Here is a 72,089-nt window from a genome sequence, read left to right as displayed (position 1 = left end):
TCAAATAAACCTACCATTAAAATTATAGACTTATCATTTCTTTGTCAGTGGGCAAACGTACAAATTCAGCAACGGATCAAATACTTTTTTTCCCTCACTGTACGGGACAAACACGTTTAATGTTAAGCATTTTAAAGTGCGTGCCCGAGCCTTCAACAGGGAGAGGGCGATGAGTGCTCGGCCCTCCTCCAGCCACTCCGACGCTTCGCATCCGCCCGAGCTGCCGTGCCAAGCGTGAGGCTCAATTTGGCCATACTTCACCACGCTGATCGCGTGCGAAGCTGGTGACGGTGGGATCCCTCGATCGGTGCTTCAGAGTTCACGCCACTGATGTCAGCCGCCGTGACCCCGGGTCGTCGAGGGTGGGTTCAGCGGGTTGGTAGAGCAACGCAACGAACGTCCTCCTCCACGCCACCCGCTTCCCCTCCCGACCGCGGCAATATTTGGCACTAAATGTTGCACTTTGACTCGGACACGAGCGCGGAGCGCACGCTGCGATGTCACCGGTTCACCGCATTATTCAAAACAACAAAAAAGAAATGCCAATACGGAGGCGATTTGGAGGCTCGTGCAACATTTTTGAAGGAGGGGGGGGGAGAGGGGGCGCTCGATAAGAGAACAAGGAATGACTCCTTGTATTGACATTTACCAAAAGGTGTGCGAGGCGGACGCAAAGCCCCCCCCCCCCACCCCCGACGTGGTGTTGTTTTTTTTGCTGTTGTCGTGTCAAGCCTCGACCCCCGGGGGGGGGGCCTCTTTCACAAACGCATCATTCGCCGTATTGATCAGACGGAGGCGTGTGTGAGCGATGGCACGCGTTTGTATAATTCACTTTGCTTTGCTTGCTCTACGAGAACGCGCGTGCGCGTTTGCGTTTGCCTGTGAGATTTTCGGACCGCCAAATCACCCCAGATGCTCCCGATTTTGGGAATGTCAAGCAGGCTCGAGCCTGGTCAGTGCTTTCGCGGTAGACTGTTTAACGGAGTGCCTACCACGTGTTGTAGGTATGCGGCAGCAGTCAGTCAATTGATTCCTGAATGGATCTGTTCGGTGCTGTCCGTGTTATTACTTTGTTGCGTGGGGTTTCTCCGGGTGCTTTAGTTTCCTCTCTTGCGTGAAGCCAAACAGAACCGGAATATTTCTTAATACTGGAGGAATCCGATGAGCTATAAAGCTCTTTTTCAAAGATGTCCAAAACGGGCGGGTCAGAACGTTATAACAACAAACAGTACTAAAACACGATAGGCGTGCAAAGTATAAGAAAAGTAAACCAATTACTTAAAAAAAACAAATACACATTTTTGTTATCTTACCAGGTGAAGCCCACTGAGCTATACAACGCTTTTTCAGAAGTGACCTGGCCACAATAGATAGCTCAACGAAGTGGCTTATCAATCGGACATTTATAGTAGCCAAATACTCTAAACGCATATTTCAAAATGTGGAGGTGAAAACCACAGGACCCGGAGAAACATCCACGCGACCACAGAGATAACATGTAAACTCCAAATATACAGGCACAGTTAGGGTCGGGATCGAACCCATATCCTTCTGCATACCAAGCGAGGTAGTTAACATCTCACCGCCGTGGCACCCTAAAATCTGCACTAACCACACACGCTTCGAACAGGCCGGAATGAAACATGCAGGCTGGCCTGCCTACGTTCCATCCTGGGTTTAAGCAGGCTCAATTGTGTGAGAAGCTCAGTGATCCTTCAAAGATCTGGACACATCGCCATCAGTGAGCTCCTCCAGCCGGCGAGGCTGCGTTGGTTGGGTCATCTAGCCCGCATGCCCAGCCACTGCATGCCCAAGCAGTTTCTGTTTGACCGGATAGAGGGAGCTAAACAGGCGCGGCATGGGCTAGAAAGAGATGGGCTAATGTAGTACAAGAGTATGTGGAGCTGAGTGGACTCTCCGATGAATGGTACCAGCGGCCTCTGTGGAGGAGGCTTGTGCCAGTCATCTCAGTCAACCCATGGCACCTGGGTCTGTCCCGTGACCTCCTGTTAGCGAGCCCTCAAAGTGCACCTAGCCTGGCACAAGCACTGTTGCGACGTCACCGCCACTTAGTGGCACGTGCCATCTTTTGTTGTAAAATGAGGTTCTGGTTCAGTATGTAAACTAAATGAATAAATAAAGAAGTGATGAATGGTGCTTTGTCAATCAACTGCAGGGTGAACGCCTCTCCACGCCTTGTCGGTTCTGGGTTTTCTCTTTTTGTGTGTGTACACTTCACCACACTGCTCAGCGCCGGCTGGTGAAGGGAGTGGGGGCTACCTAAGACGCATTCAGATACCACTCAGCACTCGACGCTGGGAACCGAACGACGGGTGACTAGGTTCATAGTGCAGCGTGCGAAGTTCCACGAACCGCTGGGACATGTGTTTTCCACCCAAGTCTTAACAATAGATGCTCGCGAACAAAGAACACTTTCCCCAACGGCCTATATGGATATATTTTATTACTTTGAATCTTCACCTTGTCTCTGTGCGTTTGCGCGTGAGTGTGTGTGTGTGCGTATGTACGCTTGCACGCGTGTGCACTAGGATCTATTTATTTTTATTACATTTTTACCCTGGGGGGGTCTCCCAGATATATCATGGCCATTATATCCAAAACACGAGTGAGAGAGATGAGATTACAGAGGACTCGACTTGTAACCCAGCGAAGCAAGAGCAGGAGAAACAATGATGGCGAAACTTGGTCCGTTGCTCGACAAGCAATTATTATTATCATTTCTGCCGACGATAGCTTTCAAATCGTCGTGGTGCTGTCTCTGCGAACCTCTCGCAAAAACAACTGGCGTCGCGAGACGCGAACTACCTCGCCTACACTGCTGGGTTCGATCCCGAGCCTGATGAAGCCTGCATGTTTGGACTTTGCACGTTCACTCTCCGGGTGGATTTTTCTTCGGGTCCTTCGGGTCTTCCACCATCTACATTTAGAGACACGCGTTTAGAGTATTTGGCTACTTTAAAATTCCGCATAAGCCACTTTCATCGAGGTATCATTCGTGGCCAGGTCGCTTCTGAAAAAGCGCTATATAGCTCAGCGAGTCTTGCTTGGTTAATATTAAATATAAATATATCGTTTTCTTTATAGCATACCATTTTATTTACTATTTTTTTATTCAGCTGGGGAAAGCGTGTTTAGAAGGTTTCTCTGATTCTCCTTCTTAGCAAAAAGTTCCATCGTTACCATCACGTACTTCCCTTCTGTGCCTCTTATTTAGTCACAGCCCACTTTTCTTACATAGAGATACGTGGACTTACGTACACACCCATCATAGTTTCACACAGACTTACGTACAGACCCATAGATTCACATAGACTTACGTATAGACCCGTCATAGACTCACGCAGACTGAGACCCATAAACTCCCATAGATTTACATACAGACCCATCGTAAACTCACACAGACTTACGTGGAGGCCCATAGACTTATACAGACTTACACAGACTTACGTACAGACCCACCATAGACTCACGTAGACTTACGTACAGGCCCATAGACTCACAGCGACTTACGTACAGACCCACCATAGACTCACACAGACTGACGTAAGACTCGTTGTAGACTCGCAGAGACTTACCCATACACTTAAAGAGAATCACATTAAAACTCACGGACTTCCTTCTTCTGAGCCAACGTCCCACGATTGGCTGGTTCCGCTTACTCATCTCCTTCCTTCCCGTGACTCTTCTCCAGTCACAACCACCGTCGTCACATCTCAGTCCACCTCATCCTTCCATTCCATCCTCGGAAAATTGTTGACGTACCCGGCACACCACAGCCAGTATACCCGTCGCCACGGCTGTGCAAACGATTCGCCACGCGCCTGCTCTAGTCGACCCATCGTCCGGAAACATATTTCCACAACCCTGCACACCACATCCACTGTACATCTGAATTACAGCTGTGTCTATTCCGGTCTTACGGCGTCCCATAAAATATGCCGTCATAATTAAAGCTCTGTTCTTAGCCCCTTTATAATTGCATCTTTCAACGTCGCTTTTCAACGCTTGCCCGGTCTCGCCTACCCTCGCATTCCTGAGAACGTCAGTGTCGAGGAGCCCGATTAACGATTCTGGCCTTCTTTTGAGATCATTTGATGATGAAATGAATGCGACAGCTGAGATGGAGACTCAACAATCCATATCCCAGGGAATTTGCTGAGGCAGACATTGCCTTTGCCTGCTGCCATGTTATTAATAATGAAAGAGACGTGCGGTCAAAACTGAGCAAATCATTCTGGGCGCACGCGCGCGTGTGTGTGTGTGAGAAAATCCTCAGTGTGCGGGTTCGGTTTGAGTGGCGTTCCGCTTCATCGCAGTCGAAATAGCGCGGCGAATTTGCATAATGACCCTTGATGACATAAGGATGTAATATTTTTACATCGTCAGCAGCATCATCGTCATCAATGTCTTCGTCAGCCATGGTCAATCCACTGTTGGATGAAGGCCCTCCAAAGCTGTCGCCGTCTGTCACCCATGCTGCGATGTAATAACGTTGCACTTTACATCTCAATACATTGGTAAGATAAACGTTCTGGCCGAATTCTAAAAGTTGCCCTATTTATTGCAAATTTTGGACATTACCAGTGTGATAATAACATGCCACAATCTCAGTGTTACTTTAAGCGGCAGTGGTTAGCGCACTGTGAACCCGGCGACCTGATTAATTCCTAGCAACAGCTAACATCAGTGGCGACGAATATCTAAACCATTCTAGGGCTCCGACTCCACCGACCCACGCTGACCAGGATGGGGAAGTATGGCCAAACAACCTCTGTGACTGAGACAGCACGGGTGGCAACCGGAGTAAATGACGACTATCATTATTGCAGTCTATATGTATTACAGTCTGTATATGATTGTTTTGAGCCTTAGCGCCACTCGTCTTGTCCACATGCAAAGGGGAGCCGCGGTGGCGAGATGTTAACTACCTCGCCTAGTATGCAGGAGGTCGTGGGTTCGATCCCGATCCCGATGGAGCTCGTAAGTCTCGTGGATTTTTATCCGGTTCCTCCGGTTTTTTTCCTCCACATTTAGAAAACACGCCTGGGGAGTTTTTGGGTTGCTGTACATTTGCACACGATGATAACGCCCGTCTTCGTTGAGCCATCATTCGTGATAGCCAGACCGCTCCTGAAAAAGAGCTATATTGCTCAGTGGGGCCTTACCTTTTGAAATGAAATATATATAACTACACTTGAAAACCCGGTTTAATGATGAGCAGCTCAAACCCTGATTATAACTCGGATTCTGAAAGGCGCATTCAGCATGCAATGGATAAGATGAGATATTATTGAATTGTAATACGTGGCATAAGTTGATCCTAATTCTAATTTAGAGTTTAGGGTGCTTTAATTTTTCTTTTGAGTGTTTGGATAATGCTTCGCTTCGTAGATAGTTTATAGTTCTATAGTTTAGTTTAATGCAAAAAAAATATATCCAGATTCTCTCTGTAAGGTTAAACATTTGCGCGCGCGGCGTTTATCGAGTGGAAAGTCGGCAAGGAAGGAGCCGAGAGGAATTAAATCTCGGAGACTTCATGAAACGCGAATGATATCGGCGCTCCGATGCGGTCTTGCCAATAACTAATCACGGCTATGCCGTTTGAGCCCCGCTGGGCCGAGAAATTCATAATGGTGGGAAAGCACGCGCAGTGCTACTTAGAACACCGTCACACGGGGAACGCAGATTAGACGGCAGCGCGCGTTAGGAAAATCAAGATCTACAGCTGCCTTCGTTTGCATATGTCATTACACTTCTCTCTGGTCTCTCACCTCCCTCTGCTCTCGCCACTGTCTTACCACGCGCGCTGCACCATCACCCGCCACCTGCACAATGACCGCGCATCCAATCTCAATCATCCCCTGCATTCTCTCTCAGTCCTGTTGGACTAGAGCTCCTGTCACCCTGCACTACAGCTCCTGTCACCCTGCACTACAGCTCCTGTCACCCTGCTCTACAGCTAATGTCGCCCTGCACTACAGCTGCTGTCACCCTGCACCACAGCTCCTGTCACCCTGCACCACAGCTCCTGTCACCCTGCACTACAGCTCCTGTCACCCTGCACTACAGCTCCTGTCACCCTGCACTACAGCTCCTGTCACCCTGCACTACAGCTCCTGTCACTCTGCACTACAGCTCCTGTCACCCTGCACTACAGCGCCTGTCACCCTGCACTACAGCGCCTGTCACCCTGCACCGCAGCTTTCGGTGGAACTCTCCTCTGCAGCAGAGCGACCCACACCCTCCTCCTCGTCCTCTCTAAACCACAGGGACCATGGCAGCCCCAGCCGTCTGGAAAGCGCTCATCCCGCTGCAGATTCGGAGCTTTTCCTTCTCTACCGACTCCCCGCAAACTTTTTCGCCGTGCTCCCGAGTGACACTTTCCAGCTTCGCTCCACGCCCTTTATGTAGGTCCGTGACATCACGGGTGAATTTAAAATTGCATTTTTATCGGACATAAAAGCCGAGACAAATAGGTCACGCATCTAAGTATTATTATCGGTGAATGTAATTGCTTGGCGTGAGTTACACGGCCACCTTCGAAAGGCTCTTGTAAGCATGGTGTCGCCTCGTGAGTTTGCTTGATATTTTTTTTCATTTTCAAATTGAGTTTGCGGCTTCGAGAGGACCAGTAGAATGTTTTTTTGGAGGATTGAGTAACTTAATCATAAAAAAACACATGCCCCTAATGCTTTGGTTGACAGGCCCAGCCTACACATTCTCATGCAATGCGTTGTTGGTGTGGCGTGTGTACTGTCCTTATATCAGGGTTGAACAAAAATAGCAAGTCGTATTTTGGGAACGGATACTCTGACCGTACAATCCGCAAAGCTTATCTCCCCAACCATGGGGAGACAACCTTCTGAGGATCCAACCAAAACCATAACTTTACCATACATAGCAGGGGTTACCAAACAGATTTCCAAAATCTTAAAGAAACACAAAATCCAGGTTCGTTTCAACACAGTACACAAAATCCGTGATTTGATCCCATCTGTAAAGGATGTGATTCCTGACATGCAATACCCTGGTGTCTACAAACTGACTTGTGGTTGCGGCAGCAGTTACATTGGGGAAACGAAACGACATATCTCGGACCGCATTCGTGAACACAAGGCAGATCTGAAACACGGTAGGACTAAAACCTCTGCCGTGGCTGATCATTGTTTTAACGCTGTGGGCTCACACGAAATAGATTTTTCCAAGACGAAGGTACTCTGCAAACCTACTGGCTACCTTCAGAGATTTGTTCATGAAGCCATCCAGATATATAAACACAGACACAACTTAAACTGAGAAGATGGGTACAAACTGAGCAATCATTGTAAGGACGTTATTAACCAGGTAAAGTCTTAACTGACTGTGATGTTTCCATCCTACCTGCCTATGGCAGCTGTTATTTCCGACTCTCTGTCTCTCTCTCTGTGCCTCTCTCTTAGATCTCTCCCCCAGTGACTCAAGTGCTGCTGCAGCGTCCCACTTTCTGCCCCCCCCCCCTTCTCTCTCCCCTCTACAGCCGATCTCTTGGATTGCACTCTCATGCTCACATGTCCTTTGGATTGCACTCTCATGCTCACATGTCCTTTGGATTGCACTCTCATGCTCACATGTCCTTTAGATTGCAACTCTAATGCTCACATGTCCTTTGGATTACACTCTCATGGTGCTAATCTCTCATTAACACTGCTCTTGAACGGAAATATGCGGGGATGATACTCTTATGCGGCGACAGAAGCTCATGTCATGCTAATCTCTCTCTCCCTAATCTCCCCCATTAACACAACTGACGTGCTTACGTCCGGGGATGGAATTCCTTTCCAGCTCAGACCCCGCTTGCTTGCCCATCGCCACATAAATAACCTCCTTGTTGTAACAGCTCTCTCGCTGGTTCAGCAGGTCCACTGCTGTATTATTTTTTCTGCCTGAGGACGACCGCTTGTGTTGCGATCGAAACGTGGTGATCTATTATTATTTTTTATTCTACCTACGTGACTTTACCGAAAGAACCAAAGAGTGCCTTACTTATTTTGGGGTTCAGATTTAGTTTCAACATGCCCGTTGAAAAAAATAGTGCTTTCCTGAGCTTCCCAAAACTCTGAAGGCACACATTCAAAATAATGTACAGGCATCCATGGTCTATCCACAAGCGTATTAGGTTTTAGTTTGCCATGTGAAGTAAAATAATCCAGGGTAGGCCGCAGCATGCAGAGTAAGCGTAATTGTAAAAAAAAAAAGCAACGTGCTGTAGTCTTGATGCAAAGCACTAATATATTTACATAAATTCGACTCAAATTAAGAATTTTAACGAGGAGGAAGAAGGCGTTAACGTAAGAGCTTGCAAATTGTTATTTGAAGCTCAACGGGGCATTAAAAATGCAACAGAAATGTGACTGCCCAATGCTCGTAAGGTGTGAATGTGGCATTTATTTTTTTCATTTTCAAGTCTCATTTATTTAGGTATAGCCCTGTGAGCCATGCGGCTCTTAAGTCGGGTGCAACCGCAACAAACAAAATTTGAACACAGAACATCTTAAAGTGACAACGCGTAACAGAAACATCCTGGAATAAACCAGCAAATATTCCACGCAAAAAAAACTTGTTAAAACGCTGTGTTAAAATCAATGTGGTGCAAGCATGCATGTGGTTGCCGTTTTATTTCGTCTCTTCTGATTGAGAAGCACAGTTTCGCAATTTCAAATTCGCATTTCAGGCATTTAAAGACGTGGGTGATAGTAGCACAATTATCAAGTGGCTTATTTTTCTTTTGCTTGAGCATAGAATGTCAACCACATCGGGACTGTAATTCGGACGCACTCAGGCGAACGCACTTTTTAAATCCACGCTTAAGTGTCGTGGTTGTTTCATTTGCTACACGGATGGTGGTCCCGTTGAGCCAGTTACCCGGCTATTTGACGATTTTTACTATTTACAGTACTTATTTTTCTCTTTTTTACCAGGTAAGGCCAACTGAGCTACAAAAGACAGCTCAGCGAAGTGGCTTATCACGTGGGAATTTACAGCAGCCAAACTCTTGAAACGCGTGCCGATTCTAAATGGGGAGGGAAAACCCGGAGGACCCGGAGTAAAATCCACACCACCAGGGGGAGAGAGAGAGACACTAAAACTCCAAACGTACAGCGGGCGTCCGTGTGGGGATCGAACTCACAACCTCTTTGCAGACTGGGCGAAGGCGTTAACTTCTCGCCACCGCAGCGACAGTTTTACACGGGGGGGTCTGTGCGTGATGCGTGAGCACAGTGACACCAACAACAACCAAAGACGAACACATCGACATTCCAGAGAAGGAGTATGGGGCCCTTGAGGAATGGAGTTTTTCCCAACTAGCACTGGGACGGTGATGGGGTATTCAGTGTTTAAGTGTGCGTCAAACTCTTGCCCTGTTTCATAAATAATCTATGTGGTTTTTAAAAAAAAATACAGATCATTATCGTCAAAGTGACACCTGGTATGCCTTATTCGGTTGATTTATCTTTTAACACCTTCGACTTTCACGATTCATAATTAGTTTATTTTGGGCTGGGTCGTGCAGTGCATAATTCCAATTTGACACTCATTATACATACACGTAGACGTAGACGATCTAACCCAAAAGAAACCAACTATGAATGTTTATTCGGATGATTTTGAAATGTTGAGTGTGAAGTCGCCTAGTCCTTTGGAACTGCTCAAGAGGGTGACGCTGCATTGTATCGCGCAGGAGTTTCCACGTCAAAGGCTTGTGGAAGTATGATTGCAGTCACAAGCTTCTTCCGGCTTTCAGGATTCTACGCACGGCGCCCCGCGACTCTGCCTCGGCATTCCGCACGTCATACTTAGCGAGCGAAATATCCCATTTAAATATGCATAGATCTTTCAATGGCTTTCATGTGCAAATTTGCATTCTAGAAAAAAAATTGTACGAAACAACATTTCGAAGGAGCGTTTCTACAAAACGAGCATATATTCGTTTTAAATAGAGAAATGTTCCCACCGTAACGCTGCGTTTGTCTTAGAACTTAAATAATTTCGTGCGGGCACAGCAAACAAAATAGGACCTTGTTGAATCGGTTACACGTGGGACGTGAACGACTCCACGTGGCGCTTTAAACACCATCTGGACGAGCGAACTAAATGCCCACGCTGAACACACTCGAGATAGAAACAACAACAACAACGACAACAGAGACGCACTTCCCAAAGCTGTAGTCATGGGGGTAATGGGGTGGGGGGTGACGGAGCGGGGCGAAGGAGGAGGGAGGCGGGGAACGTCAGCGAGCTACCGCAAACATTCTGCAAACAAACAGTTGATAGCAATCGCAGGCACTGGAAGAAGAAGAAGATTAAGAAAAAAGCCTTTTTAGTGTCCACGCTACAATAGGGACTAATCAATCTCTCGCTTACGCCGGCACGGGGCGATAAGCATGGGCCACGCTGGGGTGCCCTCTCAGCCCGCTGGGCTCGTGTCACGGCTACACGCAGCCCCCCCCCCTCCTGGTGGGAGGGGGGCTCTCTCTCTCTCTCTCTCTCGCACGTGTGTGGTGTCACAGTGCAATGTGTGTGTGTGTGCGTGTACGTTACAAGTAGACTTTCACAACCAATGTTATGGTTAAATAGCTAGTCTCTTTTGGGTGAGCTCGTGTAGGTGTAACTCATGAATTAAATATTCCTTAAGCCGTAATCCTCCACCACCCGACACAGACAAGGAAATGAAGTTGTCACGTGGTGGGCAAATGTGCCAACAGATTTGTTTTTTTTCAGTGCAAGGTCGTATGTAGAATTTTCAAAATATTGCAAATCAAATTTCGATTTAAAGCTTTCGTGACTGCAAGGATTCATCTTCTTTGGTTCTTTCGGTAAAGTCACGTAGAATGAGAATAAAATAATAAATTGATAAAATAAAATAGCACAATAAAATTCTCACGACGTTTCGGCCACAACACAAGCGGCCTTCATCAGGTGAAGGGATGAGACTGTCTGGTAGGACAGCGCTGGAGCTGTCAGCGCTGGAGCTGTCCTCCAGACCGTCTCGTCACTTCACCTGATGAAGGCCGCTTGTGTTGTGGCCGAAACGTGGTGAGAATTTCATTGTGTTATTTTATTTTATCAATTTATTATTTTATTCTCATTCTACGTGACTTTACCGAAAGAACCAAAGAAGATTTTAAATCAACTTTCTTCTGTTTTTTATCTTCTGAAAATACAAATCAATTGCCATATTTGCCCACCATGTATGTATGTATGTTGAACTTCTTTTGCACCGTACGTAGCCAACTGTGCTCATCGGAGGTGCGACTCGTGGGGAAATCGCACTTTAATTTCTGCCGGTGGCGGGGGGGATGCTTTCATCCAGCAGAGGATTAACCATGGCTTCTAGCGAATGTGAGATGTTAACAGCAAGCTATATTGCGCTCAAACAGATATATAACGACGGATATTTTGAGTACCGTGTTGTGTCTGCAGCAGTTGTCTCATTGAGATACTCACCCCTGCCATAGAAGCGTGGAATTTCCACCACTCAGCGGTCATTTGAACAGGAGGTTACTTTGACTCGACGGATCAATGCGTATTGACTTTTTAGCTCGCGATGCATGCGTCGAATTGCGTTTGTCATGGATTTACGTAAACCCTGCAGCCACTTGAGGCGCTAACATTCACCCGAATATTAAAGCAGCATCGATTGTTATATCGGACACCGAACGTGAATTGTTACGCTTAGGAGTGGCGGGTGGATCATACCACCCTGAATGCGCAGCCAAGAGATGGAGTATGAATCCCAGCTTTGTTCATGGGAATAACATGCGAGTGAACATAGGCCCGTGCCGATTCTCCCAGTCGTTTCAGTCAGTCAACCCACGGTACCTGTATCTGCTCCGTGACCTCCTGCCAGCGGGCCTTCGACGCTTCACGTGACGTCCAAAGTGCACCTAGCATGGCACCTGTGCCGTTGTGACATCACCGAAACTTAGCGGTGAACTGTGGTTGTTGTTGTCGTGCCGATTTGTATGAAGCAGGAATCTTCAATTGGAGGTCCGTGGGCTCTTGGAGCGACCCACGAAAGCCATGGCTCACCGAGAGATACGGCTTGCCAAGACCGATATGGACGCAGATTAGTGAGATCAAAGTGAGATAAACAAGAGATAGATGGGAGCGAGCTGCAGCCAAGCGATGGAGATCATTGAGGTCAAAGTGAGATGCAGAGATGAAAGACCTGGAGCCAAACAGGTGCAGATTAGCGGCCACATTACGATGCAAAATTAAGCCACGGCGTGACACACTATGGCCCAACAGCACACGCCGAATTCATTATGTGGCCCGCCAGAAAATATGCCAAAAGACACTGCGATATAAATCACTACGAAATGTGTTTTTGTTTGCAGCTGAGCACAGTCACTGGCTGGCCTATTATCGGAAACACAAAGGAAGCAACGATGAACAAAATTGGAAAATACGGTAAATGTAATTTGGTTCATGAGCAGAATTGCGTCTTTTTTAATGGGACTCCATCCATTAAGCTCATTGCTTGTTTTGATAGTTACTCTAGGTTTTTGTACTTTGGGTGATTAGGCTGCAGCAAAGATAGCTTGTCGTGTTAGTATTCAGTACACACATACAAATATAAAAATGACAAAGATCCACTGTTTGATGTCGCCTTCTAGACTGTTGGAGTTGAATGCTGTTGGTGAAATGTATATTAAAGGTGGAGAATTTTGCAACTGTTTCAATGCTACATTCTCCTGTTTGATATGTAAACCCCTTTGTCAAGGTGCCTCACTTCTCTCAACCAGCTTAAAAGACGCTGCGAATCTTAGCAGCGTTCATTGTAGCTCTGTCGTCCCGACAGGTTTGTTCCTTTCACCTGAAGAAGGCCACTTGTGTTGTGGCCGAAACGTCGTGAGAATTTAATTGTTTTATTTTATTATTTTATTCTCATTCTACGTGACTTTACCGAAAGAACCAAAGAAGAAGAAAGATGGTGAAGTATACACCTAGGTTGTGTTAGCGAGCACCACACCAGGCAGCCTTTGTCTCTCCAGTATCGATGTTTACATGCAGCACTAAATACGAATTTGAGGCTGGATCGAGCGACAGGAGGGACAGGGCCAGTCCAGGTCTGCGCCACTGACGTTAGCCGAGGCCAGGAATCGAACTCGGCTCGCTGGATTTGCTTAGCGCTGTGCACAAACCACAGCGCCACCGCTCCCCCTCAAAATAAAAAGACAACGATCCCCCTATCGACTTAACAGACTGTAGGGGCAAGTGCTGTTAGCGAGTAGCACCTATGAAGGCCGGCACGGCACACGAGGGGGTGGGTGGCCAGCACCAGGCCCGACCGCCTTTTGTCTGCCCAGTGGCGATGTTTACTGCACACCGCACAAGATACTCATTTGAGGCTGAGCCGACTTACGGGAGGCCCAGGACCGGTTCAGATAATCGTCACTGATGTCGGCCGTGAGCGGGAATCGAACCCGGGTGGTCGGGTTTCAAAGCGCAGCGCGCTAACCGCTACACCACCGCTCCCCCTCACACACAGCCACACACGCACGCGCAGAGACACGCACACACACACACGTTCACGGAAAGATTGAGTTTCAACCAAAATAAATAATGTCTCCTTGCCTTGAGCAGGAAAACAATAAAAATATAAATATATCAATCGCACGCAGTGCATACATCTCCTGACCTTTTCATGTGGCTTACGTCACGTCATCGCGACCGCCGATCCAAAATACGTATTCTTATTGTTGTTATTGAAAAGACTCCGCAGAAAGTTCAAATGTCACTGCCTTCGTGGGTGGCTGCTGGCACCAGCTCACAGCGCGGGATGGCGACGCCGGTTCGCGCGCGGGAGATGCGCGCGCGCGCGCGCTCGCCACCACAACCACTCGCTCTGCCTCACCCGTAGGCGTCGAATGGATCGCTGAGCTCGGCGTGAAACTTCACAACCCCGTCTCGGAGCCATGAAAACAACGACGACGGAGGGTGCCGGCCTCCGTGCGAGGAGCTGCTTGCTCGCGTCCACGCTGAGCCGTGGGCACGGACGCACAGAGACGCGAGCTTGCACGCCTCGCGTCGCGGAGATCGAAGGAGTCGCTTCTCCTGAACAAGCGCACGAGGAAATGAGAAGAAATATTCTGACGTGGACAACAACAAAAAAACTGTGACAACTATTAACTATCTTGATTTGAAGCTTTCGTGACTGCAGGGATCCATACTCGTTGGTTCTTTCGGTAAAGTCACGTGGGTAGAAAAATAAAATAAAACAAAAAAAATTATATTCTTGGTTTCTTTCGGTAAAGTCACGTAGAAGGGAAACAATAAAATAAAAATATAAAACAATTATATTCTCACGACGTTTCGACTGCAACACGAGCAATCATCATCAGGTGTGAAAACCACAACAAGAAAAAACCAAGAATATGAATCCCTGCAGTCACGAAAGCTTTAAATCAAAAAATAATATATCACGACGTTTCGATCGCAACACAATTAACTATTTATTATTTTAACCAGGCGAGGCTCACTGAGCTATATATATAGCTCTTTTTTCAGAAGCGACCTGGCCATTCGAAATGATAACTCAACAAAGTGGCTTATCATGTGCAAATCGATAGCAGTAGCCAAATTCTCTGAACGCGTGTTGATTCTAAATGTGGAGGTGGAAACCCGAAGGATCCGGAGATAAATCCACGCGCCCACGGAGAGAAAGAGACACAAAAACTTCAAATATGCAGGCGTAGGTGATCGGGATCGAACACACAACCTTTTGTATACCAGGCGAGGTAGTTAACATCTCTCCACCATGTTGTGCCCCGAGATTAACCTTTGCGACCAGTGCATACGACCGGCTGTGACTTGTGGATCGCAAACATGGACGCTGGCACCAAAATATGGAACCCAATCTCTTTTTTTTTAAAGCACGGGGAGCTGCACACGCTCGTGACTACACTGAGAGACGCAAATAGCAACACATGCATCAAGAGGAGGCCCGCAACTGACTGAATCAATGAATCAATCTTTATTCGGTATGGCGACCCTTCGCAAACTATTGGCAAGCGTAACTGGACCTGGAAAGGACATTGTCGCGAGAGGAGAGACTGGTGATTGAACGGCCACAGCCAACGGATGGGGGGTGGCGTAATTCCAGAGACGATGCCGACTCGTCCGGCTACGAGGATGATGACGAACGTATGAATGGATGTGTGTGTGTTGAACTTCTTATGGGGTGCGGTAGCGTAACGGTTAGTGCGCTGCGCTACGAACTTGGCGACCCGGGTTCGATTCCCGCTCACGGCAAACACCCAGTGACGATTATCTGAACCGGTCCTGGGCCTCCCCTAGGTCGACTTAGCCTCAAATGAGTACTTGGTGCGATGTGTAAACATCGCCGCTCGGGAGACAAAGGCGGCCGGGCGTGGTGTTGGCCACCCACCCCCCCCCCCCCCCGTGTGCCGTGCCGGCCTTTATAGGTGCTCGCTAAAAGTACTTACCCCTACTGTCTGTTACAGGCTATACGGGGGATATTTATCTTTGAACTTCTTTCGCACCGTACGTGACCAACCGTGCTCAGGTGCGAATAGCGCTCAGACACTGTAATGAAAACACAATCATCGTCACCCCTGATCACGTCACCGGTGTGGTAAATGGGGTGGTTGTTGCCTCCGTCAACTTAAAAATATATACAAATAACACATTGATAGGAATGCACAGGTACACATTTATACCGTGTGGGAGTATAAAAACATCGTTGGAATGACCTACACAATTGTATCCTTCTCATCGATTCTCCCAAACGCAACGTTTGTTCGAACAAATAGCACTTAACTCGCGCACAACTAAAATGTGACTTTAAAACCACAGTGATAGGTCCCCCACGGCTACTCACCCCCCCCCCCCCCCCCCCCCCCCACAATCTTCAATCTCACTCCCACACGCTTGACTCACAGCTGTGGTCTTGTGGACGATGCCAAGATAAACGCACTTCACACGTCTCTCGCAGCCCCTCCCCCCTCTCCTCCATGCGTCCGTTCGAGAACGGCCGACGGCTCTGCTCTTCAAAGCCACGTTTGTCGCAATGCCGCCCGTTAGTCCGCCAAATCTCACCTCTCTCATGACTTCATGGGGCTTTTACTCAACCGACCAATGTGCTTGCCAGGAGAAGTAAACGCATAGGTCATCTCCTGAGATGCCCTGCAGCACCACAATGCACTCCGCAAGATTTGGCACTGCCAACACCAGAAGCGGTGGCCGGTGCAGAATTTTGGGAAAAGACTGATATAAGAGAGACACGGCGACGACGAAGAAGAAGACGACGACCCAACAAAAACAACAACAAAAACCCCACGGTAATCTATGCGTGGGCCACCGGCTCATGTCCTGCTGAATTTGTAACATTTGTGCAACACTCCAGTGACATTCTGCCGCGCCTAATTACACGCTATCTCGTTTGATTTTCTGAGTTGGCCAAAGCCAACAACCTCTTGGCTGCCAGAAAATAAAAAATAAACCGCTGCATTAAAAAGGGCCCGGTATTAAAATAGCTCCCTGCATTTAATTGCTCACCCGACCCCGTGTGCGATCCAAAACAATCCTCGCTTCTCTCCCTCACCACCGTCCGCCCGAGGCGTCGACGGATGGGAGCAGCTCAAAGCACTTCCCCGTTAAGTGAATTTCCAGCCTTGTCCATCATACTGAAAAAATTTGAGAATACACGGTGCAAAAAAACCTTAAGATTGGAGACGAGGCTAAAATCGAATCTGTAGATGACAGGGCAAAAGAAAACCCCATCGCGACATAATAATAGAGGAGGCTGGGAAACCACAAGTTTCAAAAAACTAAGAATCGTGTAAAAAGAAGGCAAGAGGGCCACAGTGCACTTCCCCTGGAAAATGTTGGTGACCTTCTTTGTTGCATAACCCAGCCGTCCATCCATCCAGCGGGTCCACACAGAGCTCAGCTCCTGCGGCAAATGGTAGTTGTTGTTGTTGTTTTGCAGAGCCTTGTTTCACATTAAATGAACCGTTAATTACACGGCACAATACAAACTTATATCACACTTTAACACGTAGGCTTTCGCGACCAATATCATCCATGATAGAGGTTTTTGGGTTTGATCGCGTAAATCTATAAATGTGTCGTTAAACCCGCCGCCACCCGACACAGCCAACTAGTAAGGGCTGTCACGTCAACAGAACGTGGCCAATTCGTCACTGGTACAGCACACCGGTGTGTTGGAGAGCCAAGCCACAACATTTACAATCTGAGTACGACATTTTGCCAGTAATTACAACTAGCTTCATCATCAATGATCATCACCGGTGTGCTGTACTAGTGACGAATTGCCACGTTCTGTTTACGTGACAACCCTTACTAGTTGGCTGTGTCGGGTGGTGGCGGGTTTTAACGACACATTGTTATATTTACGCGATCAAACCCAAAAGCCTCTATTATGGATTATATCACACTACTGGCCCTTCCCTTCCCATCCTTCAAAGAGATGAACTATTTTGTATGTTTTGTTGTGATGGTCATTGTGGCTTACTCTCTCTTTTTTTATATGTGTATGTGTGTGTGTATACCTGTTCCCACTTTGCGCGCCTTTTTTGCATGGAACATTTTCGCGAATGCTGATCGCAAAAAGAACATTGGCGGCTTCTTAATGACCGTGCAATTTGCCTTGCGATGGGGAGCTGTGTGAATAACTGGTGATTTGCCCTCGCGCTGTGCGTTCCATTGTGGCTCACAAATAGCCGCATTATAGGTGGTTATTTCGCAGGATTTGTGGCATGGGATGAATGGTTATGGAGTCGTGTTTGATGTCCTGAAGGTAGATTTTTCCCTCCCCCCCCCCTCCCCCCCTTTATGTTCATCCGATCTCTCACATTCTGAAATAGATGATCATAAATCCCGCATCGTCCGCTTTCCTGTTCCCAAATGCCCGCTTTTGTATACCATTTATGCAGTTTTATGCGCTCGGCGTGCGTGTATTTTATTTGTAGGGTATTCGCATTGCTGCGAAGTGCTTTCTGAGTAATTGCCCGGGCGAATTTCTCCACGTCCCAAAGTGTACATTCTTCTTAATTCTTCCCAACACAACAATGCGTTTCCCGTTCCCTGTGATGTTGCGTTGCCTTTTTCACGCGTCGACGCGCCTAACTCATCTTGCCAACGCTATCGGTCGTACACCCCCCTGCCTGACCCAGAGCACGGCGTATTCATGTACACCTGCTCAGTGTCTACGGGGATTTTTAATTCGCTGCTTGATTGAATAACTCCCCACGCTGACTGAATATTTATTGCCCACCGTCCGGCACAGCTTAAGTAAACTTCGCATAATTTTTGATGTTATTCGCATCGGTCGTTATTCATTTAGATATTTATAAATCGGGGTCGCATCCCTGTGGCCACACTTTTACAACCATTTTCATCATGGGCACAATCGTTGAATTGATGTAACCCAGGGTTGCCCTTGCACCAGAGGCAATGTTGTCCCATGTGTCTCAATGGGTCCGTATTTCATCTCCTGGTTGAATGAAGGAGATGGGCTCAACCGATCGATCTTGGTCACACGTAAATTTAGATGCTTCAGGACTCGATTCGCTACTTCCCAGAAATAATTTTGCATTGTGCGCGTGTTTTGATTTCTAATCGGTTTCTTTTGGGTTAGATCGCCGTGTAGGTGCAATGCCAATTTTTGTTGCTGTAACCCTCCACCACCCGACAGAGGCAATAAAATCAAGCTGTCACCTTGCTGATCTCGTCAAGCAACATGAACCATAATCATGCGAAATCCTCACATCAGCGGCGGCTTTTGGTTGGCCATAAAACAAAGACGGTCCCTTGCCATCGCGTGCTTTCAGATGCGCTTCTATGGCCGTCTGGAACGCTCATCCTTCCGATATTTAGGAAACCGCTGGAGCTTTGCACTTTTAAATCTAGATTTAAAACTAATTTCTTTAGAACTGCTTTTTGTGCTTAGTTTGTTGTCCTTCTCCCCGCACCTCCGATTAGCACGGTTGGCTGCATATGGTGCAAAAGCAGTTCAACATACATACATACATAAGTGGTGGGCAAATACGCCAATTAATTTGGATTTTCAGCAAAACCAGAGTAAAGTTGAAATGGAAGCAACAATTTTGACAATTATACATACGACCTTGCACTGAAAAAACAAATCTGTTGGCACATTTGCCCACCACGTGACAACTTGATTTGATTGGCTCTGTCGAGCGGTGGACGGTTATGGTTTAAATAATATTTAAGTTATGAGTTACACGTACATGATCTCACCCAAAAGAGACTAGTTAATTAATCATAATATTGGTTGTGAAGGGCTGCTTGTAAAATTAAATTGTATGCGTTTTGGACCAATGATGTGATTTATGACAAGATAACACACTGAAAACAATCAATGAATTATAAATGAACTCATTAGAATGGAAAATTTTAAAATAAATCGTCAAACTAAACTACAAACAATAAAGCAGTCAATGCCACTTAATTTTCAGAATGCATTTTTCCAATTTCAGACAAGAGGGATGGTAATCGCATGGCCAGGTCTTCGTGTAACAGTAGATAGACGATGGCTGATGATGACGACGATGATGATTGCAATACTCACGATGATGATGATGATAATAATGATAATGATGATGAAAACCAAACAAATTATGTACCAGGATTTTCTACCCATGTTCATTCACATTCATACATGTGTAGTGAGCGCCTTCCGAGACGTGTCGAGTAGAAGGCTTCTTGTTTATTAAGAGCACACTGGGCGATACATTGTGTAACGCAGCTACACTTAGGTGATACTAACACATAGCCCATCTCCGCCATACGCTACGCTAGCTGTCCGACTAGCGCAGCGACGGCGACGGAGAGAATCTTGCAGAAGATCAGCCACGTGGTCAGAGACGAAGAGGTGACGATGAACAGCGACGCAGCCAGGACCCAGCACCCGCAACAGCATCCCAACCTCTGGTTCGGCCCCCCTTATATGCGCCCCGGCACGGCCAAGCCCCGCCTCTGGCCACGCCCCCTTCCAGAACCTTCGAGCAAGTTCCCGGAGCCTCTGGACTAACTCCGCCTTTGATCTTTACCCCAGATACGCCCCCCTTATAATAAGGCGCTACGCAATACCCCCATAACCACAATTACCCCTTCAGGCCGACAGGTGTCACCCTGCCATTACACATGTACAGTAGTAGCAGTACAGAACTTTGTAAACCCACTGCTGGATGGAGGCATTCCTGGGCCGTCGATGTTGTGGGGTTATGTCACCAGTCGGGCACTACGGTGGCTAGGAGATGTTAACTCCCTCACCTGGTAGGCAGGAGGTCGTGGGTTCGATCCCGACCCTGACGCCTGCTGCTGTATATTTGGAGTTTGCGTGTCTCTCTCTCCCATCATCATCATCATCACGGTGGCTAGGAGATGTTAACTCCCTCACCTGGTAGGCAGGAGGTCGTGGGTTCGATCCCGAACCTGACACCTGCTGCTGTATATTTGGAGTTTGCATGTTCTCCCTGTGGTCACGTGGATTTTTCACCGGGTCCTCCGGTTTATTTCTCCACATTTAGAAACATGCGTTTTTAGAATGTTTGGCTGCAATAATTTCCACGTGACAAGCCACTTCGTTGAGCTGTTATTTGTGATCGCCAGGTAGCTTCTGAAAAAGAGCTATACAGCTCAGGGGGGCCTTTCCTGGTAAAAATCAAAATAGCTTAGTTTTATTTCGAGCAAGATCCATTGAGCTGAGAAGCTCTTGTTCAGTTGAGGCCAAGCCAAAACAGTTCTTATGGTAGCATTCATGTTACAATGGGAAGTGAGGGTTTACAGTACGTGACTATACTTCACCATGCTGGTCAGTGTGGGCTGATGAAGATGGGGAAACATTGAGTGGGTGCCTAAATGGACATCACAACAAGCACTACCCAGACTCAACCCCTACGCTTTGGTTCTTTCGGTAAAGTCATGTAGGTATAAAAAATAAAATAAATTAAGTCACGACGTTTCGATCGCAACACAAGCAATCATCATCAAGTGGAAAAACCACAGCAAAAACATTTTTTTTGCTGAAGTGGGAGAGAGCTCCCGTGGTAAGAGGTTATATAGGTTAGAGAGGGGGGAGGAGCAAGGGTCGAGGGAGGGGAGCGTTGCGTGGACGCTAGGAGAGGGAGACGCGAAGCTTGGACGGGGGTAAGTGGGCGGGGCTGGGAGTGGGGGAGGACGATACAACAAAGCAGCAGTACCAATAAAGGCAACAACCCCAATGCAGCAGCAATGCCAAACGCCAGGGATGCAATTAACTCGGCAAAATAGACCAGTGCCCGGTAAATATGGTGGAACAACCATAAAGTATATTCATATTCTTAGTTCTTTCGGTAAAGTCACGTGACTTTACCGAAAGAACTAAGAATATGAATTACTGCAGTCACGAAAGCTTTAAATCAAAATGTAACCATAAAGTATTTAAGTTTTTTTACCTGGTTCGTAACATCCTTCCAATGATTGCTTAATTTGTATCCGTCTTCTCGGTTGAAGTTATGTCTATGTTTATATATATATCGGGATGGCTTCATGAACAATCCTTTGATAGTAGCCCGAAGGTTTGCAGGGCACCTTGGTCTCGAAGTAGCAGTGAATATTATAAATGAACCACACAACGCTCTGCTGGATCTCGTCAAGGTACCATAAACCATCGCGTGAACTCCGGTAAAATCCTCGCAGCAGCGACTTTGAGCTGCTAGCCATGGGACAAAGACGGTGGTCACTGCCATCGCGCGGCGCTTTCAGACGCGCTTCTTGCTGCCGTCTGGAAGGCGCTCTTAAGCTTCTTAATATTAGGAAACCACTGGAGCGATGCACTTTTAAATCATCGATATTGAAAAAGGATTTCGTTAGGACTGCTTTTTAGTGTTTAGTTTGTTGTCCTTCCGCCGCACCTTCGAGTAGCGCGGTTGGCTACTGTACGTACAGTGCCAAAGGAGTGCAACAGACATCCGTTCATGCCTCCAGAAATGCAATCATGATTTTCAGATGGGCCAGATGTTGAGTTCAAATCAATCAGTCTTTATTTAATTCCATAGCTTCGTGATAAATACGATGTCTCTAACCTGCATTTGCTCTGGCGATGCCGCGTTGCCAGTGGTGAAAACGCACAACTAACACACAAACAATCTCAACACATTCGTCAATAACACCGCGCGTGGCCTTAAAAAAAAAAGAGAATTGTCTCCGCAATAGGGGACTGGAAATGACCTTTCTTTAAACAGAGAGGACAGAGAGAGAGTCAAAGTTGTAGACTGCACTTTACACTTTGGGAGCCTGTGGAGCATTACGTAGAAATATAATGTTTTCCGATTACCAGTTTTTAAATTGCCATGAAATTTATAGCCGGAGAGGGACAGAAGGCCGCCTGATATTTAAACTGAGTACCGTTCAGCCACCAGAACTCAATAAACGCCCTTCCGATTAATATTTTGTTTCATATACGTATACCTAAATTTTAATTCTCACATTTCTCTACCTCAGGAATGTAGGGCAGTTAATTTGGATTCGATTGAAATGGTGATTTGGGCCCGGGGAATTCATCGCCAAGTGGACTGTTGCCTTTGGGTATACAAGAAGAAATCTTCAGACGATGGCATGTGCCGGCAATATTTTATAACAATTTAACTTTTCCAATAGAACCCGGATTATTTAGTCGTAACGCTTTGTGATTATTGAAGGGAGCTGTCTGTTACCCATAGCGGTTACATAACTTCGTATTCAGAAATATATTTTTTTTATTTAATTCTCATCAGGCCCCATGGTGTAGAGGCGCAGTCTCACATCCTAAATATCCAACGTTATGTTTCCGGTCGCCCTATTAATATGCCATTATGAAGGACCATCGCCTGAAGCGTCACATTAACTTTTTTACTTCATATTTCAGGCCACAGAGTTGTCGAGGTATGTGTTGAATTTCGCGAGGAGGAATGGTGGTGGAGTATAACGATGGATTGGCCGTCAGAGGAGAAAGGCACATCTGAGAAGACGGAGCAATGAAATCAGCTCCTGTGAAGGTGCCACGGACTCTTTGTGCAAGTGGCTGTATGGGAGTGGTGACGGCCTTGGCGAGTTATTCATTCAGCAGTGAAGAGATCCTGTCCGATAATGATCAATATGTGCACGTGGCGTGCTGGCCTTCGTAGGTGCTCGCTGACAGCACTTGCCCCCTCTACAGTCTGTGCAGGCTATACGGGGGATCTTTGTCTTGTGTTGACTGTCACAGTGGGGAGCACGTGCTGGTCGGGGCATCTTCCGGTCATCTCAGTCGGTCAACCAAAGGGCACCTGGGGGTTTGTCCCGTGACCTCCTGCTCGCAGCGAGCCCTTCCTTTGACACGTCAACGTGATAGCTTCAAAGTGCACCTAGCCTGTCACCACGGCGCTTGGTTGTTGTCGCGTTTGATTGACTGGCAAGAGCGAGAGAGCGTGGCCCCGTGAGTCGTTGGGATCCCTGCGCGGCCGCTGAAATAATGAGCATAATGTGTCGCCAGCCTTACATTATATTCTTCCCGTTGCAAAGAGCGCGTGTAATGTTCCAACGAACAAAAACATGCACGGGTTACCTTTAAAACTTACAATGTGACGCTTATGTTCTTTAAATTAAAAAAAGCGCATGGCTTTGGAATAATAATAAACAAAAGATTTGACCCATAAAGCGTTTTGTTCGGAAAAGTTGGAGTAAAAACAAACAGAAAGAGAGGAAGACCTCACAGAGAATGGCTTGACTACTTGTACTAAAACGATGTGGCACACGTCTTGAGCATGTTGGCACAAGACAGAGGAAAGTGTAAACAAATGACGTAGTGCGCAGTGGGCACCTACTATGGGCAATCTGCCCTTGGATTGTGATGATTTGACCTACACACCGTAATCGAAATGCAAATGTAGGGAGTGAATTATGTACTGTATGTTGAACTTCTTTCGCACCGTACGTAGCCAACCGTGCTAATCGGAGGTGAATCTGCGTGTGCCTTGTATTATTACGATCATGTAGTGGTTTACAAGCGCGAGACCTGAGTTCGATTCCCCGCTCACAACCAAACACCAGTAACGATGATTCTCTTTGGTTCTTTACCGAGAGAACCAAAGAGTAATTCCTGCAGTCACGAAAGCTCCAAAACCAGTGAACGTTCTCTGAACCGGTTATATTTTCACACTTGCTGTGTGTCGCCATTGAAGTATACAAATCCACCCTTGACAATTCTCTGAAAAGGGTAATTCTTTCAACGCTTAGTTCGGTTTCAATCAGCGATTCGTACATGGCCCCCGTGTCGGGAGCTAATAACCATAACGGTGTTCATGGTCAGCGAACTGGACTTGCAATGCACAGGGGGACGCCGGTTCGATTCCATTATCCCGGCGCTGAAGTTGAAACAATGGTGCAACACTTCTAAAATTCTGATGAACAAAAAAAATGGTACCATAGATATTTCGAAAATCCACCCCACCTCAGCCACGTGTACAATGGGTGCACCGCAGTCGATTGGTAGAGTTCGGGTACCGCTCACAACACACATCTGGTCAACGCGGAAGAGTAGGCCAAGGTAACCTTTAGAGCTCCCTATGGTGGAGAGCCTTCCGCCAGCAGTGGCGTGAGCGAGCTATTGCAGGGAGCTGCAATGTCCCGGTTTATTTTTCGTAAACCAGATAAAAGGCCACAATGGTTCAAGACCCTACAAAGGTGCTTACTCATTCCAACTGCTGGCTCCTCTTATTGGGACGTGGGGGATAGCGGCTTCTAGATGCCCCTTCCAATCGGCTTACTGCGGCCTACCATTTACACTGCTGGGTGCATGTACCGAGGTGGGGAGATTCCAGAAACGGCCAGCCTGGGAGATCGCATCGAACCGACGACCTTCTGGATCACAAATCCAGCATGCGAACCTTTACCCTATGCCCCACCACCAAAAACAAAACAGACTACGGATAAGCTGCGATGACCATAAGCACTTATTCGCTTCCTTACGACTGACGTTGAGAGCAACGGCTATAATTTTTACATTGAGGTGGTAGAGCCAGATGATTGCGTCAAGGGGTAGCAGAGACGATAGCACTGCAGCAAACGACACAATATGCACTGTTGACTCTTTTGTTGTTGCTGCCGCTGCTGCTGCTATTGTTGCCGTTCCGGTGCAGTAACTACATTGGCAGAATTTTCAACGTGCAAATCGCCTCGCTCCGGTGAACAAAAAAAAAGCATGGTCCCATAGACATTTCTAAAATCCACCTCGCCTCAGCCACGCGTCAGATAGGTGCACCGCAGTCGATTGGTAGGTCACGTGCAGTGGGGTCAAGTACGGGTACCTCTCACAACACATCTGGTCAACGCGGAAGAGTAGACCAAGGTACCCTCTAGAGCTCCCTATCGTGGAGGGCCTTCCGCCACAAGTGGCGTGAGCGAGATGTTGCTAAGGTGGCTGCGAATGTCACCGTTTAACGTGCACCCGCACCACGGCACGTTACAGAGTCACGTTCAAACTTCCTCGCCTCTTCCCAAGGTCCCCAAGTGGGCCGAGCTAAGTAGACCATTGAGGATGAAGAATTGCATTTGGGGGTTTTATGGGGAGATTGGGGGTTGGGGGGGGGGATGCGCACGTCCTCGTTGCACTATCTTGAGGGCGGCTTAGCCACGAATTCCGCGAGCGGCGAGCCCAACTGTCCCTCGTTGAATATCCACGCAGTGTAATGTGACGCATAAGCTAGCGGCTGCGAGGCACGACGCGCAGACTCGTCTGCCGGAAGGCAAAATGGAAGGCATCTCTCCTACCACGACCACGGCATCCATTGCACCATCATTCGGGTTTTAATTAATTATGAGAGCCATCTCCGTTCTTCGTCATTTTGAGCAGTGGTCTATCCACCGCTGGATGAAGGGCTCCGCACGCCGAGCCATCTCCATCCCTCTCGGACCTGTCACAGGCACCACAATCCACCGGTCAAAAGGTATCTCATGATATAACTGCTCACCGGAGCAAGAAGTGCTCTGATACGTGCGTTGGCTTTGTGCTGTTCGCCTTTTGCCGTTCTCTGGTCTGACACCGGTGAGACAAGGCCATAGAGAAGGCTGTCTCTGGTGTAGGCCAATCAGTTTCAAAGACAATGCCATATATTACACTGTCACATTTTTTTTTATTCCTGGGAAGTAAGTGATATTTCTTAATTGCTTATGCCTCAAAGGTACAGAAAACGGTCATTATTCCCCACAAACTTTGCTTTTATGACCAGGGCAGTGATATTTTGAAATGTACCCATTTTCCAGAACATTCCAGATAGATTCAGTGCTGAGTAAACTTGGAGTAACTTCTAGAACATTCTAGAACTTTCCAGTAATATAAATAGTAGTATAAATACAGGGGCCTTAAAGCCCACCAATTCAGTTTAGTTCCAGCTGCCAAAAGTGGATACATATCTGCATTTTTCTGAGATGGCATCAAGAGGCTGCAAGCATCCGGCAGACGCATGTTGCTATGTCTGCGGCCAATTTATCAAGACAAGAGTGGAAGCATCTGCTAAGATGGGTGAGGCCTACAAGGCATATTTTGGCATGCCTGGGCACCTCATTTCTCCTGCGAGCAATGCAAAAAAAAACCTCTGGAAGGTAAGATGGACAATTGTTGCTCGGAATTTTATGTTATAAAATTTATAAAAAATATATAATTGTAAAAGTTTTTAATTTTCAAATGTTTTACAATTTTCACTTTTATTGAAAAAATAAATCACATATGATAAATGTTGCGAGAATCTCTTACACATTAGTCATGGGTGAAATAAATGTATTTTTGTAGGATGGTACAGAGGGGAAAAGAGAGCCATGAAGTTCACTATCCCAATAATTTGGCGGGAACCCACTGACCACTCAAGCAACTGCTACTACAGCAAGGTGGACTCTTCCAAACGTCGGACTGGCAAGAATGCACCTGCTATCACGTACCCGGACCTTCCTTCATCCATCGCCCCGGTACCACTCATGCCATGAGCTCCCTGTACCCACTCCTCCGGAGAGAGGGCAGCCGTCTTTAGAAGAGAGCAGCAAGCCAGAGAGCGAGGAAGACGTTGTAGATCGAGATGACAATTACAGAGGTGGAGTTGAGGACAGAAACCCATATTACCCCAATCAAAAAGACCTCAACGACTTGATCAGAGATCTTGGTCTCACCAAGTCCAATGCCAAGCTTTTTATATCTAGGCTCAAGGAGTGGAACTTGTTGGATGAAAGTGTGCAAGTCGCAGATCAGAGGAAGCGTCACCAACCTTTTTGCAGCTTCTTCACCCGTCAAGATGAGCTCTGCTCCTGCCACAATGTGACCAGTCTGTTCGAGGCAATCGGAATCGCCTGTAACCAGAATGAGCGGCGCCTCTTCATTGACAGCTCATCCAGGAGCCTCAAAGCCGTGCTGCTCCATAATGATAACAAGTACCCGTCTCTTCCCCTGGCTTACTCGGTGCACCTCAAAGAAGATTACAACAGCATCAAGACATTGCTGGACGCCTTGAAGTATGATGAGTACGGCTGGGAGGTCATAGGATACTTCAAAATGGTGGCATGCCTGATGGGTCTCCAAGGCGGTTTTAACAAGTTTCCCTGCTATCTTTGCTTTTGGGACAGCAGGGACACCAAGGCGCACTACCACAGGCAGGACTGGCCACAGCGGACCGAGTTCTCTGTGGAGATGAACAACGTCAAGTGGGAGCCACTGGTGGACCCCCGGAAGGTGCTGATGCCACCACTGCACATCAAATCGGGCCTTATGAAACAATTTGTCAGAGCTCTAGATAAGGAGTCGGCAGCCTTCAAGTACCTTCAAGACTCTTTCCCTATACTGTCTGAGGCAAAAGTCAAAGCCAGTGTCTTCATCAGACCACAGATGAAGAAGATCCTGGAATGCAGTGAATTCCCCAAGAAGCTTAATAGTAAGGAGAAAGTGGCTTGGAACAGATTTGTCACAGTGGTTCGTGGCTTCCTGGGCAATCACAACGTCGAAAACTACGTGGAGCTGGTTGAGACTCTGGTGAAGAACTACGGCACAATGGGCTGTAGGATGTCCCTCAAAGTCCATATCCTTGATGCTCATCTTGATAAATTCAAGGAGAAGATGGGAGCATACTCAAAGGAGCAAGGCGAGCTCTTCCACCAGGATATACTGGACTTTGAACGCCGCTACCAAGGACAGTATAACGAGAACATGATGGGAGACTACATTTGGATTCGTGAAAGTGATTTACAGTATAATCTTAAATCTAGAAAAACTACTCACTTCTAAATCTTTTGTAGTCATTTTTGTATTACTTTAGTATAAGTACATGTTAATTTTGAATTATTATTTTTTTCTGACTTTATGTAAACGAAAATACACAAATTCGCCTGTTTTCTCATTGAAAATAAGTAAATTTCAAAATATCACTGTCCTGGTCACAAAAGCAAAGTTTGTGGGGAATAAATAGCCATTTTCTATACTATCTTGATTTGAAACTTTCGTGACTGCAGGAATCCGTACTCTTTGGTTCTTTCGGTAAAGTCACGTGGTAGGTAGAAAAAATATATAATAGATCACGACGTTTCGATCGCAACACAAGCAACCGCCATCAGGTGTGAAACAAACACAGCTCCTACGACAGCAGTCCTGCTGCGTTTGTTTCACGGTTGCTTGTGTTGCGAACGAAACATCGTGATATTGTTATTTTCTTCTAACTACGTGACTTTACCGAAATAACCAAAGAGTATTTATTTTCATCACTTTTTAGGCATAAGAAATTACAAAAAAACACTTACTACCCAGAAACGAAAATTGTGTTACATCGTGTTATCAGAGCATGTTTTTTTTGCATGTTCACCACAACTACCTGTGTCGTTAATGCAGCAACTTGATTCCTTGCGAAAGGTTTCTACTTGGTGTTTGAACATCTTACCACCTGTTGTATTGACAGAAAGGGTTAAAATCTATTATTATTATTTCAGCCAATCTGATCGCTCCATTTCTCGGGTCTGTTATCTCCTTTTCCCCTCCGGATTGATAAAGGGCGATGCTTTTATGAATTGTTACTTAATTATTTATTAAATGTGTTTTTTCCCCGTGTTGTGACACACGGGATACTGTTTTCTCTCGTTGTGCTTTTCTAAACCTAGCTTTCCCTTTGGAAAAAAACGTATACTGCCAGTCTCAATCCGCTCTCACGTCATTATGTAAAGATCATTTACCTGTTTATCTCTGTGTGTCTATCAGAAAGTGCAGCACAGGTACTCAGAGTTGCCTGTTTAATTGGCCCAGCGTGAAATGCAATTACGCTGGCCCATAACGGAATTGGCTGTAGCTTCAGGTCCAGTTTGCCTGCCATTACAATTTGCCTCATCGCCTACCACCGGTGCAGCCGACCGTGCTCGTTAGCGAAGGTCTAGATGTGAGCACCAGAAAGGGAGAAACGAAGGGTGGCCCAACACAGAAGTGCGTTCCGTTGAGGGGCAGGACCGAGCCTTTTTTGAGGCCCGAGTGCAAAAGGCCATCAAACATTGGGTCCTGTCGCCAGGGCCATCATAGCGGCACGGTGCGAGGCCTGGGGGGGGAGGGGAAATGCCACCATGTCAGTCCCCTGACGTCTTCAAATTAAACCGAAGTGTTACATCAGACACCGTGACGTCGAAGCGCGAGGTCCCCCCCCCCCGAAAAGCACAGGGCCCGGGGCAGTCGCCCCGATTCGCCGTACCCTAGGGACAGCTCTGCCTCTTGCTAACCCTAACCAATTAGCCAACCAGCTACCCTTGTTAGCGTTATGACTGAGCCTAACCACACGAGCCACCCAAATGCTCACCCTATCCTAACCCAAACCAAGAAGCCAACCAGCCACCGCCAGTATTAGCATTTTGGTGGACCCTAACCAGATTAGCCAGCCAAATGCTAACCCTATCTTAATCTGAACCAATTAGCCAACAAGGCACAAGTACTAGCCCTCCCACTGTCTCTGAAGCCCTACCCATACTTCACCCCGGGGGCACTTCACCAGCACCTCCTTAGTTGTTGTTGTTGATTGGTTCACGTTTCAGCGTTGGTGTTCACAGCGCCAAAACTACCGGGACCTTGTTCCAGTCCCCGGGCTCTCGCGAAAGTGAAGCGCATCGTCCCTCCTCCAAGGAGGACGAGGAGGAGATGTTGAGGTTGTAGGGACTGACCACATTTAGCACTGCTACATATGTGTGTGAAGAGCAGGCCGTTATGTGCCTCGCGTATGGACCAATTTAAACGCGTTAAAATGGAGCCATATGCTCCCGCAAATGAGCGGTGTGCGACGTGATCGAGTGTTTTGTGCCCCTCCCGTGGAACGATGTTCAATTAAGCCAGGGGCAGCGCCTCTGCGGATGGCTTATTAAGAGACTCACCGCACAAAGTTTCTTGGCTTTTGCAAACTCCGGGGGAAGAGACGGCAGTGAGAAAACACCGCTTTGTTCAGACTATTAGCATTTTGTGTTGCCAGATTTCACGAAAGAAAGGCCTGCATTTGGGGAATTGAACTGATCTAAAATAAATTAAAGTGCATAAAAAAATATTACGGAGCAAATATTCTCTTCTTACCGCCCACCAAAATACAATTCTCAAATTTTGGTTCGAGAGCCTGTGCGTGAGGGTCAGCTGGGGGTGGGGGGGGGGGGGGGTCTGAGGGGGCTATCGCCTTTAAAAGGTAAAAGTGGAGAAACTCCTAAAGGCACAAACTTCCTCTGAAGGATGTCCAAGAGCGCAGACGAACCAAACCAATCACTGGGGCACCAGGAGACAAGATTCCAGTCACAGCTCATTTTCTGGAGATGTATTCTCAACCTTATCTGAAATTTCACCGTCCACATGTAAATTAAATTGGAGCACCATCCATACAAACGTAGTCTCGGTTTCTTTCGTCTCGACCTCACAGACCAGGGGTTTACAGGGCAAGGTAGACAACACGAGTCTAACAGGCAACGGCATCGTTAACGACAGGTGAAGGTGCTTGATCAGCCGATATAATAACAAGATCTCCACTGTACCAATAGCTGGCGATGAAATTCCAGACTCACGACGATAGGGCTGTGATCCTGAGCTGACAGGCCACAAGGACACGGGCCACTCGGACACGGGCCACACGGACACGGGCCACAAGGACACGGGCCACTCGGACACGGGCCACTCGGACACGGGCCACACGGACACGGGCCACTCGGACACAGGCCACAAGGACACGGGCCACTCGGACACGGGCCACTTAGACACAGTCCACTCAGACACAGTCTATTCGGACACGGGCCACAAGGACACGGGCCACTCAGACACAGTCTACTCGGACACGGCCACTCAGACACAGGCCGCTCGGACACGGCCACTCAGACACGGGCCACTCGGACACGGGCCACATGGACACGGGCCAATCGGACACGGGCCACACGGATACGGGCCACACGGACACGGGCCACTCAGACACGGGCCACAAGGACACGGGCCACACAGGCACAGTCCACTCAGACACGGGCTACTCGGACACAGTCCACTCAGACACAGGCCACTCGGACACGGGCCACAGAGACACAGTCTACTCAGACACGGGCCACACAGACACAGTCCACTCAGACACAGGCCACTCGGACACGGGCCACTCAGACACAGGCCACTCGGACACGGGCCACTCAGACACAGGCCACTCGGACACGGGCCACTCGGACACGGGCCACTCAGACACAGTCCACTCGGACACGGGCCACTCAGACACAGGCCACTCGGACACGGGCCACTCAGACACGGGCCACTCAGACACGGGCCACACGGCCCACCCAGGGTGCACACTCGCTGGTCGTCGATGTTCCTCTCCTGCAACTCTCCCAGGAGATCCCCGCACCCCTGAAGATCCGGACAGCGGGGCCATCGGAACCACGGACTGAATACGCAGGGCGCCATACAGCCTATGGGTCTGGGGGACCATATTTTACAGCCTAATTAACCAAAATGTTATGACATTGTTATTATTATTGTTGTTGTTTTGGGCCAATACCTTCAATTCGATGTTTAACCTAATGTGGGAGGAAAGTGGAGAAAACCCAAAAGCGTAACTCTACCATCCGCTGGCCACCTCGCAGTCTCCTGCCTACGACACGTGGCAAGCCCCGGTGGTCCCCCATCAAAGTGCTAAGCAAGCTCAAAGCCTGCTTAGCTTCTGAAATCTGACCAAATCGGTGAATGTACAGTGGTTTGGTTTTCAGCTGTAAATGTCGACACCTTTCGCTTAATCCTAAGCACGTTTTGAGAAGCCCTCCGGTGTGGCTTAGGGTTGCACCGCCATGTGTTGCCCTGCGTGACGTCCGACGTTTCGCTCCACGTGCTGGGAGCTTCCTCGAGGAACCGAATTTGTCGGACATCGCGAGCGGAAAACGCACGCCCGGGCGCAACCGAAAGAAACACACGCGGCGGAGCTGCGGGGCACAACCGCGAACACCTACGCCGTGGTACTGCTCGGGGACTGTTGTCCGCGCGCGAATATGAAACAAATTGACGACACAACAAAAGAAGTGACAACGCGAATTTGACAATTGGCGCGGTTGATTTCTGCTACAATGGCAACACGATCGATAACAATGTGCCAACAACAACAAAAACAACAAAAAAAGCAAGTGAATTATGGACAATATCATGAAAGATTTAACGCGCGCGAGGGATAACTCACAGCTGCGCACTGAGTAAGACCGGCTCCTCCAGCTCCTCCGGCCATTGATTTTAAAGGGCTCTGACCGCAGTAATAAGCAAGGTAGAGAAAGTCTCCGGATAGCCTGAGCCGTACCGCGCGTGAAATTAATCTTTGTCAGCAACGAATGCGTGGCACCGCTCGCTCAGAACAAAAAGGCACGTTTCATGATTTTACTCCGCTGAAGACGATGGGTCTGAACAAAGACAAATAGACAAATATTCCCCAGTATAGCTTTAACCGACTGTAGGTGCTGTTAGCGAGCAGCACCTATGAAGGCGGGCACGGCACACGAGGGGGTGGATGGCCAACACCACGCCCGGCCGCCTTTGTCTCCCCAGTGGCGATGTTTACACAACGCATCAGGTACTCATTTGAGGCTGAGTCGACCTAAGCGAGGCGCAAGACCGCGTCACATAATCGTCATTGGTGTTAGGCATGAGCAGGAATCGAACTCGGGTTGCCGGGTTTGTAGTCCAGTGCTCTAACTGATGCACTGAACACACACGCAGACATGCCACTGACACCGCCCATACCTCCCCCTTTTAAGGAACATTTGGCCCAGATTCTTGCGCTGTTCGAGCAGGTTTGGGGTAGGTGAAGTGGGATGAGAAATATCCACAACTTTGCCCCATCCACATTAATCAGCTGATGGTTGGGCTGGACCGCATCGGTAGTGTCGTGTATATTTGGCTTGGCATCCTGCGATTCGAGGAATCGTCACGATTCAACTTGAAAATATAATTTCTGTCGTTAAAACTCTTTATTGTAGTGTTTTTTATTCATGCCTCTTGTAACAAATGTATTGATCCATGAGCCTGAATTAATTTATATTAAGTATTCATTTGCATATGGATTTCTCCACGTGTGGGGAGCTTCTTCAGGAACTGAATAGACGCAGAAGGGTTCCTTGAAAAGTAAGAATAGTTTTTACCCTTTCTGGCAATAAAACAGGAGGTGATAAGATGACCAAACACCAAATAGAAACATTTTGCAAGGAATCAAGTACTGCATTAACCACACGTACTTGTGGTGAACATGAAAATAAACACGCCCTGATAATAATGTAAGAATTGTCTTTGAAACTGATTGGCCTACACCAGAGACAGCCTTCATTAGGGCCTGGTCTCACTACCAGTGTCAGCCCAGAGAACACCAATAGGCGAACAGTACAAGGACAATGCACGCGCCAGAGCATTTAAAGCTCGGGGTAAGCAGCTACATAATGGGACCTTTTTGCCAGTATCAAAGTATAAGAAGTATGAATCGGTATTACCCTTTCTGCCAATTAAACAGGAGATGTCAAGATATTCAAACACCAAATCGAGACCTTTTGTGCAAGGAGCGAAACGTCGGACACCGTGCCGAACGGCCACACGCGGTACGACCTCGCTGAACTCACCCAAGCACGAAGGGTCCCCCCCCCTCCTCCTCCTCCACCCCACAACCTCCCGTTATTCCCGGACGCCGCGCAGATCCTGACATCTCTTCAGCCCTTTGACCAATATTGACATTATATCAGATGCCCCCCTCCCCACCTTGCTGTACCTCAGAAGTGCTTGACAGGTGAACGGGGGGGTGGGGTTAGAGGTGAGTGTCACAAATTTCCACCGCCGCGTGTTCTGCTCCGCCAACAATAACGAGCCTCCCTGGGCCGCCGAGGAGGTGAGTCGCTGATGCTGCGGCGCGCGTTGCCGCTTTCCGCTTGGCTGGAAAAGCGACGTTGGATGGGGGGGTCGGGTTTTGGAAGGGGGGGGGCGAGTGCATTCGCTTGCTCTTCCCCAAGCACTCGAGGGCGCTGTGTGGAGCCAGCGGGCAGCGGTGGTGCGCTGAGCATAGGCAAACTAAGCAAAAGGTCAGGGTTCCATCCCATGCGGCTCAAGGTGGGGGGGGGGGGGGGGGGGGGTTGGCGGCGGGGGAGGGGGGAGACCCGGATTCATAGACGAAAATAAATTAAGAGATGCGCCAAATGTCAGTGCGTCTTCAGCTTCGAATTAACATCACTGGAGTTATTTAACATAGAACGCAAATGAAACACTCTCATCTCTGTCTTGCCCGTAGCTCCCCGTTTATTTGTTATGTCATTACAAAATATTTCCCTTGTCAGCATCGCTCTCATTTCACTACGACGCTGTCTTATCTGATCGCCTCTTCTCATCTTGCTGGACCTTTCTCTTTTGTCCACGTATATATATCTCTCTCACGTCACTACATCTCTATCTCTTGTCCATATTTCTTCTCCTGCTTGTCTCGCGCGAGAGGGCCTCACGAATTCAAATGTGGTGGCTCGCAATTCTTTTTTTTGTCTTTTGGGGGGCCTCGTGCATCGCTCATCCTTGCATCACGTCTGATTCTTGCATTTTAACCAAAATGACAGGAACATATTTTTTTTCGATAGATCGATATACATGCAATTATACACCATTTGCATCTACAGGGGTTTAAAATCCAACTAATGTTACAGAAAATGTGAGAAACATATGGATGTGCATTCTATTCATATGGATTAAATATATATAATCATGAAAGGGAATGTCAACCCTAAGAGAGCTGTGTTAGCACAAACCTAGTCATTAAATTTGAATAGTCAGCCACCTAATGGATGGCTTTATCCACACGCGTTGATTGACTCTACAGAGGCACCGGTTATGCTTAAAATCAGTGATGTGTCTCGATACGTATATTGCTGCTGCAAAAGGAGTTTATAGGTAAAGTCTTTTGACGTCTGTCTGCGCGGTGGCGAGATGTTAACGACCTCGCCTGGTATACAGGAGGTCGTTGGTTCGACCCAGACCCGCACGCCTGGATATGCGGAGGTTTGCGTGTTCCGCTCCCCGTGGTCGCGTGGATTTTTCTCTGGCTCCTCCAGGCATTCCCTCCACATTTATAATCAATGTGCATTTAGAGTATGTGGCTGCTGCACATTTTCACGTGACGAGCCACTTTGTTGAGTTCTCATTTGTGGCCAGGTCGCTTCTGAAAAAAGAGCTAAATAGCTCAGTGGGATTTACCTGGTAAAATAAAAATAAAAATGTGCATAGTTAAATGTCTGTGTTGGATGTTACACGCATGCGTACAGCCCTTGTGTCTATCCACTGCTGGATAATACCCCCCCCCCCCCCCCATAACACCAGGCTATGAATGGGAGTCAAACAGTGGTCACCAGGTTTCGAGGACAATATTGTGTTATTTGACTCATTGATTTTTGTTGCTACGCATATTTTGCAAGGAGTTAATTTATATCGTATTTTTTATGTTGCCCCCATTAAATTGTGCGGCGATTTTTTTTTTTTTTACAAAAGACAGAATAATCTACCGAATCCACCTGGGAAATAATGAAAAAGAGAAATCATCAATTAATAAAGAGGCAAAAGATATTGCACACTTTGCGGTGGAAGCTAACATATATCTCTTTTTTTATTTAACAACATACATTTTAACAAAAAACTTCGGCGGCGGATACGAAAGGCGACCCAAATTCGCAGAGACGCACGGTGCGCACCCGTGCCCGGGGATCGATGTCTGGCAGTTAGCCGGCGTTCCTGGGAGGAGGTAATCAGAGACGTCTCTCGCTCCGCGCAGCTCCCCTCTTGAGGAGCAGCCCCCACTAGCAGGGCAGCTCGCGCACCCACGCACCCACACCAACGAAAAGCAAAACAAGCCCAGATTAAACTTCCTGCGAATTGTGGCTGACCGCTGTGAAACCTTTATTTCTCTGTCATGCATTTTGCTGGGGGCTGTTACACAGGAGGGCATCCAACCGTTTTACGCCGAAGGCAACGTGTTATTCTTTTGGGAAATAATGTTATTTTGTTACGAAGGAAGGGAGTTTGTTTTTCTTGCAGTACCTGCAAACAGTGGTCCGCCCGGGCCACTGGCGTAACAACAACGGAAAAGGAGCCTTCTATTTGTTTTGCTTGCCGAAGCGTTAAGGTCAAGAGGTCATCGCAGCCGCAGCCGTTGATGGAGCCGCGCCTTGCTATCGCTTCATTCCTTCTGCAAGATCGCTCACAGTCGGCACCTGCCCTCCGAGCACTGCTCTTAGTCTCATCATCATCACCACCACCACCATCGCCGCTGCCGCTGCCCTCTGGCTGTAGGTCGTCCCCTTATTAAACTGTCGCCATCCTTTGAGGGGTCACTCTTACAGTCTCATCATCACCACCACCACCACCAATAATCCCCCTTGGTGACCAACCCCCTGGGTCACGCAATGCCTCGCTTGGAGTATTGCGCTTCTTGATAAACCCGAGACGAAGATACAAAAACATGAAACGTATAAACAAAAAATGGTATCACCAGTGCTTTTATTTCCAAAGCATTACAAATTTAACGCCTCGCGCATAACTTTATAAGTGGAAAGAATGAATAAAATACCGCGCGGTGGAATTGAACATCACTAATTTATTATTAACAGCTAAAGTTCGCACAAGTGTGGTAATTTATGCGCGAATACTCAAAAATTCATGCAAGCCTCAAATCCAGTCTGCGGACACGAAGGGGGTTTGTGTACCGCTTTTAGTTTTTTTTTTCTCTCAGATTCTCTTTTCTCCCTCCATCCCAGCGGAGTCGAGTAAACAGCAACACGCACGCTTTCCGAACGCCGAGTCGGCCACACGGTTCGCGCTGACCCGCCCGGTGTAATTGAGATTTCTTGGGCCCTGTGCGGCGACTTTGGCACGTAGCACTTTTAACAAAAAAGAAATGAGGTCTCGACATCGTCCTTCCTGAGGGCGTCTTCTCTCTCCGCGTGCAGAGAGCCATCGCAGATCGTCACACAGCGGCGCAAGAGGAGGTCACCGCATCCGTCCCGTCCCCCCCACCTCGGGCGAGCGCGAGTCCTCTTTAGCTGCTAACGGATAGACTCCGGAAAGAACGCACGCCAAGGCTCCGCTGCGCTCAACTTTCCTGTGATTAAAACGATGGTGTGTGAAAGAAAAAAAAAGTGCACAACATCAAGCCAAAAAAAATATATATATATACGGATACGGAGAGAATGAATCGGGTAAGAATGTTTTTTTTCTGTGCTCAAAAGACATATCCCTGCTGTGCCCAATTTCGAAGAGCGCCATGATTGCTATGAAATCTCCATGACCCCTCGGGAGGCCCCCGAGGGCTGACTCGAGTGCAGCAGTGCCTCTTTGCGAGGCACTGCTGGGGACCGTTTAGTGATGGCAGTGCGCGTGGCGGGGCGGCCGGGCGGGCCGGCGGGCGCCTGCCTCCCCCACTGCTCCACCCGCATGAAGCACAATGCCTGGCCGCGATGAGCCAGAGGGGTCGAGAGTCAGGACCTTGGGGCGAGCAACAGGGAAAGACGCTTTTGTTGTTGTTGTCGTGAAGGAATGCGGTATTGTACATAACCCAGCAATTTATTAAACGTGTCGCCGGTGTTGCTCCCTAGATATATATTTTTTTTGCCGTTGCAAATTTTTTTCCCATCTGCTCCTTGGTCGTTCGAGTGTATCCGTCAGGCTGTAGGTGATTGGCGTTTTGTTGTTGTTGTTGTTCTTGTTGCTTGTTGTTGGTGTTGTCGCCCTCCGAAGGTTAGAGCGTCAGCATTAAGAATCAGGTGTGAAATTTCGCGACGGGTTCTTCTCTGTGCGCTTGTCTATTGGAACATGGAAACGTTGTTTACCAATTGCCGAAGCTAGAATAATAACAACAACAACAACAACCACACTGTAATAAATCTGTTCCTTTCGGGCTGGAGCGAAGCTGCAAAGTTGCTTTCCACACTCGTGCTTTGAACCCAGCGGTCCGAATCAGATATCTGCCCACAACTCAAATCGCCCGTTGTCTGAGCTGTTCTTTGGCAACCTCTCCCCTCCCCACCTCCGCCTTTGACCCAACGCTCCGTTCACCAACCCGCAAACGCCAGCAGTGGCGAAGCGTGCCCACAGCAACCCGCATGGCCGACGTGTGCATGAGGAGGTTTATTTCACCCGGCAATGGCTTTCAAAGGGATGACAGCTGAGCACGGTATACACAGTCCGTGGCAAAATACGCCGTCGCTTTATTGAAGCCGAGGCTGGGGCATGCGTCGCCTCAAACCCCCGCGCGCACGCGGCTGACAGAAATCGCCGTCCTTCCTTTCTCGTTATCCGCCTCCACCACATGACCTTACGCATCCCTTCGACTGACGGTCGTTTCGATATATTCGTCATCGCACCTTTCAGGAACGCAAACCCCGACGTACACCGAGGCATTACTGTATTATCACAATCCATTAGCACCACACCACGAAGGGCAACATTCGGTCACAGTAAAACATTTACCGACGAGCATCGGGCTCATTATTCACTCTGAGAATGGTGTGTGTTTTATGCGGCGAGATGTTAACGCCCTCGCCTGGTATGCAGGACGCCGTGGGTTTGATCCCGACCCTGACGCCTGCGGCTGTATATTTTCACTTTGCGTGTCTCTCTCTCTCATCATCATCACGGTGGCTGGGAGATGTTAACTACCTCGCCAGGTGTACAAGACGTCGTGGGTTCGATCCCGACCCTAACGCCTGCTGCTGTATATTTGGAGTTTGCGTGGTCGTATGGATTTTTCTCCGGGTCCTCCGGTGTTTTCCTCCACATTTAGAATCGACATCACCGCGCGTTTCGAGTATTTGGCTGCTAGAAATGCCCACGGGATAAGCCACTTCATTGCGCTACCATCTGTGGCCAGGTCGCTCATGAAAAAGAGCTATATAGCTCGGTGTGCCTTATCTGGCCAAATAACAAAAAGTTTAAACAAAACATGGTTAAAATAGTTTACGTCCATAGCTGGCGATAACCTTCCAGAGCGCTTGCCACGTGTTTAAATTGCCAAGTAAAATGTATCCCGCCATATGTGTTCCCAGGCGTGTGCGCATGCGCAGTGGCAGAGCTGTCGAGTGTGCAGGCGGTGCAACTGCACCGGAGTCCGCGAGGAGGGGGGGAGGGGGAAGGTGGGAGGGGGGAGGCCCGTTTCGTTTCTTGCAGCGGGTACCGTGCCAACCACGCTACGCCCCAGTGCGCGCGTGCACACGTGTGTGTGCTCACGTACGTGTGTGTGTCAAGGTCAGCCTCTGTAATGGAGATTCGCGAAGGACGCTGCTGGAGAGTTGGAGGCAGTCTTCCTCCAGCAACAGCGGAGGGCAGAGGAGCAACAACTGTCAGGACAACGAGTGGAGCGCCGAGCGGTTAAAACGCAGAAAATTGGCACAGTGGCGAGCACTGGTGGTGCATCTGCCAGCCATCTCAGTCAGTCAACCTATGGCACCCGGTGGTCTGTTCCGTGACCTCCTGTCAGCGGGCCTTCGACACTTCACGTGGCATCAAAGTGCACCTTGCATGGCGCAAGCGCTGTGGTGAAGTCACCGCCACTTAGTGGTGAACGGTTGTTGTTGTTGTGTGCGTTCACGCGGTAGTGTAGCGGTAAGCACACTGCGCTACGAACCCGGCAATCCGAGTTCGATTCCCGCTCACAGCCACGACCAGTGACGATGATCTGAACCGGTCCTGGGCCTCCCCAAGGTCGGCTCAGCCTCAAATGAGTACGTGGTGCGGTGTGTAAAACATCTCCACTCGGGAGACAAATGCAGCCGGGCGTGGTGCTGGCCACCCACCCCCTCGTGTGCTGTACCGGCCTTCATAGGTGCTCGCTAACAGCACTTGCCTCAGCAGTTTGTTACACGGAGGCTCTTTGTATTTGTGTGTGCACGCGTGTGTGTGTGAAAGAGATATATGAATCAACACACCAACAGGGGGAAAAAATGAAAAATGACTCAATAAAAACTTGCCAGGATACATGGTAATGACACGAGTCATTGGCAAACGTGTGCTACTTAACGCTCCATTTTTATAGAATATTCGTGCAAATGGGAAAACAGGGAGAGTTTGTGTGTGTGTGTTGGATGCACGTAGTGTGGCTGTGAATGCGCATGTGGTTGCCTGCGGCTAAGAATGCGCCCAATCCCATCACATCCCACAAGCTCAGCCGCTTGAAGCCTGGTTAGCACTTGGGTAGGAGACTAGCCTGGGAATAGCAGGTGTTGTGTACTTAAGCTGCAACATGGGCAGCAAAGGATTATTGAATACTTTTGTGCAGAGCACTTCTTCGTTAAACCCCTTGCATGCCTGCTGGGTTTTACCTGGGACCTCCTGTTCCCTCGCACGCGAATTCAAATTATCAATGCGGCCTCCTCCTGAATAAATAAAAGGTAACTTAAAAAAAAATTCGGGACACCCCGGAATTTTCTATTGAGCAGTTGATACATGTTGACTCCAACAGAGCCATTCATCAGCCATCGACATTGCGTGCAAACGGATAACGACTGAGGACGCAACTGTGACGGAAATGCGGCACTGAAAACACCACCTCCGGACGGTTATTCATCTTGGCTTGCCAAGTGAATCATGCGGCATTGTTGAATGAATTGCTCACTTCGGTTAAATGACACTGCAGTCTAAACTCAAAACTATGTTTTTTTTATTTTACCAGGTAACGCCCACTGAGCTGTGTAGCTCTATTTCAGAAGCGACCTGGCCACAAATGATAGCTCAGCGAAGTGGCTTGTCACGTGGAAATGTATAGCAGGCAAATACTCTAAACGAGTGTTGATTCTAAATTTGGAAAGAAAACCCCGAGGACCCGGAGAAAATCCACGCGATCACGGGGAGAACTTGCAAACTCCAAATATACAGGCGTTAGGTTAGGGATCGAACCCACGATTTCCTGCATTCCAGCCGAGGCAGTTAACATCTCACCGCTGCAGTGCCAAGTATGGAGTGGGAAAGTCAAACTCCTATCACCTGACCGGGCATCTGGAACCAACTTGTGTTTGGGATGAACATTCACGTGTCCTGTCACTGTGGCTTCGATGTTTCTGGACGTCGCAACCGGTCCGAAAAGAACGACGTGTAAATATTGCAAGCGCATTGCACTGTGGGCGCGTGAGCCCTTAATCGCCTTCGTCAAATTCACTATCCACGAATTAGCTCTCTTTGTTCTCCACAAACTATCGTGATCATGAGCGGTGCACCTGCAAATCCGAGCGTCCTCGTAGCGGTCGCGCTGCAATCACTCGTAATGGTGAAGCTGGCGTGAACAGGACTCCTTTTGTTGACAGGTGTACACACACACACGGCGTTGGTGGGATTTGTTTTTCGCTTTTCATTATTTTCGTTTCTCGTTTATATGCCTCGTGTCTTAGAGCCAAGCCCCTCTCCGCGAGCAGGCCCGAGCCCACTGGGTGGTCACAACTTCCCCCGACCATGAAATAAATATTGACCGCTCATTTTATATATATATTTTTTATAATATTGTTTGGGTCTTTCGGTAAAGTCACGTAGATAGGTTCAAAGAAAATAACAAAAAATAAGAATAAACTACGACGTTTCGATCGCGACACAAGCGTTCATCATCCCTCGTTTTTCTTCCTGATGACGAACGCTTGTGTTGCGATCGAAACGTCGTAGTTTATTCTTATTTTTTGTTATTTTCTTTGAACCTATCTACCTGACTTGAATGAAAGACCCAAATAACATGAATTCCTGCAGTCACGAAAGCTTTAAATCTAGATTTATTTTATAATAGTTTTTGTTTTGTTGTCAACAAGAGCCCCGGTAGAACGCGCGAGCGACGGGGAGAGAGTGGGCTACAGATTTTCCGCGCACGAGAAGTCTCGAGGCCACGTGCCCACGGTGCAAGGGAAAGCTTGGCAACATGGCCCCTTAATAAACCACATTTCTGCGAATTCGTGTTCAAAACAACAACAAAAACAAACCGCGAATACGCCTGGCTCAGGGCTGAGAGCACTAAGCCGCTCCCGCTAAGATCCTGGATTCGAATGTGGAATGTATCCACCAATGATTTTCTGTGTGTAAATGTTTTCATTATATTTCAGGAGGCGCCCTGTACAGAACACGAACCGCCGCCACTTGGGGGGAGGCGGGGGGGATACAGAAACTCCGTGGACGAGAGTCCCGAACGCTGTGCTCCTTGCTTTAGAGGAGGGAGGAATCCACCAATTATTTTTAAACTGTACGCTCAAAATGTAGAGTTGATGGTCTCCGTCTGGTTATGTATCTATGTATGTTGAACGTCTTTCGCACGGTACGTAGCCAACCGTGCTAATCGGAGGCGCGGGGGGGGGAAGGACAACACACTAAAGCCAAATAAAAGTTCTAAAGAAATTAGTTTTCAATCTAGATGATTTAAAAGTGCATTGCTCCGGTAGCTTCCCAATATCAGATGCGCAGAAGCAAATCTGATTAAGCAATGAGTGCACGCGAAAAAGACATCGCATTAAATTGATATTTTTTTTACTCAATTACTCTAAATTCCATCAAGAGATATTAAAAAAGATATTGCTTGGATTTCTACGTGAAGAACATATCTCTGTAGCAGGGCATTTGGGACACTGTGACCCCCCCCCCCCCGCCGAAATATTTGAATAAAAGGTCACTTAAAATAAATCTCCGAAGTAGTTCTGTGATATCTGCTTCCACGGGCCACTCTCACACACAGATTGATGTATTGCTGAAGGCTCAAAGGCAGATGCCGATAGCACAACCATACATGATAGAGTGGTTTTTGGGTTAGATCGCGTAAATGTATAAATGTGTCGTTAAAACCCGCCACCACCCGACACAGCCAACTAGTAAGGGTTCTTACGTAAACAGAACGTGGCCAATTCGTCACTAGTACAGCACACCGGTGTGTTGGAGAGCCAATCCACAACATTTACAATCTGAGTACGACGTTTCGCCAGTAATCACAACCAGCATCATCAGGCGACAGACAGATTTGTGGAGAAGTCCAACTGTTGCGTTCCTTATATAGAGGCGTAGATGTGGTGACCACGCTTCTGAGCTCTTGCGCCACGTGGAGGCGGGGGAGGGGAGGATTACTGAGCCAACGTACATGATGCATGTGCCTTATGCGAGATCTTTGAACTTGTCCTTCCTGTTTATTGTGTGTATTAAAATGCTAATGCTGTACTAGTGACGAATTGCCACGTTCTGTTTACGTGACAACCCTTACTAGTTGGCTGTGTCGGGTGGTGGCGGGTTTTAACGACACATTTATATATTTACGCGATCTAACCCAAAAAACCTCTATTATAGATGGTATTGGTCGCAAAAGCCTACGTGTTAAACAGCACAACCATAACAACATTGCGAGGGGTGGGGGGAGGTGGGCTGTGGGGGGAACAAACAAAATAACGAAATTGATAACTCAACAAAGTGGTTTTATCACGTGGAAATGCATAGTAGCCAAATACTCTGAACACATGTTGATTCCAAATGTGGAGAGAAAAATCCACGCGACCACGGGAGAGAGAGAGAGAGACGCAAACACCAAATATACAGCAGCAGCAGGCGTCAGGGTCGGGATCGAACCCACGACCTCCTGTAGGCTGGGCGAGCGAGTTAACATCTCCTAGCCACCGTGATGATGATGAGAGAGAGAGAGACACGCAAACTCCAAATATACAGCAGCAGGCGTCAGGGTCGGGATCGAACCCACGACCTCCTGTAGACCAGGCGAGGGAGTTAACATCTCCTAGCCACCGTGATGATGAGAGAGAGAGAGAGACGCAAACACCAAATATACAGCAGCAGGCGTCAGGGTCGGGATCGAACCCACGACTCGCTGTATACCGGCAGAGGTAGTTAACATCTCGCCGCAGAGGCGCCCTGCAGCGAGTCGCTGCATGCAATACTCGCCCGTGGCCTTACGGAAGGCGCCGCTGCCACGCGACGAGTCGCGATGCAGCCAAATCACACGTGCAGGGTGAGCCTCGAGTCGCTGGGGTTTTGTAAACTCATCAACACAGTGTAATGGAACTCTATCGTAATGCAGCGTGAGAAATATATAGATATTGTCCTGAGCAGCAGTAGCGCTGGATGGGAAACATCAAGCAGCCGGATATAACAAAACCCAAAAAAATGAATTGTTGCAAAAGAAAATAATACGGTGATATATTGTGGGTTTTTTTTTTACATTAGCACGGGTCTGGTTAGCGCGGGCTGGGGATGAAGGCACGACAGAGGCTGCGGTTTTTGCGGTTCTGCGCATCGGCTCTCGGTGCGGAGCTCAGAAGTCCGTCCAGTGGCGTTGATATTTTGAGTGTGCAGGCCGTGCAACTGCACCAGGGTCCACGGGCCAGATGGGCACAAGCACCGGGCGGGGGTCGCAGGGGGGATATTGGACAGAGGTGGCCACATTCCCTTCTTTTCACCAGGGCCCATTCCAACAACGTTTAAGCCACTTTTTACATCCACCCACCAGCCACAACCAATCCTATCACCGGGCAATTAGTTCCCATTTTTGTAAGTGCTGTTTGTCCAAATTATTGGAAAATTGATGTCAGATCATTTTTTTATTGAGCGCCACTCTTTCTCTTATCGTTTGCGATATCTCCCACACCTCCGATTAGCACGGTTGGCTCCGTACGGTGCGAAAGAAGTTTAACGTGCATACGTGCCACTGTTTTCTACGTTTTGGTGTTTGTGTACCGAAGAAAATATTCGTACGTTGTCACACTTTCATTTGTATCCGTTGCTCTTGTATTGCCGTTTGAATGAAGTGTACGAAACACGCATCGATCCATTGGTTTGTGGAAGTTCCTCGCGTCCGTGCCTTAGAAAGTGTGAATTTTTAGAATAGATTATTTCCAAATCGTACGTGTCACAAATAATGATTCGGCTTAAACCCTGCAGCCACTGGAGATTTCTCATCCACCGCAAGGACCAGCCTCGTCAATCCGTGACTCAAATTGCGACCATAAATCATGACAGTTCACTGACTTGTGAGGTTTTAAGTTTATTGCATGCCAAATAACAAACAGCAAAAGTTTATGCATCTTTTTTAAAAAAGTACATAATTCTGTTCACGGCCAGGGTGAACATGCCTAACAGCCGTTATTAATTTTTGATTTAAAGCTTTCGTGACTGCAGGGATTCACAAGCAGTCGAAACGTCGTGAGAATTTTATTGTTTTATGTTTGTATTATTTTATTGTTTCCCTTCTACGTGACTTTACCGAAAGAACCAAGAATATGAAGCCGTTCTTCATGTTTACTTTCTCACACTATAAACCATTTGGGGGGCATTTGAATGTCAAAAGAAAGAGACGCTCGGCAGCACGTGACACATTCCGATCAATCAGAGACGGCTCTAATCAGCGCACAACCGCGAACAATAAAGCCTTCAAATCGCAGCACGCCAACGAGACGGCTGTGGAGGAGAAACAATTATTGTACTTGGGGGGTGGGGGTAAGGAGTTAGGAAATTCGGTTGAATAAAAAAAATGCAATATTTATTCAGATGTATTTTTCATCGCTCCTCTAATCGGAATCCCAGCAGTGATCGAGGACATCAATGTTCTTCTCCCTCATTTTTTGTCCCTTTTTTATTGGTCTCGTTTCTTTCTTAAACGCTTTTGTGTTTTTTTTTTCCCAATCGCTTTCAGGATTTGCGAAGTCGGCATCGTTTGATGGGAGATTGGTAAATTCAAGCAAAAAAAAAGCAGTGTAACAACATCTGTATCTAAATTGGCATTACACAACTACAGTGAACGAAAAAAGTTTTTGATCCCCTGCTCATTTTGTACGTTTGCCCACTGACAAAGAAATGATCAGTCTATAATTTTAATGGTAGGTTTATTTGAACAGTGAGAGACAGAATAACAACAAAAAAATCCAGAAAAACGCATGTCAAAAATTTTATAAATTGATTTGCATTTTAATGAGGGAAATAAGTATTTGACCCCTCTGCAAAACATGACTTAGTACTTGGTGGCAAAACCCTTGTTGGCAATCACAGAGGTCAGACGTTTCTTGTAGTTGGCCACTAGGTTTACACAAATCTCAGGAGGGATTTTGTCTCACTCCTCTTTGCAGATCTTCAAGTCATTAAGGTTTCGAGGCTGACGTTTGACAACTCGAACCTTCAGCTCCCTCCACAGATTTTCTATGGGATTAAGGTCTGGAGACTGGCTAGGCCACTCCAGGACCTTAATGTGCTTCTTATTGAGCCACTCCTTTGTTGCCTTGGCCGTGTGTTTTGGGACATTGTCATGCTGCAATACCCATTTTCAATGCCTTGGCTGAGGGAAGGAGGTTCTCACCCAAGATTTGACGGTACATGGCCCCGTCCATCGTCCCTTTGATGCGGTGAAGTTGTCGTGTCCCCTTAGCAGAAAAACAGCCCCAAAGCATAATGTTTCCACCTCCATGTTTGACGGTGGGGATGGTGTTCTTGGGGTCATAGGCAGCATTCCTCCTCCTCCAAACACGGCGAGTTGAGTTGATGCCAAAGAGCTCCATTTTGGTCTCATCTGACCACAACACTTTCACCCAGTTTTCCTCGGAATCATTCAGATGTTCATTGGCAAACTTCAGACGGGCATGCATATGTGCTTTCTTGAGCAGGGGGACCTTGCGGGCGCTGCAGGATTTCAGTCCTTCACGGCGTAGTGTGTTACCAATTGTTTTCTTGGTGACTATGGTCCCAGCTGCCTTGAGATCATTGGTAAGATCCTCCCGTGTAGTTCTGGGCTGATTCCTCACCGTTCTCATGATCATTGCAACTCCACGAGGTGAGATCTTGCATGGAGCCCCAGGACGAGGGAGATTGACAGTTCTTTTGTGTTTCTTCCATTTGCGAATAATCGCACCAACTGTTGTCACCTTCTCACCAAGCTGCTTGGCAATGGTCTTGTAGCCCATTCCAGCCTTGTGTAGGTCTACAATGTTGTCCCTGACATCCTTGGAGAGCTATTTGGTCTTGGCCATGGTGGAGAGTTTGGAATCTGATTGATTGCTTCTGTGGACAGGTGTCTTTTATGCGGGTAACAAGCTGAGATTAGGAGCACTCCCTTTAAGAGTGTGCTCCTAATCTCAGCTCGTTACCTGTATAAAAGACACCTGGGACCCAGAAATCTTTCTGATTGAGAGGGGGTCAAATATTTATTTCCCTCATTAAAATGTAAATCAATTTATAACATATTTGACATGTGTTTTTCTGGATCTTTTTGTTGTTATTCTGTCTCTCACTGTTCAAATAAACCTACCATTAAAATTGTAGACTGATCATTTCTTTGCCAGTGGGCAAACGTACAAAATCAGCAGGGGATCAAATACTTTTTCCCTCACTGTACTTCTGAGGGCATTTCACAATCCCGTTGACTAACGGCGTTCATGCGATGTCAATCAAGGAGATACTTTTTTATCCTCACCACTGAAAATTTTCAATGTGAAATCCTAATTTAACGTTATGGTTAAATATACAGTAGACTCTCGATTATCCGCGCTGATGCTCATTTAAAATCGCGGATAATCGTAAAATATTAATGTCCCGCGGATCTCTATGCCAAAAGTCACAAATATAGATATTCGTTACGTTCAAAAGTTAAGAAAATGTCGTGTTTGAATGAACAAACCTACAATTTGTAATTAAGGATGTGTTGTGCTCAGTGATGACACTTTCCTGCTCCCTCGCAGAAGAGGCTGCGGACCCACAAAGGGGCCATCCATTGAGTACCCACGCATGGAGAGGGGAGGGGGGTTAACCCAAATGCGTACGCTTGCGTATGGGGGGTCTACTGATAATGTACGTACGCAGAGGGAACGGGGGGGGGGGGGGGGGTGAAGCCTCGATAATAATGCAGCCGGCGGTGGACTATCTGTTTGATTAAACACGTTAATATTATTAATCATTGATCGTTTCTGCGTGGATTAAATATCGGCCGTTCTATAGGATTCGGGGGGGTGGGTGGGGTGCGTCAAGCGTCCATACGCAGGTGGGGGGGGGGGGGTCTAAAGAGTACGCGTGGGTACAGGGAGGGAGGAGGGATCAAGTTTTGACGGATTTTTGCGTACCTACTAAATGGATGGCCCCTAAGTGGATGATAGCAGAGCCACGCTAATCAACATCGATCAAACTTCACCCACTGTTGTAAGGATATGGCAACTACTGTACTGTAGAGGCGATCACGTGGATTTCGGATTGACCGGATCAAATATTTAATCGGTTTCAGCGTGTGACTTGTAAAAAAAATCTCCAAGAAATACAATGTAGAACTGTTTTTAGATGATCAATTTGGGCTCAAGCGACAATCCATGAGTTATACAGTGAGGGAAAAAAGTATTTGATCCCCTGCTGATTTCGTACGTTTGCCCACTGACAAAGAAAGGATCAGTCTATAATTTTAATGGTAGGTTTATTTGAACAGTGAGATAATAACAACAACAAAATCCAGAAAAACGCATGTCAAAACTGTTATAAATTGATTTGCATTTTAATGAGGGAAATAAGTATTTGACCCCCTCTCAATCAGAAAGATTTCTGGGTCCCAGGTGTCTTTTATACAGGTAACGAGCTGAGATTAGGAGCACACTCTTAAAGGGAGTGCTCCTAATCTCAGCTTGTTACCTGTATAAAAGACACCTGTCCACTGAAACAATCAATCAATCAGATTCCAAACTCTCCAATAAACCTACCATTAAAATTATAGACTGATCATTTCTTTGTCAGTGGGCAAACGTACAAAATCAGCAGGGGCTCAAATACTTTTTTCCCTCACTGTATGTCAAAATCTCAGGTGCGCGGTTCATTCGCAAAACAAATAAGCCGCACCAAGAAAATCGAGAGTCTAATGTATATATATACGGTATATAATATTAGATATATTAATAATTTGGAACACAGGAAGTGTAATAAGGTTTTTTTTCGGTTAAAATGATAGTCTCTGTCAAATTAGCCCAATGGGGTCAATAGAATGAGCACAAATAAAGCTGCATATAAGCACAGTGCTTGGGAGCATGGACAACTGTGCTTACCTCCAAATCAGTGTGCTTGAATCAGAAGTCGTCCTTTGTCTTCCACCACCAGTGTAATGCAAGTGCGTGTTGTTTACGTGAGAAATGAGTTTATATCCAACCTTCTGCTGTGTCGCTTTGTGGGAAGTAAACAGTTGTTGATCGATGCACAGGCTCGTCCTCGCCATATGAATGTCCAAATTTCCACCGCTGTCTCAGGGCCACCGATAGAGATGAGTGCTTCCGCATGCTCGTGAAGGCAGGAAACCCCCTTAACTTTTAAACAAAACACATATAAACAAATCATGTGCGTGGTGGTGGTGGTGGTGGTGACCTTTGTGAAATCGGCACTTTGGACGCAAGTGTTTGTGGATCGCGTCGATTTGTGAAATTCCAACACCAGCTGGGTTTTGCGAAGCGCTGAGGAGATGGCGGTCCGGCGAGTGGATTTGTGAATCCGTCTATGGATCTTGCAATGCCTGTATGCACGGTGGGTTTTTGCCAAACAATCGCTCGTTACCCCACCAACGTGCATGCAATTTGCCAAGCATCCCTATGTCTTACTCAGTCTTTAGCCGGTAAATAATAATCATAATAACATTCATTTTATAATGCGTCATTCATGCCAATAGCATCCGCTCTACATTAATTACATATAAGGACCAAATTGCATAGACGTGGTTGGCTGCGCACGGTAAAAAAAGAAGCCCAGCACACGAACACATACATACTAAGAAAATGAAAACTCCGACTACTGCTACCAAGCAAAATAAAAAAAATCATTTTTTTAAAAGTTAAGAAATGGCACCAAAAAGCACGAACAACCAATGGCGGAGCCAGGATTTTCAGGTGGGGGGGTGGGCAACCCCTCCAGCAATGAAACATGATAGAGGAGTTGTTAGTAAGTAAGGACTTGTTAGTGAGTAAGGAGTTGTTTGTAAGTAAGGAGTTGTTAGTAAGTAAGGACTTGTCCCTTACTTTTATTGAACGCGTGTGCGGCCATGGCGCAGCCATCAATCGAGAGTCGATTTCGAACCGCGTTGCGTGATCGGCATCGCGCTCGCTGAAGGTGTCGATGCCTTCAGGGAAGTCGTGGACTCTGTATACGCAACTGCGCACAATTCTGTGAGTCACTTGTAACTGCTTTGCCGTTACTTATTGCCAATTATGGACTCAGACTATTGTCCTATCATCTCATAGAGTCCTTGGCACGTAATAATATGCTACACAGTGGCAGTGGGGGTCGCAAAATGCCGATGTATTACGAATAAACCCCAATGATCCGATCGAAATTAGGGACGTCCCACCCCCCCCCCCCCCCCCCCCCCCCACTGGCTCCGCCAGTGCGAACAACAAAAAGTGATCAAAAAAAGTAATGAGTCCATGAGATCTCAACATCGCAGACCACAATCCCAGCTTCCCCACCGAGCCAGGAAACCTTCACAGTATTAGTAATGTATGTACGTATGTATGTTGAACTTCTTTCGCACCGTATGTAGCCAACCGTGATAATCGGAGGTGCGGGAGAAGGACAACAAGCTAAACACAAAAAGCAGTTCTAAAGAAATGAGTTTTCGATCTAGATGTAAACGAGCCTAGCTCCAGTGGCGTCCTAATATTGGAAGAAGGAACGTTCCAGACGGCCGCAGAAGCGCATCTGAAAGCGCGCGATGGCATTGATCGTCTTTGTTCGATGGCGAGCCAAAAGCCGCCGCTTCTGCGAGGATGACCGGAGTTCGAGTGACGGCTTATGCTCTGTGACGAGATCAGCAGGGTTCATTTGTTGCGAGCACTTTGTGTGTAATGAGTGCGAGCGTGGTGATGAGTGAGTGGGATGAGGAAGGCTCGTTGATGCGATGGTTGCTCGTGGTGAGTGAGACGAGTGATGACCAGCCAACGATAATGAGACAACTCACAGCGTGCACAATTTTTGCGATAGGGGCTAACATTTCATGCACGCGACCCCGGAGATTGCGGAGGCCGGCTCAGACTTACCCCGCGGAAGATTATGCCGCCAACTGCTTCATCGTCGTCTCGGTGGGTTTTCTTTGTTCTTCTGTTGTCGTTGAAGGTTGGAGATGACTCGCCGTGGCGCACGTGAAGGGGAGGGACGTGGAATTACCTGGCTGGGAGCGCGAGACCACACCAATGGCAGAACTCCCTCTCAGCGTGCTCGGGTCAGACGTCGCAGGTGATAGGTCAAGGCTGACCGGAGCGACGACAGCACTCGAACCAAGCCACGAGGGACAAGACGTCATCGAGGAACCTTGCATCGCGCGGCCACGGCGGAGTGACCCGGTGGGGCCACGTGGGCGCGTTGCAAAGGGAAGAGATGCCACGCGCGGGTCTTCGATTGTTGTTGACAGGACAAGAGGTGCTGATAGTTTCGAGACTATCTGAAGGAATGTGCGACGGGGCGGTCATTTGTACGGTGGTCTGGTGGGCTCAAGCCAATGATCTTGCGCAGCGGGGAAACACCGAGGCCGAGTTGTTTCAGACGAGCGGGGAAACCGGCCCCGTGGTTGAAAGAGGCGTTGCGAGGTTTGCTATAAATTACCGCGGGTTCGGGGGCACGCCGCTGAACGATGGCTGCTGGTAGCTTGTCAACACGAGATGTTTTAATTGGAGCGGTGCGAATGAGGCTAAGCACTTCCCCGAGGCGTGATGGATTGAACGGAAGATAATGCAGCTGACGAGGAAGTGGGGGTGGGGGGTGAAGGACGTGAGAGACCCTCAGCTGTAAACTGCTAGCAGAGAGAGAGAGAGATAGGCCTGGATTGTGATGAGGAAAGCGTGTGTTTGAGAATCAAGCGCAATGTGATGGCTAAGCGGCGGTCCGCTCGGTGGTCGGGCAGTGGGGGAGCGAAGGGTCCTGGGTGGAGGATGGACTAAGGCGAGCTGCACAGCAAAATAATTACTGAACTATTTTAAATTTAATTTTACCAAATAACCCCCACTGAGCTTCGTGGCTATTGTTTTTTTTTTTACAAACTGGCTGTCACAAATGACAGCTCAACGAAGTGGCTTAGCACGTGTAAATAATTAGCGGCAAAATACTGCAAACGCGTGTTGATTCTAAATGGGGAGCCACGGTGGCGAGGTGTTAACTCCCTCGCCTGGTATACAGAAGGTCGTGGGTTCGATCCTAACCCTGACGCGCGTATGTTTGGAGTTTGCGTGTTCTCCCCGTTGTCATGTGGATTTTTCTCCTCCAATTTGTCCCTCCACATTTAGAATCAACGTCACGCGTTTAGGGTATTTGGCTGCTTTATAATGTCCACGTGGTGACGAGCCACTTCGTTTAGCTCTCATTTGTGGCCAGGTCGTTTCATGGAGGGAAAAACCGGAGGACCCGGAGAAAAGTCCACGCGACCACGGGACGAGAGAGAGAGAGAGGTTCACTCTCTAAATATACAGCAAGCGTCAAGCTGATTCGATCACTCATCTAAGATGCCCTCGGGGCAATGATTAGCCTGTTTTGGAAACGGGAGATCAGTCGGTGTCCGTCTCGAAGCGTGAGCAGGCTGAACTCAGAATGTTTCTTTTTCATCAGAATCTGTATTTTAGACTGGAGGAATCCGATGAGCAACGAAGCTCTGTTTTTCAACAGATGTCCGAGTCGTAGGACATCCGTGTTGGCATCGAGCACCGTTTGGTATCGCCAGCAGCTGTCAACGGCCGCACTCTGTCGCGCGATGGAACGTGTCCCCCTGTACGCCATTTCAAGGGCGCAAGTTTGTCCCACCGCCCTTTTTAAAGTCGCGTTTGATTTGTTGTGCGTTTGCATCCACATCGAATCATGGGGGTTTGGGGCGGGGGGGGGGGAATGGAGGGGGTGGGGCGGGTGGAGACAGGTTCGTGCGGGGCATTCATATTCACTCGGTGCATTAACTCGGAGAGAGTTGGCCGACTCTGTCGGGTTACTTAATGACAAGAGGCGGACGACGACAAAAACAACAACAACAAGATATGAGAACAACAAGAAAGTTGGTCAGAGTAAGAGACAGGGTGTGAACCGAGAGGCGGCAGGAAAACGACGATTGGAATTGGCCACGATAGTAAAGCCGGGGGAACTGAATACTTGCGCCAGTCCCAGATCTCCTGGCTGGACCGCCGTTTACTCTGTCCCGGGTTGTAGGATCGCGTCAAGGCGATGATCGATGTTGTTGTCGCTGTTGAGTTTGACGGGGCCGGTTGAAGTCATAATTTGCACCGAGAAAGCGGTCACGGAGGTCACGGAGGTCACGGAGGTCACAAAGCTCGGATAGAGAGAGATGAACGTTGCCCCCCTGGTGGACGGTCCAAGATGAGGGCAGAGAAAAAGGATGTTTATACTCTGTTTTTTTCAGTAAAGTCACGTAGGTAAAATAAAATAAATTAAAACAACTAAATTGAATCACGACGTTTCAGAGGCAACACAAGCTTCCGTCTTCAGGTGGAACAGTTACAGCAAAATAGCTGTATCAAGTGAAGAGCTCTGAGACACCCGAGATTATATATACAGGTTAAGGGGGGGGGGGGGAGGAGCCAGGAAGGGACGTGGGTGGGGAGGGGAGGGCTAAGTTAAGCCGCCTTTTGTTATGCTGCAGGGGGTTTGGGGGTAGCGGTGGTGCAACTACACAAAAGCGAGTACAACCCCTTTTGTTATGCTGCAGGGGGTTCGGGGGCGGTGGTGCACTGCACGAGAGCGAGTACAACCACTTGTAGAAATGTAAATGGCTGTACAATTATAAGGCAGCTGAAGTTTGACTTGGTTGATGACATCTTTCCAATGGTTGCTCAATTTAAAACCATCCTCTCGGTAGAAGTTCTGTCTATGTTTGTATATCTGGATGGCTTCATGGACAAATCTTTGGTAATAACCGGGAGGTTTGCATAGTACTTTGGTATCGGAGAAAACAATGTCATGAGAACCCGCTGTGTTGAAACAATGATCAGCCACGGCCGAAGAATTCGTTCTGCCGTGTTTCAAATCTGATTTGTGCTCGCGAATTCGGTCAGAAATATGTCGTTTCGTCTCCCCGATATAGCAGTCACCACAGGTACAACTCAATTTGTAAACACCGGGGTACTGTAAGTCAGGAATGACATCCTTTACGGATTGGATCAGATCACGGATTTGGTGTACTGTATTGAACCGGACCTGGATCTTGTGTTTGTTTAGAATTTTGGAAATCTTTTTGGTTTTGCCTGCTATGTATGGCAGTGTGATGATGTTGATCGGAGTATCAGGTGGTTCTTTCTGTATGGTGGGAGAAACAGCTTGGCCAATAGTACGGTCAGAGTATCCGTTCATCTTGAGGGACAGATGTACATGTTTTAATTCACTGGCCAGGTGATGTTGGTCAGAAATGCAATGAGCCATATGGTATAATGTTTTGATGAGATAATTCTTTTGAGCCGGGTGGTGGTGGGAATCAGGCTTCAAGTAGAAATCTGTGAGGGTGGACTTCCTGTAAACAGAATATCCCAAAGAGCCAGCAGTCCTCCTCTCAAACAGAACATCCAAGAATGGCAGCTTGCCATCTTTCTCCACTTCCATGGTGAATTTGATGGATGGGTGTCTGGAATTGATGTGGTCTAGGAAATGGTTCAAAGCTGGGAGGCCATGTGGCCAAATGACGAAAGTGTCATCCACATATCTCTTCCACAGGGAAGGACGAAGGGTGGATGTCTGGATGGCGTCTGATTCAAATTTATCCATGAAAACATTGGCTATCACTGGTGATAAGGGGGAACCCATAGGGGTACACTCATTGTGTTTGTAGAAAGTACCATTCCAGGTACAGTAAGTGTTGATGAGGCAGTGCCTAACCAGCCCAGGTACATCAGGGTTCAGTCCATGTTGGACCAAATCTTCAATTTATGGTGTCAGGCACTGGGACCTTGGTGAACAGAGAGACCACATCAAAGCTGACGAGGATATTGTCAGGAGATAGTACAATGTCCTTGACCATAGAAACCAATTGGTTGAGTTAAGTACTGCTGAGGTGGTCTTGCCAGTGAAGGGAAGCAGAGTATCCGATAAAAAACGGGCTAGCTTGTAGGTAGGGGAGTTGATCGTGGACACGATGGGTCGTAATGGGGTACCTTCTTTATGGATCTTGGAAAGACCATAGAATCTGGGAGGTCTTGTAGCCGAGGGTTTTAGGGAGGGACGTTTGGTTGGTTCGATTAGGGAAGTCGAACTAGTGATGATCTTGTTGGTTTTATCGTTAGGCTGTTAGTAGGATCACTTTAAATTTTTGAGTAACTCCCATCATTGAGTAGGTCCTGGATTTTGTTGTTGTATGAGTTTTTATCCATAATGACAGTAGCATTGCCCTTGTCGGCCGAGAGGATGACTATATCATCCCTCTTGTTTTAATTCGCGAGTTCAGAGCGTTCGTTTTTGCTAATGTTGCTAATGGGTTTCTTAGCATTCTTGAGAATAGTGGCTATTTCAGCTCTCGCAACGTTCGCTTGGATGTGTCCTATGCCTTTGAGGGCTACATCGACCTGAGAGATGACATCCTCTACTGGTATATGTTTAGGGGTGACAGCGAAATTTAGCCCTTTGGCCAGTACCGTTTTCAGATTGTCCGAAATCGGGATGTTACTCTGATTAATAACGATTTTGTTAACATTCTGGCTTCTTCTTTGATAGGAGGTTGAATTCAGCGATCAGGTTAGCTTTGCATTTGGCAGTCATGTTGTCAACGTGGTTCCAATCAGAAGGGGACATTTTTTGTGTTAACATTAAATGTGATTGTAAGAGAGTCTTGTCTAAACTATCCAGTTCAAATCGGAGAACTCTTATTCTCTCTGAGATTAGTGATAGGCTAGCATTACACAAAATCCGTTTAGAGTTCGGTGAAGATACAGCAGCAGATGTGAGTGTGAAAGCGATGGGTATTACCTTGTTATCGCGGCATCTCTTGAGGAAGGTTAGCGCCTCGATGAGCTGTGATTTCTTGTCTCGTTGTCTGTTAAAAGCTCTAACAAATAAGTGAAATTCCTCCTCGTAGAGGGCATTAGTTCTAGATTTGATGCTTTCGTGACTGCAAGGATTCATGCTCTTTGGTTTTTTCGGTAAAGTCAAGTAGGTAAAATAAAATAAATGAAAACAACTAAAATATGATTTAATTTAGTTGTTTTAATTTATTTTATTTTACCTACATGACTTTACCGAAAAAAACAAAGAGTATGAATCCTTGCAGTCACAAAAGCTTCAAATCTAAAAAGGATGTTGCCCGCGGCCAGGCGAAGCAGCCTGCGGCCCGGAAGGATGCTGGTTGAAGGGGAAAGGAACCGTGTTTCATTTCAAGGGGTCAATGCCGTGGACTTTGGCCAGACCTCCTGCACGATGGTGCTGAAGATCCTGGCTCGTGGATGGCTTTGAAGACACGTGGATCGATATCAGCGACCACTGCGTCGGGGTAGTCAGGCCTGGCCCATGCCTCGCAGATGAGGAGTAGGTCAAGTGAGAAAGTCAGTGATAGTGTCGTGAATGAGGGCAAATTTTTCAATGGCGGAGCGTGATTTCAGATGCCCTATATTTTTACATGCAATGTCAAATATCGGCCCTCTGCAATGTAAAATATGGACCTTAAATACATTAAATCATTACCATTACTATGATCATTATAAAGGTATGATGGATAGAAATGTGGAAGCTGTGTGATCATCGTGAGATTGTTCAAAATTTGAGAACGTATTAAAATGGAGGATTTTCTCGGCGACGTGCTGTGGGAGGCTCGCTTAATGGATTGACGAGAGCGGCTTGCTCCTATTTCCATGCCTCTTCACATCCCCACCTGCTGTTGACAGCAGATGTATAATCGTTGCTCTGCGTGTGCTTAAGTGTGGGGTTGTCTCCGAGATGTCTCAAACAGGGAGTCAGACATGCCAGCAGCTCGGAGTGAGGGCATGGGGAGAGGGCTTGGTAATGTCGACACTGCCGATGAAAGTGAGTCAATGCCACGCTCATCTTTTCAGCCCGGCATATCATCAGCGAAAACAATTCCCATAACCTTCGGCTCTTCTTGGCGTGGTGTTCGGGTTGTACCGCGTCCTGTTCGGCTTTTTTTGTCTTGTTTGTTTGTCTTTCCCCCGCACCTCCGATTCGTGCGGTTGGGTACATACGGTGCGACAGAAGTTCAACATACATACACGGCATTCCGGGAGCTTCTCTGATGAAAGCTTCTTCTGGAACTGAATTGAAGAAGCTCCCAGCATATGGAGTTACAACTGTGGGGTTTTTTTTTTCGGACATCGTGCCACAAACAACAAGCGACGAAATGCCAGAACCCTCCTGAGAGCTGCACAGTTGTTTATATTCTTACTTTGAAGTTCCTTCCCCAACTCCTTCAACCTTTCCTCCATCACCCCCTCTCACCGCCACCCGACCAGCCCGTCCCTTAGACTAACAGTCGATCGCCAGCGCTGCTTAATACGCATTCACAAGGGCAGATTTCAAAGTCAATGCACACGACGGCATCGACTCTGGGCTCTAGAGCAAACGTATAAACACGTGCGATTGGGTAAATAGGCCAACTGCAGTGACCATTGTCTGAACCGGTCCTGGGCCTCCCCTCGGTCGACTCAGCCTCAAAATGAGTACCTGGTGCGGTGTGTAAACATCGCCACTAGGGAGACAAAGGCGGCCAGGCGTGGTGCTGGCCACCCACCACCTCGTGCGCCGTGCCAGCCTTCATAGGTGCTACCCGCTAACAGCACTTGCCCCGACAGTCTGTTAAAGGCGATACGTGGAGATCTTCGTGTTGAACAACTGTTGGGTTTAATTTTCTTTAACCCCCCCCCCCCGCTTTTAAAATAAACACCAAATTCACTTTGGCCGTCGACGAGACACCCCGACTCACGCTGAGTTCGGCAAAATGGCGCTCAATTGTTATCTGACGCTGCCTTCTGCGCGTGGTTATTTAAGATAATTGCACCGCCTTATTTTTGTTCTGACGAGAAATAATTAAAACACACCCACACAAGTACGAAGCAGGTGGAAAAAGGGGACCCACGTGAATATGTAATGGAAAAAATCTAACTCTATTCTCGCGAGCGATTGCCGCCCTTATGAAGACGAAAACCACGAGAACTGTATTATTGTCCCGAAGGTAAGATTAACTTAATACATTCTACACGCTAAAAGTGTATTTCTCTACTCTGTTATTTTTACCGTTTTCTTGTTTAAAAAAAAAAAAGCGTCACATCCCAGAATGTGACACGTTACAATTTCAAACGACAGTGGGTTTAGAATGTTTGTTGAAACTCAGTCAGTATGTTATTATCAGTCCCGTGCGCCGCCAATGCAATTGGACATGGCGCGTGACGTGACATGACACAATGAGGTAGAATTGAATTCCCTTGTGGAAGGAAAAATAAATATCCCCCCCCCCACCACCGAGGGTTGAATAGACCTGTTCGCCATGCGACGAATTATGGCAGGGAAAGGGGGCCACCTTGCTCAAGAGACATCATTCTTGGAACCGGTACTTTCACACCGCACTATCACTGCAGCGCAGAGCAGTGAGCAAGCCCCCCCCACCCCCCTTTCACCGCATGTTTAAGAATAGGTCATGCACGTCCAAAAAAATGGTCTGCAAACCGTGCAGTCAAATCCACTTAGCGGCAGCCACTTTACGAGGGAACTTAGAAACAAACACATATATTTCTATGATTGTGGGGAGTGGAGGGGTACTAGAGGGTGCTCGCGGGAGGAATTAAAACTCATAAGCACGTGTGTACACACACGTGGGGAATTCCCTTTTGGCAGTCCACTTGTCGTAGCATGAGGGCACTCCGCACGCGGCGGCGGGTCACGCCTGTTGTTTGACCTCGCTCCGCCGCGTCACTGCGGGTTGACGAGGGCGGGAGGAGCGCGGTCGTGAGAGGTCATAGTAGTACAGTACAACAATAGACGCGTTTTGCCACATTGCCCTCAGGCTGCCGCGCGATACCAGCGGCCCTGCAACGACAACCCTGTGAGTGCGTGGCTCAAGCCTGCTTTGTTTCCGTGAGTTGCCGATAGACATGTGGAACTGGAATCATTGTAATCGTGATCTGTATTTATCCGGCAAAGCCCGAGGCTTAAGATTCTTTTTTTTTAATCAGGAGGATCCGGCAATTTTTTTTGCCCATTTTCATTCACCGAGTGTTTTAACATGCTGGAAGGAATGAGTGTACAGCACACTAAAAACTCCACACGTACGGATTCAAGAATCCATTGCCGCCATGCTATTCCCTCGCCACCACGAAAGAATATACACTATGTACATGTTCACTTCCAGTCTCAGTGGCGCCGTGATAAGCAGAAGCACAGCACTTCGAATGCAGTAACATTGAATTCGATTCCTGGTCACGACTTGCATCCGTGGCGGATTATATCTAATCATGTCCCCGAGGCCCCCTTCATCAACCCACACGGACCCACGTGGTGAAGTATAGCCGAACAAACGCCCAGTGCTGACACGAAGTGAAGATATGCTCATCCAGCAGTGGACCAACAGAAGGCTGTAAATTATTATTATTATTACTACCGGCAGCCCGCACACCCTTTGGACGTGACCATCCCTTCGTCCTTCCAGCCAGCAAATATTTTTTTTCGAATGCAGGTATCGCACGATGACAATTTACAGGCACGTGTCAAACCACTGCTGAAGGGCCTCGTCCCAGCGCGTCGTGCGAGTCGCGAGATTATATGCGTTTTGACGTCATCGCGCAGATATGCGCGGTGACGTCATCGCCGAGCACGCGCACCTGGGAGCGCGGCACCCAGACGGACAGGAATCCACCCAGGTTATCAAACCAGAATTTTGCGTGTGTTTTCTAATATAGTATGACACGCAGTGTGTTAAATATATAACTTGATCATTGGATTTTGCAAAGCATCTATGGTGTAATGTAGTTACCCCATGATAGCTCATCATAGCTCCTGTAATTTTCGTGTTTTTTTTAAATGTGACTGTCCTGTATAAAATAAATATTCGTGAGAAAGAATGGTACTCTTTGTTAAAATGAAGAGTGCAGAGCTTGTGGAAGTTACCACGGTGGCGAGATGTTAACTATCTCGCCTGGTATGAAGGAGGTCTTGGAACGATCCTGACCTTGACGCCTGCTGTATATTTGGAGTTTGTATGTTTCTCTCTCCCCGTGGTCGCGTGGATTTTTCTTCGGGTCCTCCGGTTTTTCCCTCCACATTTAGAAACACGCGTTTAGAGTGTTTGGCTGCTATAAATGTCCACATGATAAACCACTCCGTTTAGCGATCATCTGTGGCCAGGTGGCTTCTGAAAAAAAAGTTATACAGCTCACTGAGTCTTTCCTGGTAAGATCAACAAAAATTGTTTCGTTTATAGTTTAAGTTAGCCAGTTCGCTCTAACACACTCGACATAGGGGGGGGGCCCATACCCATTCAGGAATTGGCTTAGCATTCCAATTTGACGCTCTTAGAAATCTCTTGAGACTCGGTGAGGCTCTTCTCTATATAAAAAGGATGTTATTGCAATTATTTTTAGTATTTAATGACCAAGCGGCAGCCTCTTGTCTTGGCCACTATCCTAAAATTGCCCTAAGATACCCTGAGTGTATCACCATCCATGCTCTCATTAGCGAAAAAAATCAAAACATTTCCCCCCACAATGGGCCCTGGTAGAGTAAAGGTTAGTGACTGACCACACGTGGCGTGTGTGGGTGTGCACGTGCGTGCGTGCGCGTGTGTTTGGAACTCACGGCTAGTGCCAATTCGTCGGGAGAGGCGATGTCTGTGGACTCGGTGCTAAGCTGTCACTGGCCAATGAGCGAGCAGCGGAGAGATGTTCAGCCACCTCCGACGCTGTGTCACCTAAATATAGTGTTTTCATAGCCCACCACATCTCTCTCTTTCTCTGTGTGTGTGTGTTAGGTGCCTATATATATCTTTACGTCCAGCTTTCTTGTCAAACTTTGCAGCGCACATGGAGTGCAAGTGTTTTGTGGGGAGCAATTTATCAAGAGCTGCTGCTACTCGAGGTGAATTTCTGCACGAGCTAATCAAAGTAAGACGTTTCTTAGACAACCAAACTTAAAATAATTTTCTTTGAAAACAAAACCAAGGGATTGCTTGCGTCGACCAGTGGATGCAATGTCCCCCAGCATGAACTTCAAATGCAGAGCAGGGATTGTTTCATTTCAATGAGCTCACGTCCGCTCGGGAATCAGCGGCGGTGATGACGACGACGATGCCGATGATGAATGAGCTATGGAAACGCATTAATGGAACACGATAGAGTTACACACGTCCCTCGCAGACGGCACCCGGGGACCTTCACAGTTCGTCAATACACACAGACACACACACAGGCACACCAAATAACATCTGCAGCGGAAGAGAGGCGTAAATACCAGTGGCCAGGGTCGCGGCCAAAGTACTGTGGAGGGGCGAGATTTCATTTTGACAGCGACACCAAAGGGTACAGATGCAATGGGGAGTGGCCGTGGGGCTCTCTCTCTCGGTGGCCGTTCCTGGAGTTGTCCACGCGCTATTGTCGGAGAGTGCCTCTTGACTCTTCGCAAAAGGGGGCAAAAAACACAATGTCATCGGCCACGTGTTCAGTCGCGCGCTGTGACACCGCGGGGCGTTCGTCCGCGACAGTTTAGTGGCACGGCAAATGAGGCCCTCTTCCCTTTGTCACACACCCAGAGTCTCATTACAGAGCCGGAAAAGAACCCGAATCGTAGTGGTAAACATCAAGTATTTATTCAAACAGCATACAAGGTAGTCATGGTAACCAGATATTTGTTTTAAAAATGAGTATTTGATTACTTATGCGTTCTATTATTTATTTATTTGCCACCTCTATATACTTGTGTGTGCATGTATTAAATACTGTAAGTTGCTCTAGTGTGTATAAATAGTGTGTAGCCATTTGTTTTTATTATTATTATGTTTGTCTACTCAAAATGATAGCTTACAGCGACAGACACTTTGCTTGCCCGGTAGAATCCCTCCTGCCTCGCCTCGCCCGGTTGATGGGGATCTATGCCGCGTGAGAAACCGCTCGCTCTATGGCCACTACGATGAGCTCTATGGATGCGATGTTGGTTACTGCTATGGCTGTTTGTATATTCAGGCGTGCAACGCTAAAGACCACAGAACCCGGTTTTTTATAAGTCAATAATCTACGCGCATACATATCACTTCAACAGCATTATCGCCTTGTGAAGATATATATAATCTCTCTGGAGCCTTCAATTCATCCTGATGTGTAATTGTTTTACAGAAGCTACATAGTGATACAAACTGCGACGAAAGTTAAGCCACGATATGATTCTTCCCCCCCCCCCCTCCCACAACCTGCGATTGAGTTTCGCCTATAGGAATACAATACTTATATACAGTATATATAAGCATACGGTGCGTGTGGTGCGCGTCTCGGGGAGGTGTAGTGGCGATTGTTAAGCGCATTGCGTTGTGCCTTAGCCTGGCGGCGGCCTGAGTTCAATTCCACGACCACAGCCAACTTCAAGCGGCGAGTGAGAGAGCTAGAACCCGGCACCTGGCCCTCCCGTTCACCAATCCGCACTGACTAGAGTGGTGAAGTATGGTCAAGCAACTACCACGACCGATGTGGCGTGTGGGGGGGGGGGGGTCGAGACTTTCATCCAGCAGCGGAATCGACAACGGGTTTTTAAATGATTGTACATCTCTGTGTATTGATATATATATGTAGCCTTAGTGTGTGCTCAGCTTGTGCAATGTTTGAGACACAGTCCAGTACGAGGATCACTCCCCAGTGCCTCAGCCTCCTTGACCACTCGCGCGATGGGGTTGTGGGGGGTGGGGGGGGGGCTCACATCGCTATGCTCACTGCCTGCAGAACTTACATTTAATGATCTTCTTGAAGGCGTTCTGAAAGTCCTTGTTGAAGTACGCGTAGATGATGGGGTTCAGCAGCGAGTTGGAGTAGCCGAGCCAGTTGATGACGGCGAACACGCCCGGCGGCAAGTGGCATCGCTCGCCGCAGAAGGGCGAGATGAGCGCCACGATGAAGAAGGGCAGCCAGCAGAAGATGAAGGTGCCCATGATGATACCCAGCGTCTTCACGGTCTTGCGCTCCCGCGCGAGCGCCGTCTTGCGCCGACACGCGTCCGCACCCGTCCCGTTCCCGTGCTGCTGCTGCTGCTGCTGCTGCGTCGGCATCATCGCGGGCGACAAGTGCGGCCGCGCTGAACTGTGCGCCAGAGAGGAGGGACTCCTCGCCCCCACCGCCTCGGGCAAGGCCAGGTCGCGGTGGCTCCTCTGCTTGGAGTCGCCGTTGCACGGGGCCGGAGACGGCGGCGCCGCGGTCTCTGCCTCTGCCGCCGCGGACGGCATCTCGGCGCGGTTCGATATGGCGAAGGGCGCGTCGAAGGACTTCTTCTCGGTGGCCTTCTTGACGTTCTTGCGGATGCGAAACCGCGCCGCCCTGAATATTCTGCTGTAGAGCACGAGCATGAGGATGAGCGGGATGTAGAAGGCGCCGAACGTGGAGTAGATGGTGTAGCCGTGGTCCTGGCTGATCTTGCACGCGTTCGGGTCCGCCCTGTCCTCCGGAGTCCTCCAGCCCAGCATGGGCGGGATGGAGATGGAGAACCCCACGAGCCACGTGAGGCTGATCATGATGACGGCGCGCCGCGGCGTCCTCTTGTTCACGTAGTCGATGGGGTTGGTGATCGCCCAGTAGCGGTCGAGAGCGATAACGCACAGGTGCAGGATGGACGAGGTGCAGCAGAGGACGTCCAGCGCGATGAAGATGTCGCACACCACCTGGCCCAGCGTCCACCTGTCCAAAACTTGGTAGAGAGCGGCCATGGGCAGCACCAGGATGGACACCAACAGGTCGGTGACGGCCAGAGAGCCGATCAGGTAGTTGGCCACGTTCTGCAGAGTCCGCTCCAGCGCGATAGCGGCGATCACGCACGAGTTGCCGAAAATCGCGCACAGGATTAAGGCGGTCAAGCAAAGCGACGAGATCACGGTGTAGGCTACGGACGAGGGCTCGCTGCTGTTCCCCTGCGCCGCACTCACTGCCAGGGCCGGCGCGCTGCCTGTGATGTTGTGAGCTTCCATCGCGGTGACGGCGGCGGAGGAGGCGGCGGGAGCAGCCGGGACAGCGGCGCTCGTCTTTGTGTGGAGCCGCTAAAGTGGCACGCGTACAAGGAGCGGGTCATTGTTCCCCCATGATGAAGAAGCTTCTTAGAGACGAGGCGAGCAGCCGGGGACCGTCGCTTACGTGCTTTTGCCACTGCCGCTGTTGCTACTGCCGCTACTGCCGCCGCCGCTGCTGCTGCTGCTGCTGCTTTTGCCGCTGCTCGTGCGTTGACCGCGGACGCATGACTCCCCCCGTTCTTCATATATACCGCGAGTGGGTAGCGCGTCAAAGCGGCGGCAGCGGTGCTCGCCGTTTGTGTCGATCACTCGACGCGCCACCCCTTCCTTAGCTGAGCGCACCGTGCCAGCTGCGCTAGCTGCCGAGATGCCCCAACCATTGAGTCCGCTTCTGCAGAGCGAGTTGCTGCCCACAGTTGCGAGTCGCTCGTGCTGGGGTTGAACTGGACGAGCATGCTGGGGATTGCGCGGCGGTGACTCAACTATAAACGCACGAGCGAACGCGCGCCCCCTTCGCGCGCGCGTGTGTGTGTACATGCGCGCGCGCGCTTGTACATGCGTGTGCGTGTGTGCGCTCGCACTCCCCGGTACTGACTGCTGCGCGTGCGAGGCTGGTTCAGTGTTTCCGCTGCGGCTTCGAGCGCCTGGTATGGATTTGCATTGTTATTGATATTTATTTTTATATGTATGTATTTACCTATCATGCGCTCGGAGGATGAGCAGCTACAGACAGACCCGCGCGCGCGCGTGTCTCTGCTTAATTAAGCAGCCCTTTAAAGACCCGAATTGTGAAATAATAAACATTAAAATGACACAAAGCAGTGGCAGAGGGCTGCCGACAGATAGACGGAAAACAATTGCAGACCAGCGACAATATTTGTTTTAACACGTGACAATTTTCAACAACAACGATTACAACTAGAGCGTCTGTAGCCGCCGCCACCACAAACAACAACAACAACAGCAGCTATAGCAACAACAACAACAACAGTTGAGAAGGCACCACACGCAGAATTCGTTGTTGGATCAGCACCGCGGACAGCGCCTCCCCTCCACACGCAACGCTGCAGCCGGCAGTGCTCCTTGCATACCGCCATGCGACACACACACACAAAGACCCCCCCCCCCCCCCGTATTGCCTTAACAGACTGTTGGGGCCAGTGCTGTTAGCGAGCACCTATTAAGGCTGACACGGCGCACGAGGAGGTGGAGGGGGGGCGACGAGCACCACGCCCCGCTGCCTTTGTTCCCCCAGTGCCAATGCAAACGCTCCGCATCAGGTACTCATTTAAGGCTGAGTCGACCTAGGGGACAGGCACAGGAACCGGTTCAGACATTTCGTCGCACGACATTGGCCGTGCGCGGGAATCGAACTCCGGGGGGGGGGGGGGGCGGGGGGGGGAGTGGCGCCGGATTCATAGCCCGCTGCGATAACCACCGCACTGCCGCTCCCCATTACACACGTATATACGCACACTACACACGCATGCGTCCTTAATTCGCGGCGCTGTGATTTCCCCCATCCCCCCGTCACTCTTAAGACTTCTCCGCAGAGGTCAGCATAGCCCTATGCTCGTGTACCCCTCTCGCCCGATGGCTTACACGAGCTGTGTGGGAGACGAGAGGAGCAGCCCGGATGGATGCGTGGGAACTGCGCGCCTCGCTGTTCGATTGTTCGGAGTAATGCACTCGGATCAGTGTTCGGATTTTTTTTTGTTTTACGTCTGAGCCGTCGGCGTTATACACTTAACAGCGCCGAGCTGAAGCGCCCCCGTTAAAACGCGCATAATAAATCGGTTATAATGCAACCCCCCCCCCCCCACCCCGCTATTAGCAGCTGGTAGCGTATCGAGTGTAAATACCAGACACTTAGGACGTATGTAACTGTGCGTGTGTGCTTCTTTGTTTCGTCGTCAATGTATTCGCTGCTGAGTAACCAATAGCGCTTTCTGTCGGCGTCAAGCGCCAGGTTGGCGAATTACTTGGTCCACTGGAGGTGGGGTCTGAATATATTTTCGTATTTAAAAGCCTCCTGCGCTTTCCCCAAGGTCGACTCGATCTTAAGTGAGTACTGCACCTGGCTCGGTGTGTGAACAGCAGCACTGGGGAGACAAAGGCGGTCGGTGCGTACCGTTGACAACCCATCCTCTCGTGTGCCGTGCTGGCCTTCATCGATGCTACTCGCTAACAGCACTGGTTCCAACAATCTGTTAAAGGCTATACGCGAGATCTATGTCTTTGTTTTGCACGAAGATTAGAGTTGCAATGTCAAACTTTAGCTTGACCTTGCACGTACGTGGAAAACCAATCATCTATCCTGGCAGCCCAAATATAAGTTTTCGGTGTTGGTATTTGTCTAGTTTTATGAGTATAGACTCGGCTTACATCCGTGCCAAGTTTCAGCTGCCTAGCACTTCTAGAACGTCGTTAAAATGTAGCATGAATCAAGCCGTCACGATAGCTTACATGCAAACGGCGTAGTATACGCATCACTGCATCAGTAGTACGCGTGTGTTTGTGTGTGCAGGTTATTCATATATGCGCACATATTTACAAGTGTATTATTTCGTTAAAAAAATATATGACAGTGATAATACAGTATGCTAATACAAATAACGGTAGCAGTTAAACATGATTAACTGCTATTACATGTAAATCGCAGCCTAATTCATACCCGTTGCAAGATGCATCTCAATAGGCAAGTTCAATCATATCAGCATGTTGGACATGAATTATCACTTCATCAGCATGTGGACAGCCATTGTGAAATAACATGCACATTCTGACTCGTGCGCCAGGCTCATTGTTAAAGAAACAATGTCGTCTAATCATTCAAATTAAGCTGTCATTCAACTCCATTTAATATCAAGTCAAAGTCATATTTACATTTCACCCAGTGCCAACGGTAGCTACACGTGCTATGGGCCCCGCACTTTCAAAGGCCCCGCGCTAAATGCTTTCAAGCTATCAATTCCGGTTCAGTGATTGTGCACTTGCTCTATTACTATAGTACTATACCTCCTTCAACTTGTATGAACGACTGGATGTTTAAGGTTAGCGATTTGTCGTATTATCTGGCTGTATAGCAAATGGAAAAAAAAAAACAATTACTTTACTATGCAAGTTAAAAATGTGTGTTTTAATATTTGTGTTGTTTTATATTTAGGGCCCCTTTATTACATATGCTACAGGCCTGCACTAGCTTCATCCGGCACTGATTTCACCCGGGCGCTAGGATGGCGTGCAACGGCTGAGTGGAGGTTTTGCTAAACTCCCAAAGCCATTGAATGTGTCATGTGACCAGGAGGTGGTTCGTAAACCCGTATGTACGGATCTCTGATGCGTTGCTGGACATCTGTGAAAACTGGACATCGGTGAAAAAGAGCTTTATAGCTCATCGGATTCCTCCAGTATAGATATTCGGATTCTGATTCCGTTATCCCCTCGAATGCGTGGTGGGTTTTATCCAGGTACTGTACTCCGGTTTCCTCCCACAAAAAAACGAAATAACTCCGTATTTAATTTGGCCAACCATGGCAATATATGGAGCCATCCATACAAAAATGCGACTCATTAAGAATGTCCTAGATAAATATACAACCAGTTGAAAGCCTCGCGAGATTTGTAATGACTTCTGTTTGCAAAACCTGTGCAACCGTGGACAATTAGGATTTAAAAATGAGTTACAATATAGTCTGATCATTCTCAACCTACCAGGCGATGACCATAGCGGGGAGCGGTAGTGTAGCAGAGGGGGGGGGGGCGGTTAGATCGCGTAAATATATAAATGTTGTGTCGTTAAAACCCGCCACCACCCGGCACAGCCAACTAGTAAGGGTTGTCACGTAAACAGAACATGCCAAGTCGTCACTAGTACAGCACACCGGTGTGTTAGAGAGCCAAGCCACAACATTAACAATCTGAGTACGACGTGTCGCCAGTAATTACAACTAGCTTCATCAGGCGACAGCCAGATTTGGTGTGTTTTATCGACACATATTTACGCGATCTAACCCAAAAGAAAACCTCTATTGTGGATGATATTGGTCACGAAAGCCTACGTGTTAAACCGTTAGTGTAGTGTTAACGCACTGCGCAACGAACCTGCCGACCCGAGTTCGATTACCTTTCGCAGCCAACATCCGTGACGAATATCTGAACCGATTGTGGACCTCCGCGAGGTCAACTCATTCTTAATTGAGTACCTGGAGCGATGTTTAAAACATCAGCACTTGTTTTCCGGGCGTGGTGTTGGCCACCCACCCCCTCGTGTACCGTTGCGGCCTTAATAGGTGCTCGCTAACTGCCCTTGTCTCAGCAGGGATCTTTGCATTTGACCATACGTCACCACGCAGATCAGCGTGAGTTGCTGAAACGCTTACCACTGACGTTAGCCATGGCCAAGACGGGATTTTAACAGCGCAGCGCGCTAGCATCTGTCCCGCGGCTCCTCCTCCTCCTCCGCAAACGATTTCCTGGTAAAATAATTAACATTGTGGATTTAGGTGGTGAAAAACAGCGCCACACACCGGGCCCCGCGCTTGTGAACGGTGCCACGGGCGCGTCGAACGACCACATTCCAGACAGCCGGCGCGCTTGTGGTGCTCGATGCCGGGGCTCCCGCAGCCGGAGTCGAACCTCAAAATTCGCTCGCTCAGTTGGTGAGTCGCGAACAGCGCTCTCGTAGGGTCGACTCGACCGCCGCTGATAAGAGCAATCAGCGACTCGACTGTGGAAAGGCGTTTGATGGTAAGGACCAGGGACACTTTAAGAATTCATCATAAGAAATGCATTGGGGAAGCCGAGTCAACCCAACAATTGCCTTTGCTCACGACGACACGACGCGGTGATTGTTTTGCGCGTGTAAGCGAGCACGTGTGTGCGTGTGTGTGCGTGTGCTTCTGCGTGTGTGTGTCAATGTGTGCGGAGCGGTGGCGCAGCGGTTAGCGCACTGGACAACGAACCCGGCGACCCGAGTTCGATTCCCGCTTCACGAGCAACAACGGTGGCGAAAGTCTTAACCGGTCCTTGGCCTCCCCTAGGTCGACTCAACCTTAAATGAGCACTTGGTGCGGTGTGTAAACATCACCACTAGGGAGACAAAGGCGGCCGGACGTGGTGTTGCTCACACCGCTCTCGTGCGCTGTACTGGCCTTAATAGCTGCTCGCTAACACCACTCTCTGCAATAGTCCGTGGAGGCTTAGCAAGAGAGTCGTGTAATGAATTAAAATTCAATGTCGAGACTACGTCATCGTAATCATCACTATCGATTCTCCAGGGTTGGAATAAGTCAACATTGACTTGGCCCAAGAATGGAGATGAGTAATGGGAAACTTGGACGTGTATGTAATGTACTGTACGGCCATTCATCACTCTACTGCTGGATGAAGGCCTCGCCGTCCCGCCCCCCCGTATCCCAACTTTCAGTCATGGGGGTTGCTCAGTCATACTTCACCACGCGGGTCAATGCGAGTTGGTGATGGGAGTTCCCAAAAAGAGTTCGCTCGCCACTGATGTTACCCGCGGTCGGGAATGTAGCTCATTCTCGCTAGGTTTAATAGCTACACGTATGCCGGGCTGAATGTTAGCTTAGTCTGTCCGGGTCAGTCCTGGCACACCACATCCAGTATACGCAGGGCCGGATGAAGATTTTGTAGGTCCCTGGGCTACAGGTAGTGTGAGACCCCTCCCCCAGGATTATTTTCAAAAGGAAAACAAAGTTAAAGAAAATTAAAATTGTATTTTTACGAGGCTAACAACAAATAAAATTCAGCATTCACAAATGAAATCACTTTTCACTTCATCTCTGGAGGCCCTCCAGCTGGCGGAGGCCTCCTGGGCTGCAGCCCCTAAAGCCCCCCCCCCCCCCCCGTGCCTTAATCGGGCCCTGAGTGTGCCTCTCGCTACGGCGAATTTTTCCCACAAGCCTCGTACAGTCTACCAGCGGCCCGAGAACAACAACAAAAAATGTTCAGTTAGAAATGTAGCCAAGTGCACTAATGCGTGTGCATTTATCCTTTAATTAGACGGATGTACGTGTACATATACCGCCTGCTGAAAGGGATGACGTACGCCTTTTAAAGATGAAAATGAGTGGATAAGTCTCATCCATGATGTGCTAAACGCACTTTGGGAACGCCGTGTATCGCGAAATGAGCGCCGCGCGCGCATTTCTCGTGGACCCATAAACCTGTATCTGGTGCCTCGGAATATTTCGGGATCTTACGGATGCGACCATCCAGGTGAAAGCGTGTATGCACGGGAGAGGCCGGTGGGGGGGGGGGGGGGGGGGGTGTTAAGCCTGTGCTTGTTAGAACGCCACCGTATTGTATGGACTATAAGACGCTTCGGAAAGTCAGAAACCCCCTCCCCACCCCGACACCCGCTCCCCGGATAACACGGTAGTGTTTTATTTTAGCGGACACCGACGGGAGTGTCGTGGCGCACTCGCACGGAGGTGAGGGTGGAGGATGGAGGGATTGGTGGTGGGGCCATCACCACGCCAGGCTGTCTTCGTCTCTCCCAGTGGTCAATGTTTTACACACCACGAGTTACGCGGTTTTTTTTTTACTCATTTAAGACTAAGTCAACCGAGAGGAGGACATGGATACATTCAGTTACCGCTTTCGTATCATACGGATGAGGTGGCCGGGATGTGAGCGCCCTGCGCTAAGCACTGGGATTTGCTCACCAAAATCGAACTAACGAACCAGCCGCTTGTATTGTCCCTTTGCCTGCCCATGACCGTATATAACTGGCCAACTCGCATGACAAGCCTCTCGCACTATCCATCCTTCAACCCTACCTACAGTGGATTCTTCTCCGGGTGCTCCGTCTTTTATTTTTGCCCCTTCCACATTTAGAATCAACACGCATTTAGAGTATTTGGCTGCTATGCATTTGCACGTGATAAGCCACTTCGTTGAGCTATAATTTGTGGCCAGGTCGCTTCTGAAAAATAACTATTTAGCTCAGTGGGGCTGACCTGGTAAAATAAAATTAGTAGTAGTAGCCAACCAGCCACGAGCACGTCCCATCCCCTAACCCTAACAAACCAGCCACTAGCACCTCCCATCCCCTAACCAACCAGCCACTAGCACGTACCATTCCCTAACCCTAACCAGCCACTAGCACGTCCCATCCCCTAACCAACCAGGCACTAGCACGTCCCATCCCCTCACCAATCAGACACTAGCACGTCCCATCCCCTAACCCTAACCAGCCACTAGCACGTCCCATCCCCTAACCCTAACAAAGCAGCCACTAGCACGTTCCACCCTTTAACCCTAACCAGGCACTAGCATGTTCCATCCCCTAACCCCAACAAACCAACCACTAGCACGTTCCACCCTTTAACCATAACCAACCACTAGCACGTCCCATCCCATAACCAACCAGCCACTAGC

At 48.3% G+C, this 72,089-nt stretch overlaps 1 protein-coding gene across 1 annotated transcript; it reads right to left on the bottom strand.

The window, feature by feature from the left end:
* Positions 1 to 62,269: 62,269 nt before the first annotated feature.
* Positions 62,270 to 65,775, bottom strand: LOC116942066 (5-hydroxytryptamine receptor 1A-alpha). Its single transcript, XM_032953622.2, has one exon. It carries the CDS (start codon positions 64,641 to 64,643, stop codon positions 63,399 to 63,401), a length of 1,245 nt encoding a protein of 414 aa, XP_032809513.2. The 5' UTR covers positions 64,644 to 65,775; the 3' UTR covers positions 62,270 to 63,398.
* Between the last annotated feature and the right edge of the window lie 6,314 nt (positions 65,776 to 72,089).

The sequence above is a fragment of the Petromyzon marinus genome, chromosome 13 (assembly GCF_048934315.1).
Source record: "Petromyzon marinus isolate PM22_M1 ecotype Great Lakes invasive population chromosome 13, UKy_Petmar_22M1.pri1.0, whole genome shotgun sequence".
Taxonomy (NCBI): domain Eukaryota; kingdom Metazoa; phylum Chordata; class Hyperoartia; order Petromyzontiformes; family Petromyzontidae; genus Petromyzon; species Petromyzon marinus.
This window is presented reverse-complemented; position numbering and strand designations above follow the sequence as displayed.

Bases quoted from the DNA above. Each gene is read 5' to 3' on its own strand.
- LOC116942066 (XM_032953622.2), bottom strand. From the start codon at position 64,643: ATGGAAGCTCACAACATCACAGGCAGCGCGCCGGCCCTGGCAGTGAGT.